The sequence below is a fragment of the Vitis vinifera genome, chromosome 18 (assembly GCF_030704535.1).
Source record: "Vitis vinifera cultivar Pinot Noir 40024 chromosome 18, ASM3070453v1".
Classification (NCBI taxonomy): Eukaryota; Viridiplantae; Streptophyta; class Magnoliopsida; order Vitales; family Vitaceae; genus Vitis; species Vitis vinifera.
This window is the reverse complement of record NC_081822.1, coordinates 30,278,093-30,350,013: the sequence shown is the minus strand read 5'-3', so window position 1 is coordinate 30,350,013 and position 71,921 is coordinate 30,278,093. Positions and strand designations below refer to the sequence as shown.

Below are 71,921 nucleotides of genomic sequence, written 5' to 3'. Positions count from 1 at the left end.
AAGTTGACATGACAATCAATGAGAAAAATCAATGAATATCAACATGATTACACACCGAGAATCAAAACATGCATGAGAGATGGACAAAATGAGAGAAAATGCGTACCTTAGCAGCAAACAACAATGCGCTATCATGAAAATGAGATTAGTACAAAACAATCATCACAAGATATAGCGTATATGTCACTAAACTGAATACAAAATCATCAATAGCACATGTGTCATCTCACTCAATTTTATTTTAAAGAAAATTTATTTGATGTTGGGCCCCCACCAAAGCCCAATTCATTTTTGCATGAATTAATTTCATAAATTCCATTATTCGGAATTATGGGATTAAATCCTTGCTTATTTAAAAACCTTTTAAAAATAGAGAAAATGTGAAAATTGTTCGCCATGAAGAAAAATGGCGCCAAAATTTTATTGGAAAATAAAATTTTGGAACTTAAAAAAAACTAAGGATGAAAAATGGAAGAATTAAAATCTGAAAATTTATTTGAAAAATGAGATTTAAAACAAAACATTTCCAAAGTTGAAGATGGTGAACTAGAAGGTGGCGCGTGGCCTAGAGGGGGCGTGCCAAAAAGGTGGCCATGCATAGAGGGCTTTTTCCTGTAACTTCTCTTTCTAGGGCAGCAGCAGGTGTCACATGCGTGAGAAGATACCCATAATTTTCTTCCTTGGCCTGTCAATTGTCCCAGCTGCTATTTGACTATTATCTGACGATGCCGAGATGTCCACATCAGCATCCGAGATCCTCTCTACAAATCCTAAGAACCAATCTTGTGACTCCATTCGCAACATTTCACCCAAATCAATGGCCTCGTCAAGACCAGTTCTTCTGATCCACTCTGTTGGAGGCAGGGGCCTTAGTTTCTGGTTTGCAGTGGGCCCATGCTCTAGTCTGCGTGAAGTTCCTGGTGCAGCAAGCTTAGAACCAACTGTCTGGCGAGGCTTGGCTTGTGTCTTTGCCGAGGCATTCTTAATAGAGTTCTCAAGGACTAACATGGGTTGATTTCCAGCTAGAGTCTTCTGGCTTTGAGCTGGAGCCAGCCCCCAAAGTGGAACAAACACTGGCAGTAGCTACCACGCTGCCCTATCAGCTGGAATCATCACCCGAGCCGCATGTTTGGGTTCCCAAGGAGGCAACTGCGTTGTAAAACATAACATCAAGTTTTCCATCCCGGAATGATTCACTACGGGCTGCATACATCTTCTAAAAGAGATCCTTATGGAGTCCTTCAAATCCGCATTACTCGAGTGTTGAGGAGAGTAGAAATTCCTCGTTGAAGCAAAGCTAGCAGACCCTGCATCCTTTACAATCTGCTGGCCAGAATCTGGTCATACTTTTCTGAAGCTGTTTCATCATCTTTTGGATCAATGAGCATGTTAAGGGTGACTATATCAAAGGGCGCTTCAATTTTCCAACTTTGATATTCTGACTGTGAGCAAGATGACTGTCTTGGTCCGCATCCTTGGCTAAAAGGTCTCAACAAGATTTCAATCGATCAGTGGGATGATTCAGTGTGAGAACTCCAATTCTGTCACTATGGAAAGTGTCCAATCTGGTTGTGTCGTCGGCAGCGTTCATTCTTTATAACAGTACCTTTGAACTTGCTAAAAATGCCCAGAAAAGTCTATACAAGCGTCATGCAATGCTTGCCCAGAAATGCGGGGTCCAATGCTGATGATTACATCAACTGCACCAGCTTCGTTCTCTCCGAATTCTTCAACAACCTTGCAGTCATATGCAGCAGCCACCTTCGGGATAGCAACTGTTACTTCTTTGTTCTTCTTTCCAGGTCCCTGAAGTCTCAATGCAATTTCGGCTGTAGTATTCGCTGCCGTAATGACATGAGCCGCTTTACCTTGCATTGGCCCTTCTTGAAGGATTTGTTTGAGTGAAAGTGGACTCCAAAGCTCTCAAAATCAGGCCACTGACCCCACACTGAAGAGGCACCGACAGAGGATGACAAACTGTCAAAATCTGAAGCAAAAGTTTCTCCGAAAACTGTCCTGAAGCTTCTTGAGAGCTGGTGATGAAGGAGCATTCGGTGCGACTATAGAAGACTTCTCAAACATCAAGTAAGTTGAATAGAACCCCACACCAATCTGTGCAATCGTGCCCACATCGGTGCCAGTAGCTGAAGCTTCCATGAGTTCCTCATGAAGGTTACGTGGTGTGAAAAATATAGGCATGATGGGTTTCAAAGATATGGGCATCTTTAGTGGACCGGGTAGTAGGAGAAATGAATGGGTAGGCATTGGAAGATGGTGGTGATATTAAGAAAGATAAATTGTGGGTGATATTAGTATGAAGAGATGGTCAGTGGGTATGGTGGTGATACAACATAGAGAGATAAAAGATGGTGAGGGATATAGAAGATAGGCAACATAGGTATGCATGGAGATGGGAATAGTGATAGAAACAAGAGAGAGGAAAAGTGGCATGTAGAATATTCCTATAGAGAATCTGCCACATTCGGGTGAGTGTAGATATTTGATTGGAGGTGGGTACTGATGATGAGCAGAGCAGGCATGAAAGATAAGGGTATGGCAAGCTTGGAATTAGTATTCTGACAATCTCCAGTTAACAAAGCACCATTGGAATCGAGTAACCACTCAACTGTCGCTCCTTGCATCCTTGAGCCATCTAGCTTCTTGGGTATGTTAAGTTATGATGTTGTGATCCTTGAGAGGATGACCTTCCATAACAGCAAACAGACAGTATAGAAGACGATATTTCACGACTTCTCAAGGGAACATTATTGAGTATTTCAGTAAAAGGCAAGCTCCGCAAGTTCAAATAGAAACTGATAGCATCCAGAATATCCCGAGCTGCCTTGCCAAGTAGAGAAAATGTAACGGGCAAGCCAGCTAGAGGGAACTCTAAACCACTATTTGATTCTGGAGGAGTTAAGCCTGGTCTGAAATCATAGGCTTCTTGTTACAGTTGCGGATCTGCATAATAACCAGAGGCATTGCACCACTCACGAGATTTATTGTTATGGATCATATCTGCAGTAGGGTAAGATGCTCTTTGAGGGAAGTAGAGATGAGCAGAATCCAAAACAGACTATAAAAGGGCTCCATCACTCGAAGGAAATGGAACGATACCAACAGAATGTTGAGCTATTGATGGTGACAATGTGGACACATATAACTTATAAGAATCAAAAGGAAGGCCTTCACAAGCAAACAGATCGCAGAGTTTCACACAACCCAGAGATGGTGGACCATTACCTACCATGGAACCCCTTCAAGTGACAACTATTTAAGAGTATACTAGATTATATATATTGTCTTGACACTCAAGTCTCAAGGCACCAACACACCCAGTGTCCTTTTTCCTCCAAGATCTCTGCATCTCCTCACAACAATAGATACCCTCCTCTTTTTTTCTCTGCTCTGTCACCTCAAACTTGCCTCTCAAGTTCCAGAATTCCCCTTGAAAAGACCCGCTCATTCAATATCACAGGTAGGACATCTCAATATTACACAGTCATATCTGGTGTTTCATAACCGTGCATAGATGAGCATAACTCCAGTCAAGACTCGTCAGTCCCATAGTCAAAGAACCCTTTTGCCCAGCAAGATCCTTTTCAGATGATAAGACGACTTTTCTTGTGTTACATGGCAACAGTATCAGGCAACGCATCAACCCAGCAACTGCACACTCAAGACCTCCTTACCCTGATGAACATGTCATCTTTGTGCCTAGATGCTCACCAAGCACTCTCCTTCTGAAAATGACCCTCTGTAACTCCTTGCTTACACACAGAAATGAGAAAAACAACGCATTCCAGGTATGGGTACCAGAAACAGGGTAAAAAGCAAAAACAGAGTGCAAGTGATAGAAAAAAAAATGAACTCATACAAACTCATTTCATATATCAATCAATGAGCTCATATGAGGGTGGGTGAAATCAAATGAGTACCAGATAAAAAAAAAACAGAGCATAGTAGCAGATATATCAATGGGGAAACCAAAATAAGGGCAAAATAACCTTCAACAAGAACCATCAAAGAGATATATGGACATACTTGCCCTCAATCCACAAACATCACCCAAGAATGAGCAGAAGAAGAAAAGAAAAGCATACCTGAAAATGATTGCCCCCAATAAGATCGACCAGAACTCAGCAAAACACCTTTCTTCTTCCTTGCCTCCCTTTCTCTCTGTTTTCCTCTCCTCTTTTTGCTCTCTGATTCGACTCATGGTAGCTTAGCTTTAAAGGCGTATCAACAAAATTTATACCTTGAATACTATTACTAAAGTAGCCAAGCTACTATAGCATAGTGGTTCTAGGATCGTTCACTGGGAAGGGTTTTCGCAAACACAAGTGATATTCAAATTAGGAAAATAGGTGATTTTCTTATGGATGTTAGCTTTAAAAGAAGATGTAAATGTTTTAGAAAGATTTAAACTAATCTAAGCTAACATTAAAGACTAAAATGAAAGGGTGTAAAAACAAGTTTCTCAAAGATAGGATAGTTATGCTCTAGCTCTTATGCAAATTGGAAATCTCAGGATAGGCTCCTCGCGTTGGGGTTGCAACTATGGTGATGCTTGCTTCCCGAACCGGTATGGATTTAGCAAATCAAGTTTTAATCCTTTAAAATGACAAAACAGATGGTAGTGAATTTCATCAATGGTTATTCACCTTAGACTTCCTTTGAATGGCTCGTAAGAGATAACTAATGGTCTAAAGCCAAAAGCTTACCAAATATTGGCAACTCAAAGTCATTCCAAGTGATAAACTCACCTTTCAATGGCCATTGAAATTGGTTCTAACGGATTAATGCAAAACTTGGAATTGAAAACCTCACCTTCCAATAGCTCGTAGGAGATAACTAATGGATAGAAATCCAAAAGCTTATCAAGTATTGGCCGTTGGAAGTTATCCAAAGGAAATAAAAACCAAACTTTGCATTAATGAACCTTTAATGAAAAACGTCTACCTTACCTTCCGGGTGCGAGAAATTTCCATGGGATTGCATCCAAGTCATCACATAACATCCATACTTTGAGAAACTAAAAGTTTTAGCCAATCATCTTCTGAGGAAAAGCCCTTAGAGGCTGTTTGGCTACTTAGAAAATAGAAACGGGAGAGTTGGAGAAGAGAAAAAAACAGAGCAAGACTCCGTCTCTGTATATATGTGTCTATATTTTCAAGAGGTGATTTTCACCCCTTATATAGTCTTTACAAAAGCAAAAGCTTGTGATTGGTTAGTTACAAGGATAAGAAAGGAAATTACATCATAAAATACAAAGGAAAATATCTAAAGTGGAGTCGGCAAAAACAGAGCAAAATTCGCAACACGCATGGGTTATGCGAATGTTATGCGAATGTTATGCGAATTTCGCATAACACCTTGTGAAATGCGAAATTTTCGCATAACCTGGAGCAGTTTTCTTCTGAAGGCCATATCTTCCTCATTTCAGCTCCAAATCGTGCACGGTTTGAAGCGTTGGATTCTTGACTTCCAGAGCTTTGAAATGGTATATAGCATGTAAAAAATGGACTTCGGGAAGTGCTCCAAAAGTGTGAAAGAAGACTGCAGCTGCTGTCCTCTTTGCTTCTCTTCACTTTGCTTGCTTTTCCTCTTTGCTTCTCTTTGCTTGTGCTCGTGTTTCCACTTGAAATTCAAGCCTGTAAATGTCCAAAATCCTTGCTTTAACTTGTCCAAGCAGCTCCTCCATCATTTGGCATGCTTGAATCGATTCATAAGCTGATAAAAACATGTAAACTTGCCACAAAAATGGTTAAAACCAATTACTAAGGACCTTAATGAATTAATTGGGTTAAATGAATATGATTACTACTCAAAGGTGCTTAAAACCATTATAATTAGGTCTACAAAATAGCACTTTTTGGTAGTAATCACTCTCTCCCTCTCTCTCTGCCTCAAAAGCTCCCTCTGAACCGCACCAACTCTCCTAAGCTCACAGGAAAATCCCTCCAGAAAAAAAACTCTTACTCTCCCTCTAGCTCTCTACCCCCTCTCCTCTTATTTTTCCTCTGTTTTTTTTTTTTTAGCTTCCTTCCCCCAAAAAAAATCTCTAACCGCCCCCCCCCCCCCTCCCCAAAAGCAAAAAACCTGCAGCTGCCCGACGACACCACCTCCCCCTTTGCCTGCAGCTGGCCTGCTACTCCTCAACAGAAACGCACTCCTCTCTGAAGATCCCCCAGGTGTCAACCATTCATTGGCTCCTTCAACTCCACTACCTGATTCACTGAAAACCAATTACGAGGTGACACGTGGTTCCTTGAGATTGTGACACCTGTCCAAAGTTAGCTGCAGAAAGTGAACCCCAAATGGGGGTCTACAGGCGACTCCAAGTCTTTTATAAAAATCATATTTTTCACCAAATAAACAAAAAACGAGTCGCGTCATCGAGTGGAAACGTATGAAGCTAAATTGCGAGGTCCACAAAATGGCAACTCCACTGGGGATTTTTTTTAGGGTCAAGCTTGAACTTAATTTTAAGCAAATGTGGCGTTTGATTAGTTGATTGATAGATACCTTCTCTTTGTGTTTTTCTATGCTTGAGTGATCATAGCACACTGAGAATTTTGATGTGGTAGTTTTCTATGCATGATTGCTATATCCATTTGCAACATTAACATGGTGATGATATTGATTGATTCTCTTGCTTGTCTTAGCATATTGATTATACTCTTGTCATAATTATCCTGCTCACTTTGACATGTATGCTCATATTGTTGTATAACTTGTTTATCTTAGTATTGATTCTCTTGCTTGTACATTATCTTGATCATATTTTTAGCATGTTATCCTTGTTGCTATTCATTTTAATTGTCATATTCTCGTTTAGCTTCTGTGTGGCTATAAATGGTATACTTGCACTCTGCTTGACTAATTATTACATGACTACTCTTCTCTTGTGTGTTTGCATGTTGCTTGTCTATGTGGGTCACCTATCTATCCCCTTACCTCCAACCCTCGGGTTTTGATCGTTTCCTTCATTTCGGCTCTTACTTTTGCAAGTGTAAGGCCTTGTGTGTTTGTTTCTTTGACCAAGCCAGTGGTTGGGAGTAGGGTCTCACGATGGGCTATATCGATGTTTGGGAGCATTCTGGAGGAAGCTGACACATTGATGCTGATTGGAGTCCGATCTTTGAAGACTTGTATAGCCTAAAGCTAAGTTCCATGGATATTTGTGTGACCAATGTGTTTCCTTTTTTGTTTTAGCTTCATAGGATTTTTCAGATGCATCCACACCACTCATTGTGCACTTTAGTTGACTATTGAGTGCTAAGAGTTGTGAGAGCTTTCATCGTAGGAAACCTCTTAGGATGTTAAGATAGTGCATGTATGGAGGTGATGACCACCTTGAATGGAAGCGCCCCGTCTCTTTGGAGGCATGCAGAGGGTTGTGTACCGTCGGAAGGTATGATCACTTCTGCTATGGATCCTTTAAAGTTCATCCTTCACCTTTTAGAGCCACCTTGGCCTTGTAAGTTGAGTCTTAGACCCTAACATTAGGGTTCCCTTCCTACATGTGGGTGCATCTGTGGGCCTTCAGAGTTGGGTTAGTAGTAGTAGGTTTAGTTATCTTCATAGTAGTTTCTTATATATTTGATTAGAATTTGATATCAGTCTAAATACTTCCAGGTTACCTTCCTGCATAGTCGATAGACATTCCTTGTAGAGTTTCCCTTACACTATATCTTATCTAGTATTTCCACTATTGTAAGAGTATTGATACGTTCGATCTGGGTTCAGCTTCTTGGATCAAAGTTAGAGGTAGATTGATTAGAGTGTCAGACTAGTCAGATCAGACAAATATGGATTCGTAGGTGGTAACTGTTGATTAGTTAGTTGTTGCTTCGATCCAAGAGGCCATAGCTAATCTAGGTCAGATGATGGATGGGCAGTAGGCCTAACAGGTTACAGTTTAGGAGAGTGTACAGTATGATCCCACTATTTAGCCACATTTTCCAACTAGTCAGATAGCTCCACAGGACACTCACATACCACCACATCCCCCACTTGGTCAGACTGTTCCACAACTTACACCATTTACTTTACAAAGTCAAACTAAGGTTGCCACACCGCCTGCCATAGTGGCTGTTCCGACCTCGAAGGATGCCCATGCATGCTTGGATAGGCTTAAGTAGAGGATGAGACAATTGAGACTATCAGATAGAGGGATGGTATGAGATGATTTTGATGGACTACCAGTGGCCAATCTGTCAGCCAAGTTCAGGATGCTAGAAATCGAGCGACACACGAGGATTGGATGCTCTCGCATTCATTTGAGACTATATAATAGTGTGATGAGGGCCCAAGGTTTGGATAAGGCTCAGATGATTATGATATTCCCCATGTCCTTGAGTGGGGCGGCCCAACGTTGGTTTGCTTCTTTGGATGTACCACGTCGTCGTACATGAGATGATTTAGCCCAGGAGTTTCTACGACATTTTGCATTGAACACTGTCATAGATTCTCACAAATGGAATTGGAGGCCTTGAGATAGAGGCTCGATGAGACAATCACATCATTCATTTCCCATTGGAGGGAGAAGATTGCCCAAATCATTGATAGGCCATCTGAGAGGGATTAGATCAACATGATTATGAGGAGCTTGCAACCTCGATTTGCTAGGCATTTGATGGGATTCCCACATGTGGACTTTGGATCTTTGGCGTAGGCATTATATGGTATTGAAGAAGGTATTGCTAGAGGATTGTGGCATGATTCTTCCTCTTCATACTCGAATGGGAAGAAACCAGCTATAAACAAATATTAGGGGACGTTAGTGCCATCAGTGTCGCCAGACCGAGACCTCCTAAATATTATCAAATAATTTGGCAGACTTCTAGAGTTTATTACCCGTTATCACCCCATGTGTAATGCAGACCACTTTTTCTTCTAAACCTATGTCTCCCACATATTTACACCCAGCTCCACAACCAGTTTATGCTACTCAAGCAACATAGAGGTCATCCACTCATTATCTCCAGCCTAGGGCTCCACCTGCACAGAGACAAATGGTACAGTTTTCCCAGTTGAGAATGCCTTTGAGTCGAGCTTTCCAGAAGCTCGTAGAGTGAGGATTGTTGACTGTATTGGTACCGAGACCACCACCTCAGCCTATGCCACCTCAGTTTAGGATGAACCTTCATTGCTCATCAGGGTCTAGGACATGACACTGATTGTTGTTCTACTCTAAGACATGCTATTTAGGACTTGATAGATTATGATCTAGTTAACTTGGGGCAACCAAGTGTGACCACGAATCCTTTACCTGCTCATACCACACATTCAGTGCCTCCTCCTATTGGTGGTATTCATTATAGGGATTTTGTTTAGGATGACATCATACATATATATGCTGAGTTAGGATGATGGATTACCTGAGATCATTGTTCTAGACGATGGTTATGAGATTATAGGAGTTACATAAGATTTTTCGATTCTTGTACCATTCAGCTTGATCCCGGATAGAGCACCATTATAGTTGATTCTTTCTACACCATCAGATGTCGGGCATGGGGACATGTTTGCTCCATTTATTCTATGGCCTGAGGATATTGATGTACAGGTTATGACTCGTAATAAAAGAATAGCTCAAGCTGCATCTCTAGTTACTAGACTATTTGGTGGTTCGGACTCTCGCGAGAAGGTCAAGAGGGATGATGATGAGATCTTGAGACAACCGTAGAGCACCCAAGCTCGGATATCCATTTGGTGTTTTTTGGCTACTTCTAGTACCCATAGAAATGCGCTTATTCAAGCCTTGAGTCAGATACGTGTTGAGACCTCTACTACTCCAGAGTGATTGATTCATATGATGATAACTGATAGGGTCACCTACATTATGTTTTCTACTGATGATCTACCACTAGAGAGTTCTGACCATACTCGCTCTCTCTCTATATTACAGTTGTTTGTTTAGGCTATAGAGTTTCATTCGTCCTATTGGACAATGGCTTTGCCCTGAATGTTTGTCTACTAGCCACTATTATAGCCCTCGGCTTTGCACCCTTAGATTTTGGTCCATCTACATAGACAGTGAGAGTTTATGAGAACACTCAAAGAGAGGTCATGGGCACCTTAACTATAGATTTGTTGATTAGCCTTACCAGATTCTCTATATTATTCTAGTTTTTTAGGATTCCTGCACCCTTTAACCTTCTTTTAGGCTAACCTTGGATTCACTAGGCTGGAGCTATTCCATCTTCCCTTCATTAGAAGGTGAAGTTTATCCATAATGGGCAAGTTATTATAGTACAGTATACTAGAGACATGATTTCATTTTCTGAGCCAGTATTGTAGATCAATCATAGTGATGATCATATTTTCCTGGTAGGATTCACATTTGATGAGGTATAGACCCTTGAGATTCAGGATTTTTGTAGAGATTTGTGGCCATGTCATTTAACCAACATAATAGTACCCTTATTCTTGATATGATGAAGGGCATGTTATTTCTACCTAGTTTTGGGTTAGGACGATGCCATCATGGATCTAGTGAGTTTGTGACTACTATTGATCATGATACTCCTTTTGGACTTGGATTCACCCCTATAGAGAATGATGTTCATTATGTGGCACGACTACGTAAGGATAAAGTGAAGGCTCAATTGTCTGGCATCCCATTTGATTATCCTATTCGCCTTTACACTTTCAATTTGGCTGATTACTTTGTTAGGGGATCAAAGATTCGGCCTCGCGTTGAGGAGATAGGCATTGAGGATGGTATAGTGGATGAGCTTCAACATATACTTCATCAAATGCAAATGGGTGATGAGACCCCTAACATGTCAACTTCTGTGATGATTGCTCCACCATCTCCGGATGGAGCCAACTTATTCTCCTTGTGCTTCCCAGATGAGACTACTGATTATAGGGTAGTCATTGACCTGAACTGCAGATATGATTGATGGAGTAGTTCCTCATTATGAGTATCATGATGAGATGGACATGTTGGGTATCATTCAATTCCTTGATGCAGTTTAGTGCGAGTCTTTCTTGCCATTGGAGCTTTTTGGAGTATATATCATCGAGATTGCTGAGGGAGATTAGGTTATTCCTACTCCTGATTTTTCTGTTTTTGTTATTCCTACTATTGATATGTATAAGGGCACTATTGGCCCAATTGAAGGAGCGTCCAACTCTGTGGACCCAGCTCTTTCAATGGGCATTCTATCGGGATTTATCACCTGCTCTGACTATGTTTCTGATGATTCAGTTATGGATTTGAGCATTTACGAGTATTTGTCTATCTCTTGTGATGATGTTTCATTACTTGCTCCTCATTCACCCACTCCACATATATTTGATATACATGATGAAATTGCACAACCCGATTTAGATATAGACTCTTTTGATCATGACTCTGACCCCATAGATTGGAGAGTTTCACCTGCTATAGGGGATGTTGAGACTGTTGATTTTGGCATAGATGATCAGCCTAGAGAGCTAAAGATTGGTTTACCCCTATCCATAGATGAGAGGGATACACTTATTCATTTACTCAAGTCATACTTAGATGTCTTTGCATGGTTATATGAAGACATGTCAGGCCTTGATCTCTCTATAATTCATCATCATCTACCCATCTTGCCACATGCCAAACCAGTTAAGCAGAAATTAAGGTAATTACACTTATGTTGGAGTTTGCAGGTGAAATAGGAGATTCAAAAACAACTCAGTGTTGGATTTATATTAGTGGTTAAGTATCCAAAGTGCTTGGCTAACATCGTCCATGATTCCAAAAAGGACGGAAAAGTTAGAGTTTGTGTTGACTTCAAAGACCTTAATAAAGCCAGTCCTAAAGATGACTTTCCTCTCCCACACATTGATCTATTGGTCGATAGCACCGCAAGCCATTCAATGTTGTCTTTCCTGGATGGGTTTTCAGGGTATAATCAAATTTCGAAGGCTCCATAGGATATGGAGAAGACAACCTTTATTATTGAGTGAGGTACCTATTATTACAGGGTTATGCCATTTAGCTTAAAGAACATAGGAGCCACTTATCAAAGGGTTGCTACTACTTTATTTCATGACATGATGCATAGGAATGTTGAAGTTTATATGGATGATATGATTGTGAAATCTTGAGGTAGAGCAGATCACCTAGCGAGTCTAGAAAGATTCTTTAAGAAGATTCAGAAATTCAAATTGAAGCTGAATCCCAAGAAGTACACTTTTGGAGTGACTTTTAGGAAATTGTTGGGGCATATAGTCAATGAGCAAGGCATAGAGATCAACCCAGATAAGATCAAAGCCATACTTGACATGCTTGTGCCAAGGACTGAGAAAAAAATTAGGGGTTTTCTGGGTAGGTAACAGTACATCAGTCGATTCATAGCAAGATTGGCAAACATATGTGAGCCAATTTTTCGTCTATTAAGGAAGAACTAGACTATAGTTTGGAATGATGATTGCCAGCTTGTATTTGAAAGGATTAAAGAGTACTTGCTTTCTCCTTCTGTTTTAGTGTCTCCCATGTTAGGACGTCCACTTCTTTTATATTTGTCGATTTCAGACATGGCCTTAGGATGTATGCTAGCTCAGCTTGATGATTCAGTGAAGGAGCGAGCTATTTACTATATGAGAAAGAGGATGTTGGAGTATGAGATGAGATATATTATGATTGAGCATCTTTGCTTAGCACTAGTTTAGGCTACCAAGAGATTGAGGCATTACATGATAGAGTATTCAGTGCACTTGATTTCTCATCTTGATCCATTGAGATACTTGTTTGATAGGCTTGTTTTGGCTGGTAGACTGATAAGATGGCTAGTGTTTCTTATAGAATTTGATATTCAGTGCGTCTCTCATAAATCCATTAAGAGAAGAGTTGTTGTAGATCACTTAGCATCCTTACCAATAATCAAGAGTAGACCAGTTGATGATGATTTTCCAGATAAGGAGTTTGTCGCTATGAAGATCTTATTCATGTACCGCTCTCAGAGTTGCATGCTTTGACATCACCATGGCCATTCTCAGTGTGGGATATTGATATCATTGGAAAGATCTCACCGAAATCTTCCAATGGCCATAAGTTCATCTTAATAGCCATAGATTATTTTACTAAGTGGGTAGAGGTTGCATCATATGCAAAATTGACATCTACTAAAGTTGCTAATTTCATCAGGTCACATATTATCTGCCGTTATGAAGTTCCTCATGAGTTGATTTCAGATAGGGGAACACACTTTAGAGCTGAAGTTGAAACTTTGTTGCAAAAATATGGCATTCAGCATCATAAATCTTTTGCATACAGGCCACAAACCAATGGAGCAGTAGAGGCTACAAATAAGAACATTAACAAGATTTTGAGAAAGATGGTTGACACTTCTCAGGATTGGTCAAAGAAGCTTCATTTTGCTTTATGGGCATACTGTACTTCTTTTTTCACTTCTATAGGAGTTACACCTTACTCCTTGGTGTATGGTATGGAGGTTGTTTTGCCCGTTGAGATAGAAATGGGTTCATTAAGAGTGGCCCTTAAGCAGTAAGTTTGTAAGGCGAAGTGGGCTCAAGCTTGATTTGATCAACTTAATCTTTTAGATGAGAGAAGATTGAGAGCAACGGATTATGTTCAAGCCTATCAGAGAAAGATGGCTCATGCTTTCAGGAAACGGGTTAAGCATAGACCATAACAGAAATGGGATTTGGTTTTGAGGATTTTCAGAGGTTTGATTGGAGACCCTAGGGGGAAGTTCAAACCTAGTTGGAGTGGACCTTATGTTATTCAAGAGCTGACTCCAAAAAGAGCTGCATGGTTGACTGACCTAGATGGAAACCAATTTTTAGAGTCAACCAACGTGGATCAGCTAAAGAAGTATTATGTTTAAGATCATGGTCGAAGAATGGGTGGCCATCATTTTGGTTAGCCTTATATCTTATCGCACCCATTTCACATGCAATCTATTGCTAGCCCCTTGAGCCTCACAAATACATTATAATCTTTCTTTCTTATAACTCTGCTTACCTTACATCACCTAGGTAGAGGCCTTTAGTTGTGTATGCATGTTTTACTTGGATAGTCTCATGAGTTTCAACTCTTTGATTTATTTTAGTTTTTCTTGTTACCATCCTCTTACTATTCCACTTCTATTATGTTTTATTATTGTTCCTTATCCATCTATTTTCATGTTTGTCTTCTTTTGTTTCATCTCACTCTCATTATTTCCTCTAATTGATGACTTTTCACATTTTTAGTGCATCAATGTAATCATGTCACACCCTTCATTCCACCCGTTGACTTTGATCTGGATACCTTAGCTTGAGAGGTGACCTTAGGGTTAAGGCTTTATATATGTGTTAGTGATTGGAGTCGACATACTTTTAGGGTTTGTGTATGATTCATATTTTCATCGAGGATTGAGGAGAGTTTACTCATTTCTATTCTTTGCTCAGTGGAGTTTTGGTTTGTTAATACTAATGTTCTTATAAAATAAATAAATAAAAAAAAGCGCGATGAAAAGTTTGTTCATAGTAGCGTATTCCACTGAGCATTCATTGATATTTGAGGGTTGTTCATTGGGTTATCTATCATTGAGCTCATATGTGAGCCTTTTGAGAGCATCCTACTTCTTATGATACTTATGTTTTTAGAGGGACAACAGTTTGGTGAGAGTTTTATGAGATCCTTCGTTTCATGGATCGGGGTTGATATACATTGGGTGTGAGGATTGAGTAACCCATCACTAGGGTCTCCGGATCATTGTCTTCACTACCATTCCATCTTTGGTGATATGATTTTCTTTGATTGCACTAATATGAGTTGGTCATCATTCTCTGCACCTTCTTGCTTCTCTCATTCGTTTCCCATCATCTCTTTTCATATTGGTCACTCCATATTTATCTCTTTCTTACATTGATACATGTCTTTGATTTATTAGCTTCTCCCATATCCATCGCATACTGCATTGACAACTTGACCATTTCTCTTTTCTCTTATATTTCATCATTGACACTTCCATTGTTTGTTATCGAGTTCATTGACTTACGAGATTATTCTTCACATTACATCTTATACACGAGGGTATTGGGTTTGATTATTAGGTACTTGAGCTTAGTTTCCTTTCATTTCTTTCACTCTATTACCCTACGCCTACATTACGGTCCATGTCATAAGACCACTCTGAGGCCATGAGATTAGATGTTATCTTTGACAGTCTTCAGTTGGGCAAGTTTTAGTGATTGGTTGAAATATGGGTGTTGTTGTGCTTTCCCTTATGGAAAATGTTTCGAGTGACATTTGGTTCCTCTTTTGCTTAGTCTGATGATGTTTGGCAGAACCTGAGTATGGAGATAGTATTCTGTTGGTGATATCAGTTTCGTCTCTTTGACACACCAGATGCCTATACTGGGGCATATTACCCTCACCATGGGATGTTCCTAGTTGTGATTGGTTTGCATGACTCCCACATCCATGATTTGGGGAGATGCTTGATTAGTAATGATAAACCTTTGTTATACACTATGCATCTACTCTGTTACACCTTAGCCCAGTACTTTGGTCATCATTATATGAGTGTGTTATCTTTCCCTTGGGATGCTAAGATTTGTGTGATTGTTGGATGCACAAATGGATAATTGATGTTGTTCATTCCTCCTGAGATTTGTATATCAGGTGTCATACTAGGGCATATCCCTCTCTTGTTAAGGAGATCTGATTGGGGCAATAGTGCATGGGTGGATGGTCAGTATTGATTACTTACTTCATGTGGAATCATCTATTACACTAGGGCATATTCCTCACTTTGATGAGATGAATAGTTTTATGCCTTGTATTTATGATTCCTTATTCTACACAGGGGATTGATATCTCTATGATCAGTTATTGCTTTCACAACCAGTTTACCTCCTGATTTGAGCATTATCTTCAAATTTTTCATGATTTGTGATATTTTGGTTGGCTACATATGACTTTGCTTGAGATTGAGATGGATCACATCAAATTTCACCTAGAAAGCATTGATGGACTCCCCAATCAAGAGTTTATGAGATGATTTGTTTTCGCTATAATTGTTTTTTTTTTCAAATTGTGATGTGTATCTGTTGAGCTTTATGTTTGAGATCAATTGACAAGGAATTTATTTGAAACATAAAAAGATTTGTGTTTATACTTCTTGAGACCTTTATCACAATGTGTTGTTTCTTTCTCATCACGATATTTGCAGCTACTTGTTTCATTCAACATTTTAATAGCTTGATGCAACTTTGATACTGGGGCATATCCCCAGTGTAGAGATTATTAATTTTTTTCTTCATCATTTCCATAGGCATTCAGAGCCATCACTCCCATAGGCGTTCAAAGCCACCATTTTCATAGGTGTTCAGAGCCATCATTTTCATAGGTGTTCAGAGCCATCAGTTTCATAGGCTTTCAGAGCCATCATTTTCATAGGTGTTTAGAGCCATCACTCTCATAGGCATTCAGAGCCATCACTCCCATAGGCGTTCAGAGCCACCATTTTCATAGGTGTTCAGAGCCATTTTTTTCATAGGCGTTCAGAGCCATCATTTTCATAGGCTTTCAGAGCCATCATTTTCTTAGGTGTTTAGAGCTATCACTCCCATAGGCATTCAGAGCCATCACTCCCATAGGCATTCAGAGCCATCACTCACATAGGCGTTCAGAGCCATCATTTTCATAAGCATTTAGAGTCATCATTCCCATAGGCATTCAGAGTCACCACTCCCATAGGTTATTAAAGCCATCATTTCCTTAGGCGTTCAAAGCCACCACTTGCATAGGCGTTTAGAGCCACGATTTGCATAGGAGTTTAGAGTCACCATTTGCATAGGCGTTCAGAGCCATCATTTGCATAGGCGTTCAGAGCCATCATTTTCATAAGCATTTAGAACCATCATTTTCTTGGGTGTTTAGAGCCACCATTTTCATAGGCGTTCAAAGCCATCATTTTCATAGGCATTCAGAGCCACCACTCCCATAGGAATTTAGAGCCATCATTTTCCTAAGCATTCAGAGCCATCCCCCCCCCCCCCCCATGGGCATTCAGAGCCATCATTTTCCTGGGCGTTCAAAGCCACCATTTTCATAGTCATTCAGAGACATCATTTTCATAAGCATTCAGAGCCACCACTTTCATAGGTGTTCAGAGCCACCACTCCCATAGGCATTCAGAGCCATCATTTCCATAGGCATTCAGAGCCACGATTTGCATAGGCATTCAAAGCCACCATTTGCATAGACGTTCAAAGCCATCATTTTCGTAGGTGTTCAGAGCCATGATTTTCATAGGCGCTTAAAGCCACTTCCTATAAACCTTTTATTTAGGGTATTTCTTCCTTTGTATTTGGTTTATCTTGGAGTTTATTGCATCATGTGCTAGGACAAAATTTCTGGTATTTTCTTAGTTCTTCGATATAGCTCACTTCATTACACTCATTACTCGTATTTCTACTCACATTCCTTACACTTGTGATCTCTACTGAAGAGGGGCATATTTGTCAACCCTCCATTTTGTCCTCGTAGCAGATGTGGCACTAAGTGTCTTCCCATACTTCTCTTTTGATTCGTTGTCATCCCTTGGTGGCCCGTTGACACTTACATAGTTTCATTTTCTAAGCCACCTTCAGGGACCCTTTGTTGAGGGACTCATTTGAACCCACACTATGACCTTGGCCACCCTTCGTCCTTAGGTTAGATCCCACTTAGGTTCACCTAGACCCATTCTGGTTCATATAGGCCCGTTTAGGCTCACTTAGACACACTTGACCCACTTGGGCCTAGTTAGCTTTACTTGGCTTGTCTAGGTCACCTTTTAAGCATGTCTTGTACGGTTTCCATGACTTGTGTTCGTATGGTTGCATCACTTTTATTTTTTTAATTTTTTATTTTTATTTTTTATTTTTTTTAATTATTATTATTATTATTATTATCATTATTATTATTATTATTATTATTATTATTATTATTATTATTATAAAAAATGAAAATGAAAAAACATGGGAACCAAGGATTGCATGGGAAATGAGATTTTTTTGAAAAACGAAGGGTGAAATGAGGATTTTCAAGGGTTAGGGGTATTGAAAAATGAGGATTTTCATAAAAGAAGAAAGGAGATGGCTATTTTTAGAGTGATTAGAGGAAGAAATCGGTAGAGGACTTTTGGAGAATGAAGGGGTTGTGAATAGAAAAAGGACTACTTGGTGGGTTTTTGGTGCAAAAGAAAACTAGGAGATGAGCATCTTTTGAGAGTTACATAGAGAGCTTGAGGGGGACACTTTCGACTAGAGAAGAAAGGCTTGAAGAAAAGAAGAAAAGAATAACAACTTAAGGAAAAAGTAGAGAGAACTTTGGGGTTTTCCAACCAAGAAAAAAAGGGAAAATACAATAAGTCAATCAATTCTTTACTTGAGTGGAGATTGCTCAAGTATGGCCCATGTTATCTTCTATGATCTCACTTATATTTTGTTCTTCCTCATTCTCTTACTGAATTTTGGGCATAGTTTGTTTGGGTGTGGACATCAAGGGCCACACACTTGTTTTGTTGAATTTGAGATTGCTCATGCATGCTCTATTTTGGTTCTATTTTAGTTTCTTTGATTCTTTCTGTGCATAGTTGATGCATTGATTCACCTATGAGATAGATATTTGAGAATCATACTCTTGCTTTTTATTAGATTCACCTGTTCTAGGCTCATTGATCACAACATGAAATGAGGCCTTGTTCAATGGTTTGTTTATTTGCTTTAGGTATGCTCTATTTTTAGGTTGTTTTATTCTTTGTTCTTAGTTTTAGCTTGTATCTGTGCAGTAGAAAAGTGTGCAATATTGGGCGAATGCCTTACAGGAATGGCCAACTTGCCCGGGTTTCTGAGGAGATTACTTGTAATAATGTTCCTCTGGAATAATCTTTCCAAATGTTTTCTAAATGTGTTTATGCATCCCCAAGTCTATGTGAGACAAGATAATGACGGTGGTTACAAAGACAAAGAATGTAGAAGAGACAACACTCTAGCCTTAGCATACAAATAATACCACTAGTTTCTACAAAGGCTAAATTGAGTGGAGATTCATTAGTGGAAGAAATGATACCTCTGAGTTTGAAGTTGTATGAGTTTGTGTTGTCAATATTCTAGTCTCTGGCAATTGAAAGGTTTTTCAATATAAGATTTCTTACTATTGATATTTTCTAAGAATTGTTGCAACAAACCCAATTGCAACTTTTGATGTCGGTACTAGTTGGAAGACCTGATTCACCATTGTATGCTTTTGAGATAAATACTTGAGAAGACATCAAAGAAGGATGCATCTAAAGGTTCTTCCCCCACTAATGACCCTGTTTCCAAAAGGCAGTAGCATTCTAGACAAAACAGTCAACTTGTTAAAAAAATAAAGTATCTACTCCTCAACCTGCTGATATTGCTAAAGTTGCTGGTGTAGAAGCTACATACATGCTCACCAATGGCTTACTCACCCTCACAGCTCACCCATGCAACTCACAACTCATCTATGATCTCCATACCATCACCTACAGCCCACACCTCACCCTCACAACTCACTCATGCAACCCGCACCTTACCACAGGCTCACCCATGGCTTGCTCACCTTCATAGCTCACCCATGGCCTGCTCACCCTCACAACTCACCCATGCAGCCCGCCATGGCCACCACATGCTCACCCATAGCCCACACCTCACCACATGCTCACCCATGGCTTGCACATCCTCCACATACAGCCCACATGCACCCTATGGCCGTCATGGCCACCACATGCTCACCCATAATTCACCCACACCCCACACCTCACCACATGCTCACCTATAACCCATACCTCACCACATGCTCACCCATGGCTTGCACACCCTCCACATATAGCCCACATGAAGTCCACATGCACCCTATGGACACCATGGCCACCACACTCTCACCCATGACTCACCCACACCACACATCTCACCACATGCACACCTACAACCCACACTTCACCACACAGCTCACCCATGGCCTCTATATCACCACCATGCAGTCCACGACTCACCCATGGCCACCATATGGCCATCCCTCAACTCCCATGCAACCCATACTCCTCTCACACATCCATACCTTCCATAGGCAGCCCATGTCTCTCATGTTTAGCCCATACCTCTCATGTTCAGTCCATACCTCCCTTATGCAACCCATGTCTTCTATAGGCAGTCCATATCTCTCATGTTCAACCCACACCTCCCTTGTGCAGCCCATGTCTTCCATAGACAACCCATGTCTCTCATGTTTAGCCTATACCTCCCTTGTGCGGCACATATCTTCCATAGGTAGCCCATATGCCTCCCATGTGCAACCCATATCTTCCATAGGCAACCCATGTCTTCTATAGGCAACCCATATGCAGCCCACGTGGTCACCACATACAACCCACATGCATTCTCATTTTAAAATTCATCTTTTAAAAATTTATTTTTTTAAGCAATCCCATTTTCAAATAATTATTCAAATTAAATTTTCCAAATTTCCAAATTTAAGTTTTAAAATTCCATTTCCAAAATTTCCAAAATTCGAAATTTAATTTTTTTAAATACTATTTCCAAAATTTCCAAAATTCGAAATTTAATTTTTTTAAATACTATTTCCAAAATTCCAAATTTAATTTTTTTAAATTCCATTTCCAAAATTCCAAAATTCCAAACTTAATTTTTAAAATTCCATTTCCAAAATTTCAATTTAATTTTCAAAACTCTCATTTTCAATTTTTTTTTAAATATAAAAATGAATAAGTTTTCGTAATTTCAAAATATTGGAATTTATGAGAATTAATTCATAACAAAATAAATTGGGCTTTGGTGGAGGCCCAATATTCATAACATTTCTTTCAAAAATAATTCAAGTAAAATGTGCAATCGACTTTGTTTGATTTTGATTTGGTTTTATGTAAGATTTTTTACACTTGTCATTGTACACTAATCTTGTTTTCATGACAGTGCTTTATTACCTACTATTAAGGTATGCTCTCACCCTCACTTTGTTTATTATTCTATTATCATAACTTGTTTTTTAACTATGACTATTTTGGTATTCATTGATATTTTAGTTAATTGTCATGTTTACTTCACCTTATTTAGCAAAGACCCATTCTTAGGGGCTTAGAGGAGTGCTACGGTCTTCACCATACTTTCCCAATAAGTAGCTTGATCCCCGAACCCAGTTTTGGTTTTTTACAGACCGTTTTTTCCAAATAAGGAGTCACACTTAAGGTTTTCTTTCTTATTTTGTTTTCCCTTAAAAAAAATAAAACAAAAATAAGTAGCGACTCCAAGTCTTTTCTAAAAATCATATTTTTTACCAAATAAACAAAAAAATGAGTCGCATCATCGAGTGGGAACGCATCAAGCTAAAATGTGAGGTCCACAAAGAGTATCTTAGTAATTACATAAGGTTGAATAGGAGTTAATGGACAACATCTCTGAACTAAGCTAATTGATTAATTAGAGCCCTGCTAGGTCAATTAATCAATTAAGACTTCTTTTGGGTTAATCAATTAATTAGATGACCCTCTGTGATTAATTAATCAATTAGTATCCATTTTGGACTAGATTAAGTGACCCAAGCCTTGATATCTTAAGTCACTTAAGCCTAATAGACAACCCTATAAATACCCCTTTAAGGGTTTAGGTTTCCTAATGATATTTGGTGGGAGCTTTCTTCCACCTCTAGAGAGAAAGAAAAACATAACCTTGTCACCTTCAAATCCCACACTTTGGAGTGCCAAGATCACGATTTGAGTCATCGAGCGGAAAATCTTGGGTGTACAAGACTTCCTTGGATGTAGGGCTATACTGCATAGGACAAGCACAAGTTGTGTGCACAAGATACGCATGTGGATAGCAACATGAGGAGAAAGACTCTCAAGTTTTTTCAGGCATGTTCTTCAATGGATGGATTTTGATCCTAGAACATCCAAATCACAAGTATAAGTTTTAAATCTCTAAATATTTATTCTATAATGGTTTTTGAAGTCATTGTTTTTCGTTACATTAGATTTGAAGAGCCCTATGGATAGATGCATGCACCCTACTAAATTCAGGGCATGAGAACGAAGTAATCCAAGGTTCCCAATACATTGTTCTCTTCCTTCCCATTGTGAGTGCTTTAACCAGGAAACCTTTCGGCATTACAATGCTTGAGAGAATTGGAACAAGGATGCTTTTATCTACTATTTCCATAGTAATTGTAGCACTAGTAGAGATGAAACAACTCAAGACAACTCAAGAGCATGGCTTGATTGATATGCCAAATTCCATGGTTCCAATGAGGGTGTGGTGGTTGGTTCCCCAATACATCTTATTCGGGCTTTCTAACATGTTCACCACGGTTGGTCTTCAAGATTTTTTCTATGATCAAGTACCAAACGAATCAAGGAGTGTTAGTGTTACCCTCTACCTCAATATCTTTGGTGTGAGGAGCTTTTTTAGCAACTTTCTTATCTCTACCATTAAGAAAGCAACTAGTAAAGATGGTCAAGATAGTTGGCTTAATGATCACCTCAATATGACACATCTTGATTACTTTTATTGGCTACTTTATAGGCTTATTGTGCTTGGATTAGCTGTCTACATTCATTTTGCAAAATCTATATTTACAATAGAAGAAGTGCACCATGAATATATGCACTTCATTTTATTACTATATATCACCCCAATTGTCTAAAATTTTCCATTGGAAGATCCTAAGCGAGACCTTAAATAAATAGCCCTTTACCAAAAATGATGCATTTGACTAGATTTTCTCTATGTATCATTTGACATGTGCAATAAAGAATGAAGGAATGTGTTGTATATATATTTTTAGTATCATTAAAGTATGCATTAGTTAGATTTGTTATTTTTGTGTCAACCTAAGTTTTTAATGTTTAATATGTTGGTGTATTAATGTAAAGATAAAGGAAATTCATATATAAAGATTGAGGTTTGGTTACATTCGCTATACTTACATGTACATATGAAAGAATATTAATATATTATACCATGGGAACAACTACAAATCAATGATAAAATAGTTAAAACTCCTAAGTTTTAAAATAATCTCATGTTCTTCTACTCCTAATGTCTATACCATAAAACTTGACTTCTCATTTTCTCACATCTTTATCCAATCTATATATGTTTTACGCTCTCATCATCATTTCATAACTTTTTCCAACTCATGACCTAGAATATATACAAAGTTTTCCTAACAATTTTTATTATTCTAGATGAAAGATCTATTTATAGTGAATTTCAAACTCACTTCCATGCATTTCGAATAAAGCTTTTCTCCTACTTATAAATTTGAAATTAATTTCGAACTCACTCCAATTTCATACTTAGCCATTGGTGATCAAGTTTTGACTTCCGAAATACATTGAGACGAATTCCAAGTGTCTTCATCCAATTCAAAATACATGATACTCATTTAGAACTTGCAATATTTTGAGTCTTTTAGGTTTTTTATGATTTTTCTTAGGAAAAAGTGGCCAATGGAAGTGTGCCACATGTTAGGTTATTGAATTTACTATATAAACTCTCTTAATTATATGTTTTAGGGAGTTTTCCGTTAATTTGATGTTGGTGTGGAAAAAGATAATAGGCTTGTTTTGTTTCCTTTCATTTTTACTTAATATATTGTTTCTAGTTTCTTTTGATTAAATATATTGATTTTTACTCTATTATGGATTGTGAATATGACATCACCCCCATGAGAAGCCAAAAAGCCAATCTAAGGCTTGCAACATGAAAAACTAAAGATTAGAAACTTATAAGAACAATAGGTAGATATTTATAACAATGAGATTAATGAGTTGGGTTACAATTTATGAATCTTTAGTTTTATCCTTATGAACTGTATTAAGGAATGATGTAGTAGATTATTACCCAATACTAGTGATCTTAGTAACTCTTGATCATTAGTTATCTTGGTCTTTCTTATCGTTATCAACCCTAAGACAAGCCATGTGTAGGAGGGTTAAATAACTAAACCTTAAATTAACAATAAATCTCATTCAATAGATGGTTTTAAGATTTTATTCTAAAAAGGAAAAATCAGGTTTTGTATGTAATCCTAATTTGTAAAGCTCAGATTGATAGCAAGCAATCAAGGATCCGAAAGTCTTAAGATCACTCTACTTAAAAACCCTTGTTCTCTCTAGTTTTTATACTTAAAGTTAGATTGTGGAAAGCTCTAGACTTAAATAATTTGAATTTAAAATTAATATTTGCATCATTATCAATTTAGTTTTTCTTTATTTAACTCTATTTTGTAAAAATCATTTCATCTATTGTTTTTTTTTTACTTTATGATTTAAATAAAAATAACTCATTTAACCTAGTATTGACAATTTTCATGGGCCAATTCCTAAGAACAATACCCAAACTCTTTCTTTGGTTTCTCTTGGCCAGAGCTACTATGTAATTAAGCTTAAGTATTTTGGTAAAACAAAGGAAAAACAGTCAAGGGGACTTACCAAGTCTGGTCCTAAGTTGTTAATCTCACTACCTTTCATGGATCACTTGCTTATATTTATTTTAAAAAGCTTAGTATTCAAATTAATTACTCTTTTCTTGTACATAAATGAATTTTCTTTTCTAACTTAGAGGTATTTGGTAAATCTACCTAACGACTTAATAATTTGATTTAAATCATTAAGTAGATAAATCATATTTGGTAAAATAACCTAATACCATAACTTAAGGGAAAAAATAACTTTTAGTATTAAGTCAAAGTAATTTATTTATTCTTAATCTCAAATCTTTTTACCTCATGTGCCCATTTTAAATGAGAGTATCGCACAACTATGACTCCACATTCACAACTGACTTTTTATAGTGAATATTTTTTAATTTTCTTATACATCTACAATACATGTTTAACAAATAAATGCATTTCTTAAGATTACTCAAAGTAAATAAATATTAAGTTTATAAGAGTAGTAATAATTATTAAGTTTTACAAAAGACCCTCTTAAGATGGGGGACTTTATAAGAATAGTTTTGTGGGAGTGTTAGTGGTTTATGATCAATTTAAATTTGCAACAACATATCAAAGGAATTGGTCATTCACTAATGGAGAGATCAACAAGCCCTTATCCAAGAAGGGATGAGGCTTATCTAGGAAGAGATGTAGAGCAGGGATGCTAATCAATCTAGCCACCTTGCATCCATACCATTCTGCCATTTGTTCTAAGTATAAGATTTATCATATTATATAGACACGAAATTGGGATAGGAATAACCCACCTAAAACCTACCCTATTAACATTCCCAACTATAGTCATGTCCTACAAAAATATTACTAAGAGAGCAACCAAACTTAAGTTAAATACCATAATAGTGAAGGGACAACTATTTAGTGATGCCTCTTACTTTTGTGCTCACTGCCAACAATTTGTATTACATCTTAAATGTTGAAATACATTTATGAGTAGACTAGTGAGAGCATGACTTTAGATATATATATATATTTAGTGAGAAATTTAAGATTGTCAATCCAATGTGATTAAGTAGATTAACTATGATAGTTTAGATAGATTAATTATGATAGCCCATGTGGGATTTAAGTATGGTACTCACATACCTTTCTTATTGGTATGCTTGACAGTTATATGAAATCTATTAGCTAATATGAATAGAGATGACAATGGAATAGCTAAGAGAGATGCATGACATTGTGGTGCCCATTCCATGCAAGTTATGATTGAGAGAGTTCCGATTTCACATGGACACACTCAATAGAAACCTTAGTGGATGAGAACCCCAAAAGTCAAAGGGTTAGTTGGTTAAAAGTGATGAAATCATCTCCATTTTATAAATTTAATCCTTAATCTTTTTTAATACTAAAAAATATTTAATACTAAAAAATATCAATTTTTGACAAAAATATCCATACTTTTTTTTTATAGGAAAAATAACATTTTTTTTTAAATACAAATGTAAATCATCAATATATTGAGGAGCATTTATGTCAAAAGCATAATACTTTTAGAGACAATAAATAAAGAAGATTAAATTTACAAATATGACTTTTTTTTTTCTCTTTTAATCTATTAATTCAAAGTGAAAAAACAACCTAATAATGCTAGGAAAGTCAAGATAGGAACAAATATTAAATTTATAAATTTAAAAGAAAATACAACCTAGTAATGGTCCAAAAGTCAAGATAGGAACTAATTATAAATTTATAAATTTAAAACTATCTCATGACATGATTAGGGTGATGCCTGTCACGCAACTTTTATCATTCATCATTCATCATTCATCATTAGTCATTCATCATTTCCATGAAGAGGCTTTTAGGTTACGAAAGTATGATTTATGTTATAGTGGCATTAATGTTTGGACACCATCATCAAAATAAATAAATAAATATAAAATAAAATAAAAAAACTAGCTATCACACTCAACATATCAGATGGTCAATTTCATTGAATAAATTTGCATCACACGTCAGTGGAAGCATAAAAAAAAAAGGGAAAAAGGAAAATGCATGGAGACTTTAATGAATCCTTGTCCAAAAGTCGTGGGCACGTGACAGCTCTTAAAGAAAAAAGATAACAACCGTACCTAACAAATACATCATACAACTGCACAAAGAAAAATCTAGAGCAAAAGCAGAAAACATCCTTCCCCGGTGTGTGTTTCCCCCAGAAACATGACCATAGCTGGAACTCCCGGAGGACCCGAATCTCCGCTGCTGGAAGACATCGTCGATGGCTACACCGATCACAAAGGCCGTCCAGCCAGGAGATCCACCTCAGGCTGTTGGAGATCTGCGTACTTCATCATAGGTAAGCCCTAATTCCCTTCATATATTTATAAAAAATTATTTATTTCCCAAAGCTTCTTCGTACAGACCTCGGCTTTATATGGAAGCAGGTGTTGAAGTTGCAGAGAGGTTTGCATACTCTGGCATACAAGCCAATCTTATAAACTATCTTACGGGTCGATTAGGGCTGTCCATGGCCACTGCTGCCGAGAATGTGAATACATGGTCAGGGACAGGGGGTTTACTGCCCTTAGTAGGAGCATTCGTTGCAGATTCTTATCTTGGCCGATATCGAACCATCATTATTGCTTCTTTTCTTTACATCCTGGTTAGCTTCCTGCAGCTTCTTCAAAATTTTTATGAGTCCTCGATGTGATTAAGTAAAAATTCCCACTTCTACAGTCATAGTTACAGCCTGTTTTTCCTGGGCTTTTTAACTTTTACAGCAACTTTAAAAATAATTCTTAAAAAATGGTAGTTAAAAAAATATTGATAGATTTACAAAACCTTTTTTCCACGTTGAAGGTGTTTGTTGAAAAGACACATTTCACCATTTTTAAATTCATTGTATATATTTAAAAGAATTAAATTTGAATTAAATGTGTCTTTTTAAATGACATCTATAATTCTAAAAAATTAGATTTAAACTAAAGGTATTTCTTAAAAAAAACACCTTGTATAATTTCATAAATTTGAATTTGATTTTTTATTGAAAGTCTCTTTAAAAAACATTTTCTACAATTCCAAAAAATTTGAATTTATATTAAAGGTGTCTCTTCAAAAGATATTTTCTACAATTTCACAAATTCCAATATATACTAAAGACATCTGTTGAAGAGACACTTTTCACAATTTCACAAATTTTAATTTATACTACGTGTCTTTTGAATTTGGTTTTATATTGTTGATGTCTCTTGAAGAGACACTTTCTACAATTCCCAAGAAATTGGATTTAGATTGAATGTGTCTCTTCAAGAGATATTTTCCATAATTTCATAAATTTTAATTTATACTACTAGTATCTCTTGAATTTGATTTTAAGAGATACATTTAATAATTTCGAAAAAATTGAATTTGGTTTTAAGAAACACTTTTTACAATTCCCAAAAGAAATTGGATTTATACTGAAGTTGTCTCTTCAAGAGACATTTTTCACAATTCCATTTTTCTATGTTTTAACCAAGAATGTCTTAGACAATGTTTTGGTCTCAGAAAATTTTATTACTTGACATAAGCAATGTTAATTTTTATGATGAAAGTCTTTTGGATGAGATGTGACAACTAACAACTTTCAATTCATAATGACGTGTGATAATAGCTAAAACATGTAACAATTGGACTTTTGAACTCAAAATGTGTTAGCAATCTTTTACTAAAAGAATGTACAACTTTTTTTTTTTTTAATCAAAGTTCACTATTGATATGCCTAAGCATTTCAACAGATACAATCTAATGGCTTAAAAGACAGATAAGAATTGTGAAAATTTTAGTATTGGTAATTAATTTAAAGACCTTAAGAAATATATTTGGAAAAAAATATAAAAAATCAATTTGAAAGATTTTAAGGCCATATCTGTAGAAAGTTTGTTTAAAATGATCAAAGAAAATGATTTGCTCAAAAATCTAACTTTCTACATCTAACATTTCTATAAATAATCAGATAAGAGAAAAGTTGGCTTTTTGAAATGAGTTGATATCATACATAGTCCAGAACTGAATGCAGTACAGTGGTGTCCCAACCATATATACCACCTTGAAAACACTCATGGAGTCCATGAAATCCTTGAAAAACCTTGAAAAAGTTTTCTAATGTTAGACCCACAAGAATTACTAGATTACAACCATTTCCTGGTCCCTTGAGCACTGGCAACGAGTCGCCGGGGAAATAACCTGCATCAGATTCTAGACTCTCCCCATTGTTGAAAAATTCGTACTCCTAAAAAGGACTAGACAGAAATCAGAAATGTTAGGAAGATAATCATTTTGAAATGTATTAAATTCTGTGTGGTTTTTAAAGCACTAATTCTAGCATACCGTTTGAAGCTTCTTCTATGCTTGAATGATGATTATCTTTGAATGGATTGACATGAAATGCAGGGACTAGGGTTGTTAACACTGTCTGCTGTGCTTCCGTCTCCCAGCCCTTCTGACTGCCAAAAAAGCAACCAAATCACATCATGTTCTCCTCCTCAGCTCCAAATAATCCTCTTCTTTTTCTCATTGTATTTAGTGGCAGTAGGGCAAGGTGGGCACAAGCCTTGCAACCAGGCATTTGGAGCCGACCAATTTGATGGACGAAATCCAGAGGAATGCAAAGCCAAAAGCTCATTTTTCAACTGGTGGTATTTTGGTCTTTGCTTTGGTACTGTAATAAATTACTCTGTCTTGAGCTACATTCAAGAGAACTTGAATTGGGGTCTTGGATTTGGAATTCCATGCGTTGTCATGATAGCGGCACTGCTCCTTTTCTTGCTTGGGACTAGGACTTATCGATATAGTGTCAAAACGGATGAGAAAAGCCCATTTGTGAGAATTGGTAAGGTGTTTATTGCAGCAGCTAAGAATTGGCGAACAATGCCTTCATTGGTAGCTACAGAAGAGTTAGCTAGAGAAGCCCCACATCACCAGGTTTCTCAACAATTCAAGTAAGGCTGTAGTAAAAATGATCCTCAGAGATTGGTCTTTTGAAATTTGATAGTTTTTTTTTCCTTTTGCGCTAACTTTTACTTCATTGGAATTCATTTAACATATCATATTTGGGTCACTTTCTATTTTGAAAGGTGCTTGAACAAGGCGTTGCTTGCACCAGATGGTTCCAAAGGAAATGGAAGGCAGTGTACCATTGATAATGTTGAAGAAGCAAAGGCAGTTTTAAGACTGTTTCCCATATGGACTACTTGTCTGGTGTATGCTATTGCGTTTGCACAGTCATCTACTTTCTTTACCAAGCAAGGAATCACCATGGACAGATCGATTGGATGGGGGATTGACATACCAGCTTCTTCACTTCAAGGCTTTATCGGCCTCTCCATTGTCCTCATTGTCCCCATATATGACCGCATCTTGGTTCCTATTGCAAGAACCTTAACTAGGAAGCCATCTGGCATAACAATGCTTCAGAGGATCGGAACAGGCATGTTTCTGTCCGCCATTTCCATGGTAGTTGCAGCGCTAGTTGAGATGAAACGGCTAAAAACAGCTCAAGAACATGGGCTGGTTGATATGCCAAACGTGACTCTTCCAATGAGTGTATGGTGGTTGCTTCCCCAATACATCTTGTTTGGAGTTTCTGATGTGGTCACCATAGTTGGTCTTCAAGAGTTTTTCTATGATCAAGTCCCAACCGAATTAAGGAGTGTCGGTATCGCCCTCTACCTCAGTATCTTAGGTGTAGGGAACTTCCTGAGCAGCTTTCTTATCTCTGCAATTGAAAAAGCAACTGGTGGAGATGGCCAACATAGCTGGTTCAACGATAATCTCAATCGGGCACATCTCGATAACTATTATTGGGTTCTTGCAGGGCTGAGTGCAGTAGGATTGAGTTTATACCTGTATTTTGCAAAGTCTTACATATACAATAGGGGAAGTACATTATGAATGTTATTGCCTCAATTGTTGTAAATCACTCACACTTCACCAACATGGCCCTTCTCAATTTTAGACACAAACTCATAGTTGGTATGTCAACACCACTCCTAGAGGACCTTTTAGCTTAGAGAGAATGCGCAAATTATGTAGTAAGCATAATGCTTTTGAAGCTCTAGAAAGGCATATGTGATAGGTTATGTAGTTACCAAAATCAAGTAGTTTTAAAATGTTGGGTCGGATAACCCTCTTAGTTGTTGTGGGTCAACAATGCTCGAGCACATACTTGTTTTGAGTTCCTATTTTTTTATATAAGTTTTTATGAATTGATCACAAGCGGTTAGAGCACATTTACATATCTTATTTTGATTTGATTATCCAAGATTATTAAATTTTGTATCTCTTCATCATTAACCCTTTACACAGAAAGTTTGTTAGGGTAGAGTCTTGCAATAATTTATAAATAAATTACTTTCAAAAGTATTCTTTGATCTAATTAATAATGGATTAATAATTATATTTAAAAATTGGGATTTATTATATTTTACCCTTCAACCTATTACATGTTTTTTATATTGTCTCCCCATATTTAAAATCGAGTAATGTGTCATCTATACATCTTAAATGCTTGCAATGTACACTTGTCATGTAACGATGTTAAATTTAATGAACAGAAGTATTATGTGCTAAACACGTAAGCTCATTAAGTGAGGGTAAATTTATAATTTCAATATGAGCAAATTTTGAATATAATGCAATTTTAAAATTGTTTTTATGTCCTTTTTTTCTTTTTCTTTTTCTTTTTTTGGGTATTTATCTTTCCATGTCAGCGGCCTAAATATCATTGGAATGTGCTTTTGGGCACACGCTTAAATTTCATCACATTGGAGAACACGAAGACTACTGAAGATCAAGTTAGCCCCTATAGTAAAAGGATAACAAGCCCCACAAATTGATTGCAAGACTGTACCGAGAAAAAGCCAAAAGAACAATGAGAAAATATCCTTCCGGGTGTGTTTTGTGGCTGGAACTCCCAGAGGCCCCCGATCTCCGCTGCTGGAAGACACAGTCGATGGCTCCATCGATTACAAGGGCCGTCCAGCCAAGAGACCCACTTCCGGCGGTTGGAGATCCGCATATTTCATCATGGGTACCAACCCCTAACCACTAATCCTACCCATGAAATTATATGCTTATATTCCAAATAGCTTCTTTATAAGGACTCCAGATTCATATTTATGTAAGCAAGTGCTGAAGTTGCGGAGAGGTTTGCATACTTTGGCATACAGTCCAATCTTATAAACTTCTTCACGGACCGACTGGGACAGTCCAATCCCACTGCTGGCGAGAGTGTGAATATATGGACAGGGACGGGGAGTTTGATGCCATTAGTAGGAGCATTTGTTGCAGATTCTTATCTTGGTCGTTATGCCACCATCATTAATGCTTCTCTTCTCTACATCCTGGTTAGTTTCCCTCCTCCTTCATAATAGTAATGACCTTGTCATTGATATGATCCAGTGATAAAATAGATTTCCTGATTTTGGTTGGCTTTCTGAAATGAATTGATATGATTGGAGTACAATAGTGTCTTGCTCATCCCCACCCTTTGCTTGCTACTTTGAAAAGACTCATGGGAATCCATGAAATTAGCAGTCATATGAAGGCAGGAAAACTGATTAGTGGATATGTTCTAGTGCTACGACCATAAGAATTACTAGATTTGTTTGCAACCATTTCCTGAGTCTAGCTTAGTTCTGGTAACAAGTCACTAGAAAAATTATTTGTACCCACTCTGTCAATGATATAAATATTGTACACTCTGAACCGAACAAACTCTCGTGGTTTTAAAATGCATTACAATATTAAGAATAATTCATTCATACATAGAGCTAAAAAATTTTACTTCTATTTGTTGTTGAATATCACAATAGAATAGACAATATATATACGGTTAGAAGTAAGTCATTACAAATAATATTAAAGTCAATCCCCAAATAGTGTGGGAGTTAATTATATATTTGGCTTCACAAGGGTCATTTGTATGTTTCACCCTACAATCCTATACAACAAGATGAGGACACCATGTCTAGATAAAAGGTGATTGTTATATCTTACATTAGATAGAGAAAAAGGTTTATAACATTATATATACATACATATATATATATATATATATGGGAACTACTCTTAATCTTATAAATGCATTTTAATGTCATGAGGACCTATTGGATGAGAGCGGAGCGTTACATTAATTACCTGCAACTGATTCTAGACTATCCCATCATTCAAATATTTGTAACCTTACAAGGGATAGAAAGAGATCAGTGATAGGAAGAAAATCATGTTAAAATGTCTACAATTCAGCCTGGTGTTTAAAGCCCTCAAACTAACAATATTATCATGCTTAAAGGCACCAATCTGTTTTAGTTTATCTGACATGGTTGAGTGTGTGTTTTAATTAGCATACTCTATACTTGAATGATAGTCATCATTGAATGCGTTGGTATCAAATACAGGGATTAGTGTTGTTAACATTATCTGCTGTGTTTCCTGCTCTCAGCCCTTCTAACTGCCCAAAACGCAACAAAACCATATCGTGTTCTCCTCAGCTCCAAATAATCTTTTTTTTTCTCGTTATATTTAGTGGCAGTTGGGCTAGGTGGGCACAAGTCTTGCATCCAGGCTTTTGGAGCAGACCAATTTGATTGACAAAATCCAGTGCAGTGCATAACCAAATGCTCATTCTTCAACTGGTGGATTTTTGGTGTATTTGTTATTAACATAGTAACTCTTGTCAGTCTTGAGCTACATTCAAGACAACTTGAATTGGGGTCTTGGATTTGGAATCCCATGAATTGGCACGATACTGGGGCTGCTCATTTTCTTGCTTGGGACTAGGACTTATCGGTACAGTGTCAAAGGCCATGAGAGAGGCCCATTTATGAGAATCGGTCAGGTGTTTATTGCAGCAGATAAGAACTGGCTAGCAACACCTTCATCGATGGCTACAGAAGATTTAGCTGGAGGAACCTTGCAACACCTTTCTGCATTGTCAAATAATGTTTTAGAAACATGTTCCTTTGTACAGAATTTTTCAAAATCAAGACCTTTTATAGATTCATTTCTAACTTTTAGAAACCATAAAAAGGTTCCTTAGACCTTTATATATCCATATACTTGATTTTTTTGGAAGGTTTCTGAACAAGGCATTGCTTGCACAAGATGGTTCGAAAGGAAATGGAAGGCAGTGTACTATTGATGATGTTGAAGAAGCAAAGGCAGTTTTAAGGTTGTTTCCCATAGGGGCTACTTGTTTGGCCTATGCTATTGTGTATGCTCAGTCATCTACTTTCTTTACAAAGCAAGGATTCACCATGGACAGGTCAATTGGATCAGGGTTTGACATACCAGCTGCTTCACTTCAAGCCTTTATTGGCCTCTCCATTGTCCTCACCATTCCCATCTATGACCGCATCTTTGTTCCCATTGCAAGAACCTTAACTAGGAAGCCATCTGGCATAACAATGCTCCAGAGGATCGGAACAGGCATGTTTCTGTCTGCTATTTCCATGGTAATTGCAGCAAGAACATGGCTTGGTTGATGTGCCAAATGCAATTCTTCCAATGAAAGTATGGTGGTTGCTTCCCCAATACATCTTGTTTGGAATTACTGATGTGTTCACCGTGGTCGGTCTTCAAGAGTTTTTCTATGATCAAGTCCCAACTGAATTAAGGAGTGTCGGTCTCGCCCTTTGCCACTTGGTGGAGGAAAACCCCAAAACTCAAAAGGGTTATTTGAATAAAAGTGATGAAATCATCCTCATTCCTTAACTTTTTTTAACCTTAAAAAATATCAGTTTTAGACTAAAATACCCTCACATTTTTCTTATAAAAATAACCCTCTTTTAAAATACATGTAAATAATCAATATGTTAAAGTGGCATTTTTATATAAAAACAAGGTACTTCTATAAACAAGAAATAAAGAAAGTTAAATTTAAAAATATGAGATTTTTTTTTATCTTTTTTAATCAATTAATTCAAATTAAAAATAAAACCTAATAATGGTATGAAAGCCAAGATAGGAACTAATATTCAATAAAAGAAAATACAACCTAATAATGGTCTAAAAGTCAAGATAGGAACTAATTTTAAATTTATAAAATTAAAACTATCTCATGGCATAATTAGGTTGGTGCCTGTCACGCAACCTTTAAATCTGACTTTCAAAAGCTCATCCTTTGTCGCATTGAGCTGTATAAATAGGAGTCATTTATCGTTCATCGTTTCCATGAAGAGGCTTTTAGGTTACGGAAGTATGGTTTATGCTCCAGTGGATGCCATCATCAAAATAAATAAATAAACTATTTCACACTCAACCTATCACATGGGTCAATTTCATTGAATAAATTTACACCACATGTCAGTGGAAGCATATAAAAGGGAAAATTGCATAGAGACTTATTGAATCCTCTTGTCCAAAAGTCGTGGACACGAGATAGCTCTTAAAGAAAAAGATAACAACCGTACCTAACAAACACATCATATGACAGCACAAAGAAAAGTCTAAAGCAAAAGCAGAAAACATCCTTCCCCGGTGTGTTTCCCCCTCAAACATGACCATAGCTGGAACTCCGGGAGGCCCCGAATCTCCGCTGCTGGAAGACACCGTCGATGGCTACACGGATCACAAAGGCCGTCCAGCCAGGAGATCCACCTCAGGCGGTTGGAGATCTGCATACTTCATCATAGGTAAGCCCCAATTCCATCCATAAATTTATTAAAAATGATTTATTTCCCAAAGCTTCTTCATACAGACCTCGGCTTCATATGTAAGCAGGTGTTGAAGTTGCAGAGAGGTTTGCATACTATGGCATACAGGCCAATCTTATAAACTATCTTACGGGTCGATTAGGGCAGTCCATAGCCAGTGCTGCCGAGAATGTGAATACATGGACAGGGACGGGGAGTCTACTGCCATTGGTAGGAGCATTCGTTGCAGATTCTTATCTTGGCCGATACCGAACCATCATTATTGCTTCTCTTCTTTACATCCTGGTTAGCTTCCTGCAGCTCCTTCGAAACTCGTATGAGTTTTTCCTTGATGTGATCAAATAATAAACCCCACTTCTACACTCATAATTGCAGCCTGTTTTTCCTTTAGATTTGTGAGTTTCTAACAATCTTTTTTTCATCTTGACCGACTTCCATTTTATCTCAAATTTACTTCACTGTTTATTAATGATTTCTCAGTGTAATTTATTCCAAAAATAGGTGGAAAATCATGGTATATGATTATTTCTCTATTATTTAATGATTATGTTAATGGAAAGTTAATCACAATATATCTCGGGTGAATTAATTATTATTTTCTTTTCAAATGAATATTATAGAAAGATTAAAAATTGGCCACGTGCTTTAAAATATTGAGCGTGCAGCATGTGGCTTGTGAGTTGTGATCCATCCAAGGGAGACAAAAAAAAATGAACCTCGAAGTCTACTACACTGGGTATCAGTTCAATGTGGACAAAAGTCTCCCATCAATTACTTCCTTGTATTTTATGGGTATTGTACCTTCTAAGTTAAGATGTAAATAAATTAAAATAGTAATCATTCATCAATATATACTAGTAATTTAAAAGAGACAACAAAATTTATCAGTTTATTATTTTAATAATCTGTTAGTCCTGAATGTGATTTATGTATATGTTATTATGTTTGTGAGAGGCTATTTGACTTGATTCGTATATAAAGCACTTATAGATATATTATCATTTTTTTTACTATTTTTGTAACAATTCAGTTTCAGTCGTGTAGATATTGTCCATTTTAAACTAAAAGGATCTTCACGATTATAAAAAAAATCTACATGATTAAATAAGTTCATACATAACTTTTTCCCCTATATAAAATATCACAATCATCTCACTCCCTCTCCTCCCCATATGCAGATGTTGTATTGATATCATTTATAATAGATCACTTTCAATTATGTAGATATTATTTGTTTTCAATCCAAAGGACTTTCACGTCTTTAGAGTACATTCACATTATTAAAAGAAATTCATATATAAATAGTATTAGGAACTCTTTCCCTTATCGAATTTGGAAAAAGATTTTTTGTCTTCTTCTTTTATTTTATTTTGCTTTGTTTTGTTTCATCACTTCTTTTTCTTTTTTTCTTTTTTTTCTTTGGTTTTGTTTGTTTAATTTATTCTTTCCTTTCCTTTCTTACCCCTTCCAACATTTTCCTACTTCACCTTAATTTGTTTTGTTTGTTTCCTTTCCTTTCTAACCACTCTCAACATTTTCCTACTTCATCTTGGTTTTAGAATTTCATTGAAAATTTTTGTGAAAAAATAAATTGGTTTGTAATTCTTAGAAAAATTGTAAACCTAAGATCATCTTTTTAAAATAATGAAAATGCTTCTTTTTTACTTTCATTTTTCTATCCTTTAACTAAGATCGTCTTGACAATGTTTTAGGCTCAACGTTAATTTTTATGATGAAAGTCTTTTGGATGAGATGTGATAAGTTACAATTTCCAATTCATAATGAAGTGTGATAATGGCTAAAACATGTAATAATTGCGCTTTTTACTAAAAGAATGTACAACTTTTTTTCTATATTAAACTTCACTATTGATATGCTTAGCATTTCGACAGATATAATCTAATGGCTTAAAAGACGGATGAGAATTGTGACAATTTTAGTATTGGTAATTAATTTAAAGACCTTAGGAAATATTTTTGGAAAATATATACTAGCTTGAAAAACACTCATAGAGTCCATGAAATCAGTGCTTATATAAAGGCAGGAAAAAGTTTTCTAGTGTTAAGAGCCACAAGAATTACTAGATTACAACCATTTCCTGGTCCCTTGAACACTGGCAACGAGTCACCGGGGAAATAACCTGCATCTGATTCTAGACTCTCCCCATTGTTGAAAAATTCATACTCATATAGAGGACTAGATAGAAATTAGTAATGTTAGGAAGAAAATCATTTCAAAATGTATAAAATTCAGTCTGGTTTTTAAAGCACTAATTCTAGCATGCCGTTGGAAGCTTCTTCTATGCTTGAAGGATGATTATCTTTGAATGGATTGACATGATGCAGGGACTAGGGTTGTTAACACTGTCTGCTGTGCTTCCTTCTCCCAGCCCTTCTGACTGCAAAGAAAGCAACCAAATCACATCATGTTCTCCTCCTCAGCTCCAAATAATCCTCTTCTTTTTCTCATTATATTTAGTGGCAGTAGGGCAAGGTGGGCACAAGCCTTGCACCCAGGCATTTGGAGCCGACCAATTTGATGGACGAAATCCAGAGGAATGCAAAGCCAAAAGCTCATTTTTCAACTGGTGGTATTTTGGTCTTTGCTTTGGTACTGTAATAACTTACTCTGTCTTGACCTACATTCAAGAGAACTTGAATTGGGGTCTTGGATTTGGAATTCCATGCGTTGTCATGATAGCGGCACTGCTCCTTTTCTTGCTTGGGACTAGGACTTATCGATATAGTGTCAAAAAGGATGAGAGAAGCCCATTTGTGAGAATTGGTAAGGTGTTTATTGCAGCAGCTAAGAATTGGAGAACAATGCCTTCACTGGTAGCTACAGAAGAGTTAGCTAGAGAAGCCCCACATCACCAGCTTTCTCAACAATTCAAGTAAGGCTGTAGTAAAAATGTTCCTCAGAGATTGGTCTTAATGTTTTGAAATTTGATAGTGTTTTTTTCCTTATACGCTAACTTTTACTTCATTGGAATTCATTTAACATATCATATTTGGGTCACTTTCTATTTTGAAAGGTGCTTGAACAAGGCGTTGCTTGCACCAGATGGTTCCAAAGGAAATGGAAGGCAGTGTACCATTGATGATGTTGAAGAAGCAAAGGCAGTTTTAAGGCTGTTTCCCATATGGGCTACTTGTCTGGTGTATGCTATTGTGTTCGCACAGTCATCTACTTTCTTTACCAAGCAAGGAATCACCATGGACAGATCGATTGGATGGGGAATTGACATACCAGCTTCTTCACTCCAAGCCTTTATCAGCCTCTCCATTGTCCTCATCGTCCCCATATATGACCGCATCTTGGTTCCTATTGCAAGAACCTTAACTAGGAAGCCATCTGGCATAACAATGCTTCAGAGGATCGGAACAGGCATGTTTCTGTCCGCCATATCTATGGTAGTTGCAGCGCTAGTTGAGATGAAACGACTCAAAACCGCTCAAGAACATGGGCTGGTTGATATGCCAAACGTGACCCTTCCAATGAGCGTATGGTGGTTGCTTCCCCAATACATCTTGTTTGGAGTTTCTGATGTGTTCACCATGGTTGGTCTTCAAGAGTTTTTCTATGATCAAGTCCCAATCGAATTAAGGAGTGTTGGTATCGCCCTCTACCTCAGTATCTTAGGTGTAGGGAGCTTCCTGAGCAGCTTTCTTATCTCTGCAATTGAAAAGGCAACCGGTGGAGATGGCCAACATAGCTGATTCAATGATAATCTCAATCGGGCACATCTCGATTACTATTATTGGTTTCTTGCAGGGCTGAGTGTGGTAGGATTGAGTTTATACCGGTATTTTGCAAAGTCTTACATATACAATAGGGGAAGTACATTATGAATGTTATTGCCTCAATTGTTGTAAACATGCTCAATAAAAATTGTTACCATAAATTTGTGTATGTGTTGCAGTTCAACAGTTAACTAGGTTTAGCATTTTAAAAATAAAGATAAATAGAAGAGATATTGAGCATTGTGTATTGATGGTTCCATATGAATGCATGATTTTTTATAATATAAATAAAAAATAAGAATTTCATCATTATGACAATCAAAATCTTACTCTTATTAGGGATTTAAATTCCTAACTTTTACACGATACTTACACGGATTATCTTCATTTTGATTCTATTTATTGTCGTATTCTCGCATACCAAATACACCCTCATTAAAATGATTGATCTAATTTGAGGCAGCTTAAAATTCTTTGTGGGTGCATTTGTTAGTTTTAGTTTTTGGGGCTAACTAGACAACCACACAGGCTGAGCCTCAATTCTCTTAGCTTGGGTTTGGGCTGCCTCAGGCCACCCTTAGCTTGACCCAAGGGGTTCTTCAAATTGGGCTGAAAAATTAAGTCCTTGCTTAGGCCTGACCCAGGAAGCAAGCATTTTGTTAACAAAATTTAATTCTTATAATGTTTACAAGTGGATGGACCGCGATTGTAGTACTTGGTGAGCATCTAAGTCCTAATCATTTTTCATGTGGTAAATAGCTTACCAAACATGCATTTTTAATCAAAGTTAAAGTGTCATGCACTAGGGTGATTTAAGAAGAGATTTTTTTTTTTCCTTTTTGTTTTCTTTACCTGCTCTTGATGCATTTATGGTGGCAATCATTCAACAGTAACAAGTGTAGTAGATGAACGATAAGGTTCAAGGGAAAATATTGACAAAAGAAGTGTTTAAAGATCTATATAATTTCAAGTACCTATGTCTCGTTTGCCGTTATTGTTCAAGTTATTCCTCATTTGGTATTATCTATGTAATTTTGTCTTTTCAAAAACTATTTGTTTAGTCAATTTTAGATTGACCACTCATTCTTATAATTTTTGGGTGGAATTATGTAAATATGAACTGTATATTTACAAAATATATATATATATAAAGAGAATCCAAAAAAAAATGATTTTCATTTCATATACTAAAATAATGTCAACATCGTATTATCCCAAAATGCTCTTACATGTGTTTTAGTTTTAAAATAACACTATTTTAGACTTAAAGTACTTTTGTTGGTTGAACGATGTATCATCCTTATGTGAGTTAGATTAATATATAAAAGTATTTTTCGAGTACTATAAGATCAGACATTGTTTTAGTGCATGAAATGAGAATCATTTTTCCCAAAATACACTTTTCATGGACTTACACTTTTTTAGGCTATCTTTTCATTCATATTTTGTAAATAGTGCATGTTTACATAATTTCTCCTAATTTTTTTTTTGCATGAGTATGATCTTGTGGGAGAATATTTGCATGCATGTACATTTCCATGTATCCTTTCCATGTTTAGGGAATATGTCATTTTAAGTCGCTGTATCTACATTGCCTCAAGCATGTCTTAAGTTCATTGCTATTATATTAAGTCATACTTTAGGTGTGTTTTAGATTTAATTATTATATTACTAGTTAATTATTCTTCAAGAGTATCAACTCATATTTACTTATGTAATAATAAAAATATTTCTAGAAATTTTGCATCTTTGGAATCCACCTTTTCTTGTCTCATGAAAATGAAATTCTACTTAATGGGTTGAGAGTGTAGAATATCATCTTAGAGAGAGAGAGAGAGAGAGTTAAAGCTAACAAAAACACAAGGTCATTGTTGGGTACCCATCTTAGTCCATTTTTATGGTACAATAAGAACATACAAAGTACAACAAAAAAAATTAGTTAGTGGGAAACATTGAATTGTTCACCAACAACAATATGGAAATAGGATAAATCAAGATCTTAGGCCCATATCAATATAGTAGATAGCATCTATGTAGATAAATCACTCACACTTCACCAACATGGCCCTTCTCAATTTTAGACACAAACTCATAATTGGTATGTCAACACCACTCTTAGAGGACCTTTTAGTTTAGAGAGAATACATTTACATATTTTATTTTGAGTTGATTATCCAAGATTATTAAGTTTTCTATCTCTTCATCGTTAACCCTTTACACATAAAGTTTGTTAGGGTAGAGTCTTGCAATAATTTATAAATAAAATATTTTCAAAAGTATTTTTTGAACTAATTAATGATGGATTAATAATTTTATTTAAAAATTAGGATTTATTATGTTTTACCTTTCAATCTATAGTATGTTTTTCATATTTCTCCCTCACATTTAAAGTTCAACAATGTGCCTTTAATACTTCTTAAATATATATAATGTACATTTATTGTGTGATAATGTTAGTTTTAATGAATAGAAATATCATGTCCTAAATACATAAAATAATTGAGGGTAAATTTGTAATTTTAATATGTGCAAATTTTGAATATAATTCAATTTCAAAATTGTTCTTACATCCTTCCTTTTCTTTTTTTCTTTTCTTTTTGTATTTATCTTTCCATGTCACTGCCTAAATATCATTGGAAGGTGCTTTTGGACACACGCTTAAATTTCATCACATTGGAGAACGCAGAGACTTCTGAAGAGCAAGTTGGCTCCTATAGTAAAAGGATGACAAGCACAAATTGATTGCAACACTGTACAGAAAAAAAAGGCAAAAGAAAAATGAGAAATTACCCTTCCGGGTGTGTTTTGTGGCTGAAACAAAGCCATGGCTGGAACTCCCGGAGGCCCCCGATCTCCGCTGCTGGAAGACACCGTCGATGGCTCCATCGATCACAAGGGCCGTCCAGCCAAGAGACCCACCTCCGGCGGTTGGAGATCCGCATATTTCATCATGGGTACCAACCACTAACCCCTAATCCTACCCATAAAATTATATGCTTACATTCCAAATAGCTTCTTTATAAAGACTCCAGATTCATATTTATGTAAGCAGGTGCTGAAGTTGCGGGGAGGTTTGCATACTTTGGCATACAGTCCAATCTTATAAACTTCCTCACGGACCGACTGGGGCAGTCCGTACCCTCTGCTGCCGAGAGTGTGAATACATGGACAGGGACGGGGAGTTTAATGCCATTAGTAGGGGCATTTGTTGCAGATTCTTATATTGGTCGTTATGCCACCATCATTATTGCTTCTCTTCTCTACATCCTGGTTAGTTTTCCTCCTCCTTCATAATGGTAACCTTGTCATTGATATGATCCAGTGATAATATAGATTTCCTGGTTTTGGTTGGCTTTCTGAAATGAATTGATATGATTGGAGTACAATGGTGTCTTGCTCATCCCTACCCTTTGCTTACTACCTTGAAAAGATTCATGGGAATCCATGAAATTAGCTGTAACGCCCAGACATTTTCTTTTAAGGGTAATTTAGGAAATTGTTATTAATAATTTAATTAGTTAATTAATTAATTTAATAAAGTGGAAGAGGGGTAAAAGTGTAATTTTACGAATAAATACCTTAGGTATAAATTAGAAATTTTATTCTTTCCTTTCTTTTCTGAATAGAATTCCTGTTCGTAGAATTCCAGAGAACGTAAGATTGGAGTCAGATTTCAGGGTTGAAGAACAGATCTCTATAGGTAAGATTCTAACCCCTAGTTTAATATTTTAGATTCATTGATTAATTTCAAACACATTAGATATATATTTTTTTTTAGAAAACCCCAAATCTAGATTAGGGTTAGATTATTTTTTTTTAATTCGTTTTAATATCAAATAGTGAAAATTTAATATTTTGATTTTAGTATTGGAATTTGGGAGATCTTAAGTTTTATTAAAAAAAAAAAATTGCTTGGAATATTTCGATTTTAGGTTAGGGTTAAATAAAAAAAAAAGAAAAAAAAAAAAAAAGAACGCGTGTACAGCATTGGAAGGAAGGAAGGAAGAAAATAAAAAAATAAAAAAAAAATAAAATGGGGGCGTACGTGTACCGGAAGCAAATGGAAGCCTTTAATATATATATATAATGAATATGATGATGGCAATGGAAAAAAAAAAAAAAAAACTTGCTTTTTGGTTTGGTGGTTTGGTGTACCCGAGACAACTAGGTAATGGTTTAGTGGCTTTTGAATTGGTTAATTTAAAATAATAATATTTAGTTTTAGATTAATGAATAAGATAATAGTAATAATGGTATTTTTTTTTTAAATAGAATGAGAGATTTAGCAAAATATATATATATAGAGAATTTTATAATGAAATAAAATTGTAATTTAATTAAATTAGTAATTTGTTATTAGAAACAAATTGGAAATTTATTAGTTTTATTTAAATAAGGAATATATTAGTTAAATTATAAATAAATAGTAATAATTGTTTTTCTTATGTTATATTAGGTGAAGAGTAGATTATATTTTTTTTTCAGAATTATTCTTCTCCCAAGCTTTCAAGGATTTCTTTTGAGGTAAGGGAAGTTAATGTAATATTTATAAAATTAAATTATTTTATATGATATTTTGAATTGTGGGAAATAAAATGATATTTTGTTACCATGCATGGATCAAATTGTTTTGCACTAAATATTATGTTGGAATATTTTGTTTTATTTATGACATAAAATATGGAGATATTATGTTGTGTAAGTTTGAATACTTGAACAAAAACATCACTCTGGTTTATTTGGCCCTTGTCAACGGGATATAATAGTTGACTATTCGGCCCTGTCAACGGGATATAATAGTTGACCTTTACATTTCATGGTGGGAATGTAATTGATTTGGACCCCAGCCTCTAGGGGTTTGGTTAGAGGTTACTAGTACTAGTAGTGTTTGGTTCCGTCCACCAGGAACAATTTGAGACTAGCCACCCATTTGAAAAGTCCCACCTAACTGGGCATTTGATATTTGATAACCAGAGTAATGAAAAATTGAATGGATTTGATTGAGTCTGATGTGAAAGTGTTTGAATTTGATATGAAATTGGTTGGTTGAATTTTGAATATATTGGTATTTTTGGAACTCTGATATTTGATGAGAAAAAAAAAATAAAACTGATATCTCCTATTTGAAATGAAAATATTTGATCCATGAATTGCATTAATATTCCTTATTGGGCTGTGAGCTCATTCCCAATTGTTGAAAATTTTTCAGGTACTCTTAGTTCGGGTGAGGAGTGATGGCTAGGCTGAGGAATGGTCATCATTAGGATTTGACTTAGGATTTTATGTTGGATTTTGTTTAACTATTAGTTATGTTCATTTGGATCATTTGATATTTGGAAGTTATTTGGAAATTGAATTTTGAGGATTTTAGATTTTGTTCCGCTACTCTGAACAGGTATTTGGTAATTGGTAACATCCAGTTACAATATGATTGTTTGGGTCAGATTATACTTTAAGCCTTCGGGTTTGAGGTGTGAAATGACCGTCACGCCCTTGGAGTGGGTCTTGGGGCGTGACAGAGTGGTATCAGAGCACTAGGTTGTGATCTTGATGGGAACTTGTTTAGTGTACCTTTGGGGATAGATGAGTGACGCATTTGTTTAAGTTTTAGTTTCATTTAGTATAAATTCCAATTCTTTCTTTATTTGTAAATTTTCTAATTGGTTCTTTAATGACTAATTTAGTTATGCCTTATTATTTTAGGACATCATGCCACCAAGAAGAGCAGCTTTTTCACAAAATAGTCAAGCTAATGATGATGTACCTCCAGTTGAGGGTTTGCCTCCCGTGAGTGTAGAAGGGATCTATAGGTATCTTGGGACACTAGTTGGTTTAGTTGAACACCAAGCTCGAGCTGTTGGGACTAATGTTCAGGGACAGTCTTCATTTTCTAGGGGTAGCTCTTTTGATGACTTCAAGAAATTGGGTCCTCCTTACTTTTCTGGTGTTACAGATCCCACAGAGGCAGAGGCTTGGATCCTTAAGATGGAGAAATTCTTTGGTGTCATAGATTGCTCTGAGGAGCAAAAAGCCTCTTATGCAGCTTTTATGTTAGATAAAGAGGCAGATCATTGGTGGCGTATGACTAGGAGACTTTTGGAGGATCAGGGACCCATAACATGGAAACAATTTAGGGAGGCTTTCTACAAGAAGTATTTCCCTGACAGTGTTAAGCGGCAGAAGGTGGGAGAGTTTATTCGTTTGGAACAGGGGATATGACTGTGGCTCAGTATGAGGCCAAATTTACAGAGTTATCACGTTTTTCCTCACAATTGATTGCTACAGAGGAGGAAAATGCATTAAAGTTTCAGGATGGATTGAAGCCTTATTTGAAGAACAAGATATCTATTCTGAAGCTTGGTGTCTATTCAGAGGTTGTTGACAGAGCCCTTATAACAGAGAAAGATAATAAGGAGCTTCATCAATATAGGGAATAGCAAAGGAAGCGAAATAGGAGTGATGGTGCTCATGGTAATCAAGCACAGCGAAGGTCTACATCAAGAAGAAATCAGAATAAAGGGAAGGCAGCGCAGAATTTAGATGAGGCTTGTCCTACTTGTGGTAAGAAGCATGGGGGTAGGCCATGCTATAGAGAGATTGGAGCTTGCTTTGGTTGTGGGAAGCAAGGACATTTGATCAGAGACTGTCCAGAGAATAGGAAGTTCATCACTAGGAAGCCTAAAGAGGAAAATAAGGAGGATAAACAGAAACCCAAAGCCCAAGGACGGGTGTTTGCTATGACTCATCGAGATGCTTAGGCCACTTCTGATGTGGTGACAGGTACTCTCCGAATCCACACCTTATTTGCTAGAGTCTTGATTGATCCTGGATCAACACACTCTTTTGTTTCAGTATCTTTTGCTGGTTTGTTGGGTTTGCCTGTTGCTAGCATGGACTTTGATTTGATTGTTGCTACTCCTATGGGAGATTCTGTTGTGGCTAGTAGAATGCTTAGAAATTGTATTGTGATGATTGGTTATAGGGAAATGCCAGTTGATTTAATACTCCTTGACCTTCAGGATTTTGATGTGATTTTGGGGATGGATTGGTTAGCTTTCTACCATGCCTCTGTTGACTGTTTTGAGAAAAGGGTGACGTTTAGTATTCCTGGTCAGCCTAAGTTTAGCTTTGAAGGGAAGCATGTGGACAGACCACTGCGTATGATCTCAGCCTTGCCAGCTAGTAGCTTGCTTAAGAAGGGTTGCCAAGGATTTTTGGCTAGTGTGGTAAGTAATGAAAGTGATTTGAAGTTGGAAGACATACCCATAGTAAGGGAGTATCCTGATGTCTTTCCAGAGGATTTGCCTGGCTTGCCACCAGAGAGAGAGGTGGAGTTCACTATCGATCTGGTACCAGGAACAGGTCCTATGTCTAAGGCCTCATACAAGATGGCACCTGTGGAGCTTAAGGAGTTGAAAGTTCAGCTTCAGGAGTTATTAGACAAGGGTTTTATCAGGCTTAGTGTTTCACCTTGGGGAGCTCCTGTTCTATTTGTGAAAAAGAAGGATGGCTCAATGAGACTTTGCATTGACTATAGGGAGTTGAATAAGGTGACAGTGAGGAACAAGTATCCCCTTCCTCGGATTGATGATTTGTTTGATCAGCTACAAGGTGCTTGTGTGTTCTCTAAGATAGATCTTCGATCGGGTTATCACCAGTTGAGGGTTAGAGGGGAAGATGTACCCAAGACTGCTTTTCGAACTAGGTATGGGCACTATGAGTTTCTTGTTATGCCTTTTGGTTTGACTAATGCACCTGCTGCTTTTATGGACTTGCTGAATAGGGTATTCAAATCCTATTTAGATCAGTTTGTGGTGGTTTTTATAGATGACATCTTGGTATACTCAAGAAGTAGAGAGGAGCATGAGGGCCATTTGAGTATTGTATTACAGACCCTCAGAGATAAGCAGTTGTATGCTAAACTGAAGAAGTGTGAGTTTTGGTTAGACCGAATTTCTTTCCTTGGGCATGTGGTAAGCAATGATGGCATCTCAGTTGACCCTGGCAAGGTAGATGTTGTAGCTAATTGGAGAAGACCTAGTACTGTGACTGAGATTCGAAGTTTCTTAGGACTTGCTGGTTACTATAGGCGGTTTATAGAAGGGTTCTCTAAGATTGCCCTACCTTTAACTAAGTTGACACAGAAGGGAGTTAAGTTTGAGTGGTCTGATGATTGTGAATGTAGATTCCAAGAGTTGAAGAATAGATTAGTGTCAGCTCCTATTTTGACTATCCCTTCAGGTTCAGGAGGATTTGTGGTGTATAGTGATGCCTCTCATCAGGGTTTAGGTTGTGTTCTTATGCAGTATGGGAGAGTTGTAGCTTATGCTTCTAGACAGTTGAAGCCTTATGAAAGGAACTACCCTACTCATGATTTGGAGTTAGCTGCTGTGGTTTTTGCACTTAAGATCTGGAGACATTTTCTGTTTGGTGAAACTTGTGAGATATTCACAGATCATAAGAGTTTGAAGTATTTATTTTCCCAAAAGGAATTGAACATGAGACAGAGGAGGTGGATAGAACTACTTAAGGACTATGATTGTATTATTCAGTATCATCCTGGGAAGACGAATGTTGTAGCTGATTCCTTGAGTAGGAAGTCAGTTGGTTCTCTAGCAGCTATTAGAGGTTGTCAAAGGCAGTTACTTGAAGAGTTGAGGAGTTTACAAGTCCACTTTCGAGTTATGGGCTTAGGAGCACTTGTAGCAAATTTCAGAGTACAACCAGACTTAGTTAGGAGAATTAAGACCCTACAAAAGAATGATTCCCAATTAGTGCAAGTTATGGAGGAAGTTAAGAGGGGCAGTAAGCCTGATTTTGTTTTGTCAGATGATGAGATCTTGAGATTTGGGACTAGACTTTGTGTCCCAAATGATGAAGACTTAAGGAGGAAGCTTTTAGAGGAAGCTCATTGTTCCAAGTTTGCAATCCACCTAGGAGGGACAAAGATGTACAAGGATTTGAGGCAAAACTATTGGTGGTCAGGTATGAAGCGTGATATTGCACAATTTGTGGCTTAGTGTTTAGTGTGTCAACAAGTGAAAGCTGAGCATCAGCGACCAACAGGGTCTTTGCAGCCACTTGCTATTCCTGAGTGGAAGTGGAAACATATTACCATGGATTTTGTGATAGGATTGGCAAGAACCTTAGGGGTTAATAATGCTATTTGGGTGATTGTTGATCGGTTGACAAAGTCTGCTCACTTTTTGCCTATGAAAGACAACTTTTCTTTAGATCGTTTAGCTTCTCTTTATGTGAAGGAGATTGTGAGAATGCATGGAGTACCAGTTTCTATAGTGTCTGACAGAGATCCTCGTTTCACTTCTAGATTCTGGCATAGTCTACAAAAAGCTTTGGGCACTAAGTTGAGTTTTAGTACTGCTTTCCATCCTCAAACTGATGGCCAATTAGAAAGGGTAATTCAGGTTTTAGAAGACTTGTTGAGAGCTTGTATTTTGGACCTGCAAGGTAATTGGGATGATCATTTACCTTTAGTAGAGTTTGCCTATAACAATAGTTTTCAAGCTAGCATTGGGATGGCACCTTTTGAGGCATTGTATGGTAGGAAATGTCGATCTCCTATCTGTTGGAATGATGTTGGAGAAAGGAAACTTTTGAGGCCTGAACTTGTGCAGTTGACTTTTGAAAAAGTTGCTTTGATTAAAGAAAGATTAAAAGCAGCTCAAAGTAGACATAAGAGTTATGCTGATCATCGTAGGCGAGATTTGGAGTTTGAGGTGGGTGATCATGTGTTCTTAAAAGTTTCACCTATGAAGTCTGTGATAAGATTTGGAAGAAAAGGAAAACTTAGTCCTCGTTTTGTGGGTTCGTTTGAAATATTAGAAAGAGTAGGCACTTTGGCATATAAAGTAGCCTTGCCCCCAAGCCTATCTAAGGTTCATAATGTGTTTCATGTTTCGACTCTAAGGAAGTATATTTATGATCTCTCTCATGTTGTGGAGTTGGAGCCTATTCAAATTTTTGACGACTTGACCTATAAAGAGGTACCCGTTCAAATTGTGGATGTGATGGATAAGGTACTACGACATGCTGTTGTCAAGTTGGTAAAGGTCTAGTGGAGCAATCATAGTGTTCGTGAAGCTACTTGGGAGTTAGAAGAAGAGATGAGAGAAAAACATCCTCAGTTATTCCAAGACTCAGGTATGTCAAGTTTAGAGGACTAAACTTTTGTTAAGGAGGGGAGGATGTAACGCCCAGACATTTTCTTTTAAGGGTAATTTAGGAAATTGTTATTAATAATTTAATTAGTTAATTAATTAATTTAATAAAGTGGAAGAGGGGTAAAAGTGTAATTTTACGAATAAATACCTTAGGTATAAATTAGAAATTTTATTCTTTCCTTTCTTTTCTGAATAGAGTTCCTGTTCGTAGAATTCCAGAGAACGTAAGATTGGAGTCAGATTTCAGGGTTGAAGAACAGATCTCTATAGGTAAGATTCTAACCCCTAGTTTAATATTTTAGATTCATTGATTAATTTCAAACACATTAGATATATTTTTTTTTTTGGAAAACCCCAAATCTAGATTAGGGTTAGATTATTTTTTTTTTAATTCGTTTTAATATCAAATAGTGAAAATTTAATATTTTGATTTTAGTATTGGAATTTGGGAGATCTTAAGTTTTATTAAAAAAAAAAAAAAATTGCTTGGAATATTTCGATTTTAGGTTAGGGTTAAATAAAAAAAAAAAGAAAAAAAAAAAAAGAGAACGCGTGTACAGCATTGGAAGGAAGGAAGGAAGAAAATAAAAAAATAAATAAAAAATAAAATGGGGGCGTACGTGTACCGGAAGCAAATGGAAGCCTTTAATATATATATATATATATATATATATATATATATATATATATAATGAATATGATGATGACAATGGAAAAAAAAAAAAAAAAAACTTGCTTTTTGGTTTGGTGGTTTGGTGTACCCGAGACAACTAGGTAATGGTTTAGTGGCTTTTGAATTGGTTAATTTAAAATAATAATATTTAGTTTTAGATTAATGAATAAGATAATAGTAATAATGGTATTTTTTTTTAAATAGAATGAGAGATTTAGCAAAATATATATATATATAGAATTTTATAATGAAATAAAATTGTAATTTAATTAAATTAGTAATTTGTTATTAGAAACAAATTGGAAATTTATTAGTTTTATTTAAATAAGGAATAGATTAGTTAAATTATAAATAAATAGTAATAATTGTTTTTCTTATGTTATATTAGGTGAAGAGTAGATTATATTTTTTTTTCAGAATTATTCTTCTCCCAAGCTTTCAAGGATTTCTTTTGAGGTAAGGGAAGTTAATGTAATATTTATAAAATTAAATTATTTTATATGATATTTTGAATTGTGGGAAATAAAATGATATTTTGTTACCATGCATGGATCAAATTGTTTTGCACTAAATATTATGTTGGAATATTTTGTTTTATTTATGACATAAAATATGGAGATATTATGTTGTGTAAGTTTGAATACTTGAACAAAAACATCACTCTGGTTTATTTGGCCCTTGTCAACGGGATATAATAGTTGACTATTCGGCCCTGTCAACGGGATATAATAGTTGACCTTTACATTTCATGGTGGGAATGTAATTGATTTGGACCCCAGCCTCTAGGGGTTTGGTTAGAGGTTACTAGTACTAGTAGTGTTTGGTTCCGTCCACCAGGAACAATTTGAGACTAGCCACCCATTTGAAAAGTCCCACCTAACTGGGCATTTGATATTTGATAACCAGAGTAATGAAAAATTGAATGGATTTGATTGAGTCTGATGTGAAAGTGTTTGAATTTGATATGAAATTGGTTGGTTGAATTTTGAATATATTGGTATTTTTGGAACTCTGATATTTGATGAGAAAAAAAAAAATAAAACTGATATCTCCTATTTGAAATGAAAATATTTGATCCATGAATTGCATTAATATTCCTTATTGGGCTGTGAGCTCATTCCCAATTGTTGAAAATTTTTCAGGTACTCTTAGTTCGGGTGAGGAGTGATGGCTAGGCTGAGGAATGGTCATCATTAGGATTTGACTTAGGATTTTATGTTGGATTTTGTTTAACTATTAGTTATGTTCATTTGGATCATTTGATATTTGGAAGTTATTTGGAAATTGAATTTTGAGGATTTTAGATTTTGTTCCGCTACTCTGAACAGGTATTTGGTAATTGGTAACATCCAGTTACAATATGATTGTTTGGGTCAGATTATACTTTAAGCCTTCGGGTTTGAGGTGTGAAATGACCGTCACGCCCTTGGAGTGGGTCTTGGGGCGTGACATTAGCACTCATGTGAAGGCAGGAAAATTGATTAGTCGATATGTTCTAGTGTTAGAACCATAAGAATTACTAGATTTGTTTGCAACCAGTTCCTCGGTCTAACTTAGTTCTGGTAACAAAGAAAAATTAAAATTTTTTGTAACTACTCTCAATGGTATAAATATTGTCCACTAACTCGATAAACTCTCACGGTTTTAAAACACATCTAAAATATTAAAAGTAATTCATTCATATATAGCACTAGAATTTTTTCTCTCAATTTGATGTGAATATTACAATAGAGTGAACAATATCTACATGGTTGGGAGTGGATCACTACGAATAATATCAGAGTCAATCCTCGAATAGTATGAAAGTTAATTTGGCTTCCCAAAGGTCATCTATCTATTTCACCTCACAATCATGTACGATGTGATGAGGGCATCATATCTACATAAAGGGTGATTGTGATATCTTATAAAAGCCTTTTAAGGCCGTGAGGACCTATTAAATGAGAGTGGAGCATTACATTAATCACCTGCATTTGATTCTATACTCTCCCATCATTGAAAGATTTATACCCTTACAATGGATAGACAGAAATCGATGATGTTAGGAAGAAAATCATCTTAAAATGTCTTAAATTCAACCTGGTTTTTAAAGCTTTCAAACTAACAATATTATCATGCTTAAAGGCACCAATCTATTGTAATTTATCTGACATGGTTGAGAGTGTTTTAATTAGCATACTCTATACTTGAATGATAGTCATCATTGAATGCGTTGGTATCAAATACAGGGATTAGGGTTGTTAACTCTATCTGCTGTGCTTCCTGTTCCCAGCCATTCCGACTGCCAAAAAAGCAACAAAACCATTCCGTGTTCTCCTCCTCAGCTCCAAATGATATTCTTCTTTTTCTCGTTATATTTAGTGGCAGTTGGGCTAGGTGGGCACAAACCTTGCATCCAGGCTTTTGGAGCTGACCAATTTGATGGACGAAATCCAGTGGAGTGTATAGCCAAAAGCTCATTCTTCAACTGGTGGATTTTTGGTGTATTTTCTGTTACCATAGTAACTCAGTCAGTCTTGAGCTACATTCAAGACAACTTGAATTGGGGTCTTGGATTTGGAATCCCATGCATTGGCATGATACTGGGGCTGCTCCTTTTCTTGCTTGGGACTAGGACTTATCGGTATAGTGTCAAAGGCCATGAGAGAGGCCCATTTATGAGAATCGGTCAGGTGTTTATTGCAGCAGCTAAGAACTGGCTAGCAACACCTTCATCAATAGCTACAGAAGATTTAGCCGGAGGAACCTTGCAACAACAAGATTCTCAACACTTCAAGTAAAAGCAAATAACTTTCTGCATTGTCAAATAATGTTTTAGAAACATGTTCCTTTGCAAAGAATTTTTCAAAATCAAGATATTTTATAGATTCATTTCTAACTTTTAGAAACCATAAAAAGGTTCCTTAGACCTTTATATATCTATATACTTGATTTTTTTGGAAGGTTTCTGAACAAGGCATTGCTTGCACAAGATGATTCGAAAGGAAATGGAAGACAGTGTACTATTGATGATTTTGAAGAAGCAAAGGCAGTTTTAAGGTTGTTTCCCATAGGGGCTACTTGTTTGGCCTATGCTATTGTGTATGCTATTGTGTATGCTCAGTCATCTACTTTCTTTACAAAGCAAGGATTCACCATGGACAGATCAATTGGATCAGGGTTTGACATACCAGCTGCTTCACTTCAAGCCTTTATTGGCCTCTCCATTGTCCTCATCATTCCCATATATGACCGCATCTTTGTTCCCATTGCAAGAACCTTAACTAGGAAGCCATCTGGCATAACAATGCTCCAGAGGATCGGAACAGGCATGTTTCTGTCTGGTATTTCCATGGTAATTGCAGCACTAGTTGAGATGAAACGGCTCAAAACTGCGCAAGAACATAGCTTGGTTGATGTGCCAAATGCAACTCTTCCAATGAAAGTATGGTGGTTGCTTCCCCAATACATCTTGTTTGGAATTACTGATGTGTTCACCGTGGTCGGTCTTCAAGAGTTTTTCTATGATCAAGTCCCAACTGAATTAAGGAGTGTCGGTCTCGCCCTCTGCCACTGTATCTTTGGAGTAGGGAGCTTCTTGAGCAGCTTTCTTATCTCTGGAATTGAGAAAGCAACTGGTGGAGATGGTCAACATAGCTGGTTCAACAACAATGTTAATCGGGCACATCTCGATTACTATTATTGGGTTCTTGCAGGGCTGAGTGCGGTAGGATTGAGTTTATACTTGTATTTTGCAAGATCTTACATATACAATAGGGGACGTGCATTATGAATGCACTTGATTCAGGTACTTCAATTGTTGTGGACATGTTCAATGAGAATTGTTATCTTAAATTTGTACATATCTGTTGCAGTTCGACGGTTAGTATTTTAGAAGTGGTTGCCATAAGAAATTACATTTTTCAGTTTCCAAAACAATGAGAAGAGAACATTGAACGTTGTGTACGTATTGAAGACTTGCCATAAAAATCCACACAATGATCTTCGATTTAAAACTCGGTCGATTCAACCGGTGACAAGGCCTGATCCGATCCGGGTCGCATGTTGAGCTGGGGATGCCATTGATCCGCTATTGAACCAGGCCGCCTGGGCCAAAATGGATTTTAATATGGGAGAATTACCCTTAAGGGTAGGTTGAGGGAAAAAATGACCAATGAGGGTAGGTAAATTTGATAAGTCTTGTAAAGGGTAGGGTAAAATGATGATAATTCCTCCAAAGGCCTTATTTTGTTTAAATGTCAATACTACCCTTAATAAGTGAAGTGAAAAGCAAGGAAAGTGAAAAGCAACGGAAAGTGAAAAAGAGTTTATTCTCCCTTTCTTTAACCTACCTGGAGCCGAGTTGTAGAAGAAAAAGGGGAAAGGAAAAAGGTGCGCACTTCAGGTCATTATCTGCAACCGATACACAAAACTTGTTTTTTTTTTTGTGAATCTAGCAAGAAATCCATTAAAGGTCAGTTTTTTTTTTTAATACAAAAAAAAACGTCAGTTTATGGAAAAATAAATAAATAATTTAAAAATCGGATTGAATGAAGGAAAAGTTAATAATTTTAACAATGTAGCTGTAAGATATTAGATCTGAAATATTGAATGAGGTTTTTCAGAAAGAAATTACATTTTTTTTTAAATGTTATTTAAATTTATTTTTTTGAATTTTTTTATATTATTTAGGTCATATTGAAGATGTGTTTTTATTTTTAATTTATTTTCTGGGTGGGTTGTTTGATATGATTATTATTGATTTCCATTGAAAAGGTTTGCACTTTAGTTTTGTTGTTAAGACTTTTTGACATGATTGAAGAAAAAATGTTCTCAGGTGTTTCATGCTTGTTTGGGACCACTTTGTTTGTATATTTATAAACATATTTGGATTGTCATTGAAAACTGAAATCCCCTTTGTACGAGACCACTTTGTCTTTTATTATGAATTTGTTAAAGAGTTAAGGTCACTATATTTTTGTTATAAATTTGTTACCTTTTTGTATAAGTATTATTTTGGTATGATGAGTCGAATGCCTAGTAGTTTGAAGGTTGTGTAAAAGAACCATTATTTCAGTTATAAAGTATAAGTACAATACAAATGCAATATAGTTACAATGAAAAAATATTAACATTATGATACATTACAATATACCAAAATGACAAAATATTGAATTATTTTTTACTGATTTGGCATTTCTAGGCTATCATGTTGTATTTCTATCATAAAGCATCCTTGCAAGCTAAAATTATAAAAAAAAAACAACAACAAAAATACACTATTGTAATTTCAATACATGAAGTTGTTGATGATAATCCAATGATGGATAAAAAAAATCTATAAAATTAATTTTTTTTTATATAAAAATATAGAGGTATAATAAAAATACAATACAAATACAATAACATTACGATACATTACGATAAGGTAAAATTTTGAAAATGTCAAATTTCTTATGAAACTGGGCAATTATGGGTTCTTTGGCATATCCCTAACATGTATAATATACAACAAATATTGTTATTTATTATATAAAATATGTCTCTCAATTAATTATAATTTTCATTTGTTTATTTTGTATTCGTTGTACAATTTTCATTGATTGTAATATTGTGAAATAGTTGTTGATGATAATCCAATGATGGATAAAAACAAATCTATAAAATTAATTTTTTTTATATAAAAATATAGAGGTATAATAAAAATACAGTACAATTACAATACAAATACAATAACATTGCGATACATTACGATAAGGTAAAATTTTGAAAATGTCAAATTTTTTATGAAACTGGGCAATTATGGGTTCTTTGGCATATCCCTAACATGTATAATATACAACAAATATTGTTATTTATTATATAAAATATGTCTCTCAATTAATTATAATTTTCATTTGTTTATTTTGTATTCGTTGTACAATTTTCATTGATTGTAATATTGTGAAATAGTTGTTGATGATAATCCAATGATGGATAAAAAAAAAATCTATAAAAGTAATTTTTTTTTATATAAAAATATAGAGGTATAATAAAAATACAGTACAATTACAATACAAATACAATAACATTACGATACATTACGATAAGGTAAAATTTTGAAAATGTCGAATTTCTTATGAACCTGGGCAATTATGGGTTCTTTGGCATATCCCTAACATGTATAATATACAACAAATATTGTTATTTATTATATAAAATATGTCTCTCAATTGATTATAATTTTCATTTGTTTATTTTGTATTCGTTGTACAATTTTCATTGATTGTAATATTGTGAAATAGTTGTTGATGATAATCCAATGATGGATAAAAAAAAAAATCTATAAAATTAATTTTTTTTATATAAAAATATAGAGGTATAATAAAAATACAGTACAATTACAATACAAATACAATAACATTACGATACATTACGATAAGGTAAAATTTTGAAAATGTCAAATTTCTTATGAAACTGGGCAATTATGGGTTCTTTGGCATATCCCTAACATGTATACTATACAACAAATATTGTTATTTATTATATAAAATATGTCTCTCAATTGATTATAATTTTCATTTGTTTATTTTGTATTCGTTGTACAATTTTCATTGATTGTAATATTGTGAAATAGATTGATTTGATTGTCGGTGAAAGAAGACGTACTTCTAAATTGGTAAATGGACTTGGAAAATTCCATTTATGGCTACCTTCATGAAGGAGGGGAGATTGTACCTAAGGAGGATAAACAAATACAATACAAGGGTGGACAACAAAAAAGGCATGTACATTGGACAAAGGATGTCATATGCTGAATTTGTTTCAAAGGCATGTGAACAGTTGGATATTAATTCAAATGGATATACATTTCATTACACCCTTGAGTTTGATCCATCTGCACTTCAACAATTGGATGATGATGAGGACATGCATATGATGTTATCCCATAGTTATGATTATGCTCGTATTTATGTATTAAAACGGACTCGAAGAGTAGAAATTGAAGGAGGTATAGTCAATGTGCAAAATGATTATTGGTAAGTGATATATCTTGTATTAGTTGTCATTAATTCCATGATGCAAAGTGGTTTTAATATTAATTAACTGAGTGTGCTATAATATGCAATCACAATAGTACGGAGGAAACACACAATTCAGTTGCATCATGTCAAGCAAACAATGAGTCTAATTTAGGACTTTCTCAAGGCTTCATGTCCAGATGTGCAGAAACTGAAGTTATGCCACATGATTTAAGTCTTTGTCCTCAACCTATTATTGGGAGTGGGCATAGTTTTCCTAATGCAGATGAATTTAGAAATGCATTATATACGATGTCATTAGTTGGTAGATTTCAATACAAATTCAAAAAGAACTCTCCAAAGCGAATATTTGTGTGCTGTTTAGTGGATGGATGCCCTTGGAGAATAACTGCTAATTCAGTAGGCACTACCAAAATTTTGAAGGTTAACATCTTCATTGATGTACACAATCATTGTGCAGATGTTGAGTGTTCAAGCCAACCTTCAATGCGGGGAAGGAGAGGTGCTCGTATCATAGAGCAAGTAATAAGGGCAACCCCTGAGTATTTGCCCCGTCAATTTTGCAAAGACTTCAGGAGTCGGTATGGTGTTTCATTGAGTTATAAGCAAGCTTGGACATACAAAGAAATGGCAAAAGAGAGAATATATGGTCTTCCAGAAAACTCATATATGTTGTTGCCATGGTTATGTCAGAGATTGGTAGACATTAATCCAGGGACGATTGCTGAATATAGTAGACAAGATGGGCATTTTTGGCAATTGTTCATTGCACATTCTTTTTCAATTCAAGGGTTTTTAATGGGTTGTCGACCTGTTATTGCAATTGACTCAACTCATTTGAGTGGACCGTATAGGGGCTCTTTATCTTCTGTAACAACTTATGATGCTAATGATGGCATGTTCCCAATTGCATTTGGTGTGGTAAGTTCAGAAAACTATGAGGATTGGCTATGGTTTTTGCAGAAATTGAAGGGCATACTTCAAGATAAAGAGGTAGTCATAATATCAGATAGGCATCAAGCAATCCTTCGTAGTGTTTCTCAACTTTTTGGAGTAGAAAATCATGCATATTGTTATCGTCATGTGAAAGAGAATTTTAGTAGCTATGTGACGAAACATAGTATGAAGGGGAAAAAATGTAAAACGGATGCATTGTTGCTACTTGATAATGTTGCGTATGCTAGGTTGGATGATGATTATGTTGTAGCCATGGAAAAATTAAAGACATATAACAGTGACCTAGCGAAGTGGGTTGAAGAGAACAGTCCATAACATTGGGCAATGTCAAAGTTTGCCAAAAAACGATGGGATAAGATGACAACTAATCTTGTTGAATCATTCAATGCTTGGCTGAAGGAGGAACGTCATTACACAATTTTCAACTTAGTAATGACACATATGGATAAGTTTGCTCATCTAGCATGTGATCATATGGGTTCTACAGAAAATTGGAAAGCTGCAATTGGCCCAAAGACCGAGGAAAAGTTGTTGGAAAACATTATAAAGAGTGGGTCATTGCCTGTATATCCCTATGTTGGTGGTGTGTTTAAGGTATTCAATATGAAAGTATATGTAGACGTGAATTTGAGAGAGCGTACATGTACTTGTAAGGCTTGGCAAATGGCCGGAATACCTTGTGAGCATGCATGTGCAGCAATACGCCAGATGAAACAAGATGTTTATGAATATGTTGACTCATATTTCAAGCTTCCAATGCAAGAGTTGATATATTCTGGACACTTCAATTCAATTCCAAATCACAACATGCCTATAGTTGATGCTGATGGATGTGTTCGTGATGCTCAAGGTCGCTTATATCCTTCACTTAAACCTCCATGCTCAAAACGACCACCTAGAAGGCCTCGACACCGTCGAATAGAGTCTCAATTTAGTTCAAAAAGGCTTATCTTCTGTTCACGATGTCAAGTTGCAGGCCATAATCGAGCTTCATGCAAAAATCCATTACCCGCTCCATGATTCTAATGTTATGCTTGTTTGGTGACATGCTACTTTTTATCTTATTTTGATTGTGATGATATGTGTGGTTTATGAAATTAGAATCTGTAAGAATTTGTTTTGGAACTTACTTATTTACTTGATTGTCATGACAAAGATGTTTGTATTACATATGCCACTATTTTAGACTTATGATCTTATCATTATTTAGGGTGGTTTGTAACCATGTTTTTAATGTTATTTTGAAAATCATTATTGACTTTGTACATGTTCATTACATTTGTTTAACTTGTTTTCCATTGAAATACAGGTTACATCATGGCATCTTCAAATGCTTCATTTAGAAATATAAGAGGTAATACTAGAAATGGTGAATATCTACTTTATCATAACTGTATGTGTAAATGTTCACCCAGACAGAGGGCAGCTGTTAGAATCTCTGAATCAAAGGATAACCCAAATAGGTTATATTATTTTTGTCAATATGCAAATACTAGAGATGACTGTCATTTCTTTAAATGGGCATTCCCGGAAGGAAATGGTGATGGCAACACCTACCAAGAACCAGAAGAGGTTGTTCAAAGAAGAATGTATGGCGTGGATGAAGATTTTAAACATATTTTAACAAGAATTGAGTTCATGCAGAAAGTAATTATAGTAGGACTACTTTTATTTTTTGTTCTATGTTTGAAAATTGCTTAATCATACACTTACTTCATGTCTATTAAGTTTTGGATTATATATGTAATGCTTAATTGTATTGTACTTTGATGTATTTGTATTTGGAGTTATTTGTAATAGGTTATTTATCTCCATTATGTGGACTTGTATTAGATTTTTAATTATAATAGTTCACAGTTTTGCCTACATTTTTAATTACATTTACAACATAAATTCACTAACATTACGATAAAAAAACACTAACTGTATGATAAATTACAACATAAACTAACAATGCAATCTTTTGACTAAATAAAGTCCAATTTCTTGGGTTGATTACCAATTTCTTATATATAATGGTTCAATAATTTTATTTTTATTTTTTTGTAACCTCAAATTAGTTTGGGAAATGATGAGTTGACAGTGCAATGCCTACAGTTATCAATGTATTGCTGTGAACTCCACTTTGTCCGGCTCTCGTGGAGCCATTTTTATTGTTGATTTGTCAGTTCATTGATGGGTATAGCTAGAACTAATTTATGGGCTTAATTTTTGGGAACAAGCATAGTATAAAAATGCAGGTGCATAGGTATAATTTTGGGACTGCTGGGGAAAGAAAAGATAGAGATCTCCGAAAAAAGGGATAAGATTTTGTTTTGATTTTATAAAACAGTTTTTAAAAGTAATTTTTGAAAAATCATTATGTTTTATAAAATAAAAATCACTTTGAAACTTAAAATATTTTAAACTTATTTTCTATATTTTTAAATGGATTTTAAAAATAACTTTTATATATAATGATTTACTTTTAATTATTCTTTATATTTATACCATTATTTTTCAAGAATATATATTTTTTCTTTTTAAGAACAAAAAAAAACCTTTTTTTAGTTATTTGAAATTTATTTTTAAAAAACATAAAATTATTTTTTAAAATAGTTATCAAACAAAGTTTAAGACCTTATTTGATATTTATTTTTGAAAATAATTTTTAAAAACAATTTTTTATAATAATTTTTTGAAAACTATTATCTATTATTTTATAAAACAAATATTTGTTTGTTTCTTTGTTTTTGAATGTATTTTAAAAATAATTTGTATATGTTATGTTTTATTTTTGATTTTTTTTATATTTGTATAATTACTTTTTAAAACAATTATGACAAGAGTAAGTAAAAATTAATTAAAAAATATTTTTTAAAAATACTTTATTTTTTCCTTTTAATTTTTTTTCTATTATCTTAATTTCATATATATATATTTTCGAGAGAATAAAAATTAGTTTAAAAAATATTATCCAAACTGAGCTTAAATTATTTTTCCTCTACTAAGATAATTAAAAGACCCATCAAAACAAGTAAGTAATGGGTATTTTGGATCGTCCAACTTATTATTAGAAGATTTATTTAGAAAGATTTATGGTGGCACTAGTATCTCTTCTCTTTAGTACAACAGCATGGGTTCTATTATAAGCTTCAGCAAGGATATTCAAAAGTTGGTAAAGATTTCTTTCAATCAATTTGTGTGTGCATGTGAATAAATTGACAAATTAATTAGAGATATTAGTATTTGCTTGATTTTTAAGATTAGAACTTAATGGCCAGAGCAATGAATTGAAGTGGTAGTGCCTTGGTTTGAAGCAGTCAAAAGATAAATAAATAAAGAAATAAAAACACGTTTACTTGCTCAATTTGCCCTAATCTTAAATGGGTCAACTTGAATGAAGGTGTTGATGCAGACCCATTGACCAGTATGTCGTAGCCATTAAGCATGTGACTCCGACTCTTTGACATGACCTTCATTTGATTTTTGCCTTACATAGCCGAGACGCAATGGATTCTAGAAGAGGCATCGCCAACTGTAATATAATTCTAGACGTAACTATGGACTTTTGTTTGCTTCCACAATTCATTCACTCAATAATCTTCATTATAATAAACATCCAACATCAATACATTGTTAGTTGTAATCCACTTGTTCATTATCTGTTTATAATAATGATGCCTACAGCAATTCAGAGAAATTTGAAGATCACAAACAAATGATGCCATAACAATAATTATTAGTAAATAGTAGCAGGTATGAGTTCCAAACAAATTAGTTGATGTGAGCCAATTTGTAAAAAAATATCAGACTAGTAAATTTGGAAATGGAACTCCATCAGACTATAAAAAAATATCAACAACTATAAACCAAAAAAATTACAACATCACTGATCCATAGCCTGGTAGACATTTTCCCTGACTTCATTTTCTAGAGACATTATCAGTTGTGTTAGGAGTTTTTCTCTGTACTTTATGACCTTGTCCTGTACAAAAGAGTATATAATATAATATTAAGAAAAATTCACGATAAAAATATATATGTATATATATATATATATATATATATATATATATATATATATATATATATTATTCACCACAATATAATACATTTGCAATTGCACGAGAAATTCCACCGTTACTCCATAATTGCATAAATTTCATTACAAATATGCCACAATCCGTTCTGCAAATAGTAATTAAGGAAATTATAAGTCAATTGGGTATCAAATTAGTAAATTTATAACCTGATTTGCTTTCCATAGTTAAAGAGGAATACAAATCTTGCAACTTACGGATTCAATTGTTGGACAACTTCTGGAACAACAAATTCAAATTATGTCATGTCCACTGATGGTCTTCTTTCTTGAATCCCAATGACAGTTGACAAAACGTTCACCTTAACACAATATACAATTATAAATATGGACATCTTTAACAAATAATGACAACGATTCACATAAGTAATTGGACTATAACTATATTTACCAGTTTCTCTATGAAGGCATCCATCCGTTTTTTCCTTCCGTCAATTAATGAATCCAATAACTCGATTCTTTTCGCATGAATATTCAAAATGATTAAATACCAATGATTTTTCCTGCATATTGGTATGAACAACTACAAGGATCAAAAAAAAAAAAACAATGATTTTATCAAATTAGTTGTGTTCATGTATTTTCTGCACAATACTTAAAAATATCCAACTACAAAGTACTTTTATTAAACTAAAAAAAACCTGTTCATATGTGCACAACCGAGTATTTTTGAAATATTTCCATAAATTGTCACATATGTATTTTGGAGATAAGGAACCCCTCTTGTTTTCCACAGCAGACTATAATAAAAAAATTACAAACCATACATTAGATTAAAACAATCTACGTAAAACAAGAAAACCAATCTATAATTCTTACAACATATCTTACCACAAAGTTTGGAGATAAGAAATGCTTCCTATTTTCTTTATCCATACCATTCAAAATTCGACAATGCATGGTTACAACCTTCATGTAAATTAATGAAAATTAGATATATAGTTTTAGAGTAATTTTATCCTAACTTCACATAACTAAATATGAATACCTTTTTGTCAACCAATTTGTCGGGTCCCAAGCATTTCAAGTCAAACCTTGTCAAGAAGAAATTGTGCATGGAACATAATATTTGGCTACACATAAATAATTATGATGTTAGAAATTAAAACTAATTATTTCGATTGCCTATCTTAATTGTATTTGTTTATACTAAATTAAGTTCAACCTTACCTTTCATCACGTGTATCGTCCAATGCATATGCCAAAACTTGCTTTGCTATAGATGAAGACGCTGAAAATTTGATTGACGGTTGTACCACGTATGGTGATTGTAGGGCAGTAGCATGTCGACGTAGCCGATATGAACGTATTGGAGGATGTCCGGTCTCGTAAGGAATAATAGCATTCATCTGAACTTCATCCTCAACTATATGTATAGAAAATAAAAGAAAATAAAATATCACTAATGAAAATAACACGCACAAGAAATACTAGCCATTATTATATACTCATTATTATTTTGATATTAAAACATAAATAAGCAGAAAGTATACTGCTATGCTGCGCTGCTGGCTGTGAGGTTGATGGGCCTACATTATCTTCACCATCAGCAAAACGATCATTCAGTGGCGATCCATAAGCTAATTTCAGAATGCATAATAACCAAAATTATTTTTTCCAAAAAAAAAAAAATTATACAACATTTGCAATGAAATTAAAAGTAATACAAAATTATAATGACTAGTGCTATAAAAATCATACTACCATGTGCTGGTGATGGGAAAGAATCATTGATATCAGGTTGATTATGACTTCTGCTTTGATGAGAAGATGATGGGGTTTTATTTGTATTATGCCGCTTTGCTAGTTTACCAATTGCTCCTCTCATTGTTCGAAGCAATTGGTGAATTTGTCTCTCTGCTGCATTATATTCTGCTATAATTTCCTACAAAATGGTACAAAGTTTCAAAGATGTATATTATTATGCATAACATGTTTGGTTTTCGCTTTAAATAAAAGAATAGATGTAGAAGGTTCTCACATCAGTAGTCTCTTCTTCAACTTCATTTACTGGATTACCAGGGTCTTCATGTGCATTTTCCTCCCTTTCATCTTCTTGAACCTACAATAATAAAAAGAAGAATATATAATTTTTATAAATTTATTTTTCAAATATGAAAATAAAATAAAATGTTGAAAGAAAATAGTCTCTTACATCAGCTAGGCCAAAATCACCATAATCATGCAATTCCGCATGCACCCTTTTCTTCATCAAGTCATCAGTCCACGCTGCACATTTTGGGATGGTACGTGGTACCAACATGGTTGGAATGTAAAATTTATTTACATAAAAAAGCTGAAACACAAATATTTCACACATCAATACGTTATTTAGAAAAGACTTGTTAAAACATATAAAATGATATGGAAACCTTCAACATTTAATAAAAAAAGGTATCTACCTGTAAAAAATAAGGCAACCTGTAAACCATGAGCCTTTACCCAATCGAAAATGTCTAATTCCAGCAACCAGTGTGTCAAGTACAAATTGACCCCAATTAACATTGATGTCAAAGTCTCCAACAAGCAAAGTACACCACAACTCATGACTACCATCCAATTTTGATGTTGGAGCAAGTAATGTAGCACATGAGAAGAAGATAAACAATTTTTTGAACTCGGCCATGTTTTCCATTAAAATCAGCCTATCTCTAAGATCTGATAGGTTTTCCATCTTATCATTCCTATTGGTAGGTGAAAGTAGGAGCCTCCTACCAATATATGGAATACCCAGAATTTCACCTACATCAGAACAAGTTATTGGAAATTGCCTTTCTTGTCCTATGTCTAACCTACAGTGGGCTATATTGAAATGAGTTATTATCCATCTACATAAGCTATGCCTTATCTCTGTGGAAGAGAGCTGAAGTAATCCACCAAAGCCAATATGTTGAATTATACTCTTCTTTTCATCACTTAGCTCATGAAGTGGATGTCTAAGTTTTTTGTTGGAGCATCGACTATTTATTTTGACCTCCTGTAAAAGTAAATAAATGATAATATAAAATTAAAATGAAAACAGTCAAATTAAACAACAATGTCAAACATTAATATAGTCAAAATAAAATAATACTAATTAAAATAATGTTCAAACCTGGTTGTATTGTATTGTTTTTTTCCTTTTATCCATGTATTATACTCCACACTGCACTATGGAATTTATATCAAATAATCAATTGTCATAATTAAATGTATAATGAATCAAGTAATGTTGTAATATATTGTACTTCTAGTGCAAGTGTATTGTAAATGTAGGGCATTTGTATTGTCACATTTCAAGCATGCATAAGTTAGAACTCACCAACTTCAGCTGTGATACCCGGTCCAAAGAATGAAGCAAATTTTGCCTAAAAATCATCATTTGGCTTGAAAAGTCAGAACAGAGTTATTCTTTAAAACTCAGGTCACAACCAGAATTATAAGATATAGGACCTCAAGCACTCACTCCAATCAAGATCAAAATATTAAGAGAACTCTTGCGTAATAATGTTAAAAGTGGTCTTTATGAAGAAAAATATATTCAAATAATCAATGGAAAGTAACCCTGTAAATTCACATAATTTTCTTTACCTGTCTTTTTTCAAAATCTGACAACTGCAGGGCTTTTGCCTCAAACACCAGCACTAAACAGTATTTACCATCTTCAGTTACCTGGGAAATTGTGGCAAAATTGAGGCAGCCGAAATAGCAATATTGATCATGACATTTGGAAATAATCAATTATGGACCATGGTTCTAATTTCTGAAGCAATCAAAGTACTTTTGTAAAACAGAGCCTTGTACGAATGACAGGAAATGTAAGGGCCATCTAATTTGAAGAGCTCATAAAAAATACGACCAACACATTAGCTATAGATTCTGGTGCTCTCAAGAGGCTTTATGCCATTGTGTAAGATTCTGGTGCAGATATCAGCCAAGTTACACCCCTCAAGAGGCTTTGAGAAAAGCCTTGTTATTTTTATTTTCATGTTCCCAGGGCAGCTTTTCCATTTATGAATGGGGTTCCATCATATGTGATTTTTCTTCATGAGGAGCTTCTAGGCCGTCAGTTAAGAAGTGATCCTTACTTCATTCTTGCTTAAATAGTAGGCAGTCATATTTTGAGTTAGAATTTTAATATTTTTGCTCAAAGAACCTTGCCACTGACAAGAATAGGCCAACAAATTCTAATAACTAAAATTTGCACACAAAAAGGTCCTTTGGTCAAACTAAGCCTTGCCCTAGGTAGTAGATTGGTGCAACCAAAGCAAGTAACAATAAAATAAAAAGGTATGATCTCTCAGATATTTTATGTTGATAGAGAAATACCATCCAAAAATTACATGTAGCATAAAATGAAGTTGCAGAACCTACCAGACCATACTGAAAAATCCGTTTCAATGCTTCTTCCAAATGTTGTTCATCCCCATAACGATATCTTATAACATCATTCCTGACCTAGTTAAAGTAACCAAAGTAATAAAAAAATTGGTCATAAAACAATAAAGTATATTGTTCACACATTGAAATAATTGAGGCAAAAATCAGCTACATAAGAATATGCATTTGCATGTAGATAATATTGACAAGAATATTGTCCATCTCATGAGGGCAGTCAGTACACAATGGATCTATTTAATTTGGATCATATAACAAAACATCTTATGTTCATCCTCTAGTAACTCTATATACAGATTAAAACTGCAGCAGCACATATACCATACAATAATTACTGGCAGTGGGGCTTCTCCACTTGCCATGTAGTGTTATCAGGATAACAGGGAATTTCTTAGCCCTGTATAACTTGCAAGAACTTACTCCATAGTTTCCATTAGTCAACCCAAAAAGGTTTTCACATATTACATGCCTAAACTGGAATATAATTTAAATATTAGTGATATCATAGCTAATCTAACAGGAAAGGTAATTGTAAAAGTTATTCTGAAACATTCTCTACCCCAAAATAACCTAATCATATCTCCTAGATTTTACAAGAATAAGGTGTATCACAGTTCACTATGTTACATGACCACTCTCCTCAACAAGCAGTGGCCTAATATGAGAGACTACAGAATCAGGGGTACTGCAAGGCCTTTCATTGTCAGTTGGTGAGGACCAAGAACCCTTTATTGCCAGTTCACCCTTTTCCCTTTTTCTTTTCATTTTTATTATTTTAGTAACCTGTCACAGAACCTCAATATATGAAATATAGACAAATTTGCATATTGAATAATGCTCAAAAAGGGTTTGTGAAAAAAATTGATGAGACAGGGCTTTGTTAAGCCAAGTCAAGTTGTACATATTTTATACATCTCCACTTTTGCCTTCTGTATTACAAAATATAATATGGTCAACCCAACAACTGAATTTTTCATCAGTTTCCTTGAGTAGATACCATGAAACAAAGGGGTAGCATATAGAAATTATCATCATATTTATAAAAACAATACTAGCGAAGATTGCTAAATGAAAGTGCAAGGATATTCTTGATGACAAAAGAAAATAAAAAAGGGACTGATGTGCAGTTCTTAAAGAATAAAAATTTCATTCCATGCATAGAGATCCAATCCTGCTAAGATGCTATCAAATGTTCTTGGCTTGAAAGAGCACTTAAATAGAAAGAGTTTAATACAAAAGGAGTGACCCCAAAATGTTTTAAAAAGAATAGTTCTCGAGAGAAAAAACAAAATTTTATGAGATTCTGTAAGGAAAGAAAACTTACCAGGAGACTTTGTAATAAAAAAAATCTACAAATAGATAAAAATTTCTTCAGACACATGAAAATTCAACCCTTTCTAGGATGATGTCAAATTTTCTTGGGTCAAAAAAGAGGATTAGAGGATTTATGCTGAAGGAGTTCACTTACCAAAAGCAACCAACAGAATGATTACATAAATCAGTTTCATAAGAGAAGATATCTGAGATTTTATACAATGAAAGGAGTTTTCAAGGGAAACAACCAGTTGATTTAAAAGTAAATAAATTTCATGAATGAAATTACTATCTGAGATTTTCAATGAGAGAAAATGAGTCAATTCCAAGAACATTACCTGTCTAAGAATTGGGGTGGCACTTGTTTCTCTTAACTTTTGAGCATCTGAGTAAGTCAAGCATGGAACTGGTTTCAGTTCTGCATACTGCAAAACAGTAAAAGGGCTATGCCATCATGCATGTGGAAAAAAAAAAAAAAGCATATTTTGATTTCCATCACCATTAAACTAAAGAACTCAGTGGTGTACCACTTTTACGACAGAAGATCTAACACCAACCTGGAAAGGAAAGCCAGTGAACTACATGGAATGCAGGCCAAATGGGAAAACAAAAAGAAGAAAAAAGTTAAGTCTCCAAATGGAGAAAATAGCTTAAACAGCATGATAGGTGGTTAGATCAACGCAACTGGTGAAAATTGAGATTTTAAAAATACAATATGTCATCTGGTTGGAATAATAAATTCAATGCAAATGAAGAAAATGCATCTCATGAGGATAATGGATCCAGTTGGAACAAAAAATGGGGTGGTGGTAAAGCGACTAGTGAAAGTGGGGAAAAACATAGCAAATCCAGTGATTGGAGTAATCCAAATGCTTCCAACAAGGATGGGGAAAAACATAGCAAATCCAGTGATTGGAGTAATCCAAATGCTTCCAACAAGGATATGTCATCGGGTTGGAATAATAAATTCAATGCAAATGAAGAAACTGGTGGGACTGGAGATCATGATGGTGGTTGGAATAAAAGAAAAGCTCCTGGTGAACATCAAAAAACACCATGGAAAACTAATGACAGTAATTTGGATGGAAACCCCTCCTCTGGTTTTCAGGACCAAGATGGTTGGGGTACTCCTAAACCTCCACAAGATAAATCCTCTGGTTGGAATCATAAATCCATTGATAATGAAAAAGATGGTGATGGTAAAGATCAAGGAGATAGCAATGCTCCCTGGAGGGAAGATAGCAAAAGAAAGTTTGAAGCGCTGCCCCATTGTGTATTTTGTGGACTTTGTGGAAAGAGAAAAACTGAAGAGCATTTCAAAATACAAAACAATTGGTTCACTTTTTGAAGAGTTCATTTGTGATTAATCTATTGTCTTGGGGTTAGGATGTACATAGCATAAGGAATTATGTCCTCATTCGAGTTTGTAGATTGGCTAGGTCTAATTGAGGGAGGGAGCATTATTTTCCCTTGTTTTGGCTATGCCTTTTGCTTTGTGTATAGCCCTTTTCATTAATAAATTCTCTCTTTTGCTTACTTATCAAAAAGCCAAAATAAGCAAAATCAGATTCAACATGAACCATCTACTCAGAAGCTACAATCTATGACACTACAACAACCATAAAACAAGAAATATTTACAGATTACAATATAAACTAACTTTGTCATCGATATTATATAACATGTATAGCCTCAATTTCCAGACATCTTCCATACAGTCCAGAGAAAATCAAGAAGAAATTTACAGCCAGCTTTGGAAATTCTGGACCAATATTTTCCTACTAATACAAGAGTATAATTTAGCACAATCACAGTCAAAATAACATTTGCATGCTCAATGATGCACCATACAAGAAGCATATAAAACATCTCCATACATGTTTTAACCAGACCAGAAGCATGAAGAATAGGAAGAAATTAAGAAGCATGAAGACCAAAAACCAGACCTAATCTTTCAAATTTCAGCATGATTATGACTATTAATCAACACCCACATTTTATCATTACAACAAAGCCACAACTAGATAAATTATTTTTAAAAAAAAATGCACTATAAACACACATGAATCTGACATTTGAATGCATTTTCCCCCAAAAAAAACCAAGCAAAAATTGACAGCCAACATTTGAAATTCAACTTATTAGGCTAATTAATCAATGCCCGTATAAAGAAATTATGTAAATAGAACAAACAAGGATATATTAAGAATTAGCAAGGATGCATCATACGACAAACAGTCAATAGCTGGTGCCCAAGCTGAGGCCTGGGATAAACAAGGATCAGGTTGGAATAGAGGAACAAGTACAGGAAGTGGAAGCATGACAAGAGATGGGGCTGAAACTTGGAATCAATTGAAGGCCCCTGATGGAGCTCAATCATCTGCTTGGAATCAAACAAAAAATTCAAAAGAAGGAACCAGCAATTTTAGGGAAGCGACTGATTCATGGGGTAAAGCTGCAGCAAATTCTTGGGGCAAAAAACGTGATCTCACACAAAAACCCAAATACTCGATACCCACATTCTTTGTAATCTCAAACAAAATCAGTAGCCTAGAAATCTTTTCTCAAAAATGAACTCAAACAAAAAAACACCCAAACAACTCCTCTAACAGAGCCTTGAAACTCAATATTCTAAGACGCCAATTTCTTTTCTTTCCTTACCTTTTTCCCACCACCCAAGCAAAGCACAAAACCACTCTCGGCCAAAGAAAAGCCTTGCAATCGCCCACCGTTTGGTTCCTGAGAAAACGAAAAGCAAAACAAAAGAAAAATAGACCCAAACCCCAAGTTTATTTCTTTTTTTCCCAAATTTTCTCAGCAACCAAACAGACCCAAACCCAAAACACTTAGGGCAAAGCATGAAATAAGCAGAATTTGGAAGGCTTTGTGAGGACTTTACCTTGGACTAGTGGGGCTTTTGTGCAGATCCAGCCTCTGGAAGGTTCTTCACCTCAGGCGGCGGCCTCCGAGACCAATCCAGATTTTTTGTTTGAGTTGGATAAAGGGCTCGCTCCGCCTCCCCCCGTGAAATTGCAGGATCCAACGCCTCCACTCACGGTTCCAGATGTGCTTCCCAAGGATTATTCAGTGAGATCAGATCCAGGATCGGAGGATCGCCATGTTGTTGGAGATCCAGTGGTGTCCCCCGCGGACTTCCAGAGGCAGATCCAAATGGAACAATCGTCTGGTGACAATGGCTGGTTCAATGGTCAAATTGAGGGTAAATTAGTCTAATAAAAATATAAGGCCTTCAAAAGAATTATCAAATTTACCCACCCTCATTGGTCATTTTTTCCCTCAGCCTACCCTTAAGGGTAACAACTCTCCCTTTTAACATTGCCGTGGGGCTGGGCTATCCAAAGAGCCATTTGAAGTTGCTTGTAAGAGGGGTTAATGTGTGGCAATATAAAGCCATCTTACTTCCTATCTCCTTCAATGTGGGATTGCTGGGAGGGAGGAATGAGAAAAAAAATTTGAAGCATAACCACCTTGAGGTTTTGCACCTCTATACTATTAGAGTTTTTTTTTAATATTTTCACACAACAACAAATTATATAACAATAAAGTTCTTAAATTTTTTATAATAACAAAATTGTAAATAATATAATAATTTTTACAACTGTAAAAAAAATAAGATATATAACTTTATATATATATATATATATATAGTTAAATTAAATAACTTTCAATAAATATCTTTACATTTAAATATTATATATATTTTATTTAATAAAATTTTAAAATATTAATACATTTATATATATTAACTTGATAATATTAAATATGAAAAAATAAATATTATTGATCTTTAATGCTTTATATATTTAAAAAAATTTATAAATATTTTAAATTTTAATAATATATAAAATACATATTTATGCAATCATTGGTTCAACCCTAGTTTGACCATCGGTCTGACCATTGAACCGTGAACTAATAACTTTTTCAATTCAATAATCGATCTTGTTTTGAAAACATAGATATTTAGTCCATGATTAGAATGCATGCTCTTCATTATGTGTTTAAAAAATTTTTAAATTGGAATAAAATTTAAAAAATTCATCACCACAAAAACCAAATTTATCCGCCACTAAGATTTTTAATATTCCTATCTTCTATATGGTATTATGATTAATCTCTATAACCTTAAACATGATCGTTGATCCTAGACCAACATTAAATTCATATTTAGTTCATTTCTTTAGATGGCGTTTATTTGTTGGTTGAATTGAAAAAGGTAAAATATTTGATTTTTTCTATTGGATTAAAAGTAATTTGTTAATGTTAACTAATATGACTAAACTGAACTTATTAATAAGAAGTTTACTTTAATTATATTAATTGATATCAACATATTATTTTTAGTTGAGTAGAAAAAATCAAATATTTTGATTTTTTTTATTCAATCAAAAAACAAATATCATCTTAGTTTTTGGACTACCCAGTTATCCAAATAGGCCGAGTGTTGGTCACCCT

The 71,921-nt window shown here is 35.3% G+C and overlaps 6 protein-coding genes and 2 long non-coding RNA genes across 10 annotated transcripts; 5 read left to right on the top strand and 3 right to left on the bottom strand.

The window, feature by feature from the left end:
- The first annotated feature begins 26,578 nt into the window (after positions 1–26,578).
- Positions 26,579–30,645, top strand: LOC100854655 (protein NRT1/ PTR FAMILY 5.10). 3 transcript variants are annotated; one of them, XM_019216462.2, is made up of 4 exons: positions 26,579–26,780; positions 26,869–27,086; positions 28,856–29,403; positions 29,539–30,645. In XM_019216462.2, the coding sequence occupies exons 1-4, from the start codon at positions 26,645–26,647 to the stop codon at positions 30,353–30,355; spliced, it is 1,719 nt and encodes a 572-aa protein (XP_019072007.1). In that variant the 5' UTR covers positions 26,579–26,644; the 3' UTR covers positions 30,356–30,645. The 3 variants fall into 3 exon arrangements, with proteins under 3 accessions (XP_019072007.1, XP_019072005.1, XP_019072008.1); XM_019216460.2 differs by having other exon boundaries at positions 26,592–26,780; positions 26,833–27,086; XM_019216463.2 differs by having other exon boundaries at positions 26,597–26,780; positions 26,846–27,086.
- A 715-nt stretch (positions 30,646–31,360) lies between these two features.
- On the top strand, positions 31,361–53,502 carry LOC100854725 (uncharacterized). Its single transcript, XM_019216466.2, is given in 9 exon segments — positions 31,361–31,809; positions 34,899–35,097; positions 35,186–35,403; positions 37,464–38,011; positions 38,153–38,898; positions 41,705–41,815; positions 41,914–42,131; positions 51,944–52,491; positions 52,659–53,502. Coding segments are annotated over 9 exon segments (3,501 nt in total). The 5' UTR covers positions 31,361–31,725; the 3' UTR covers positions 53,488–53,502.
- LOC132253182 (uncharacterized) lies at positions 50,018–51,222 on the top strand. Its single transcript, XR_009464906.1, has 2 exons — positions 50,018–50,171; positions 50,858–51,222. It is a non-coding gene; the product is annotated as an uncharacterized LOC132253182 (long non-coding RNA).
- Positions 53,503–56,477: 2,975 nt separating the features above from the next.
- Positions 56,478–57,988, top strand: LOC104882787 (uncharacterized). Its single transcript, XM_010667158.1, has 2 exons — positions 56,478–56,685; positions 57,177–57,988. The coding sequence occupies exons 1-2, from the start codon at positions 56,478–56,480 to the stop codon at positions 57,986–57,988; spliced, it is 1,020 nt and encodes a 339-aa protein (XP_010665460.1).
- Positions 57,989–57,997: 9 nt separating this feature from the next.
- LOC104882788 (uncharacterized) lies at positions 57,998–58,693 on the top strand. The gene has a single exon (XM_010667159.1). It carries the CDS (start codon positions 57,998–58,000, stop codon positions 58,691–58,693), a length of 696 nt encoding a protein of 231 aa, XP_010665461.1.
- Positions 58,694–61,762: 3,069 nt separating this feature from the next.
- LOC132253181 (uncharacterized) lies at positions 61,763–62,485 on the bottom strand. The gene is made up of 4 exons (XR_009464905.1): positions 62,396–62,485; positions 62,146–62,277; positions 61,953–62,056; positions 61,763–61,843 (listed from the first exon to the last, which is right to left on the bottom strand). It is a non-coding gene; the product is annotated as an uncharacterized LOC132253181 (long non-coding RNA).
- Positions 62,486–62,523: 38 nt separating this feature from the next.
- On the bottom strand, positions 62,524–64,064 carry LOC104882762 (uncharacterized). Its single transcript, XM_019216429.2, has 7 exons — positions 63,910–64,064; positions 63,736–63,816; positions 63,459–63,639; positions 63,248–63,334; positions 62,925–63,120; positions 62,743–62,827; positions 62,524–62,663 (listed from the first exon to the last, which is right to left on the bottom strand). Exons 1-7 carry the CDS (start codon positions 64,015–64,017, stop codon positions 62,538–62,540), a joined length of 864 nt encoding a protein of 287 aa, XP_019071974.2. The 5' UTR covers positions 64,018–64,064; the 3' UTR covers positions 62,524–62,537.
- Positions 64,065–64,166: 102 nt separating this feature from the next.
- On the bottom strand, positions 64,167–68,106 carry LOC100264743 (uncharacterized). The gene is made up of 6 exons (XM_059734573.1): positions 68,003–68,106; positions 67,784–67,889; positions 65,325–65,405; positions 65,056–65,101; positions 64,849–64,899; positions 64,167–64,731 (listed from the first exon to the last, which is right to left on the bottom strand). Exons 1-5 carry the CDS (start codon positions 68,104–68,106, stop codon positions 64,877–64,879), a joined length of 360 nt encoding a protein of 119 aa, XP_059590556.1. The 3' UTR covers positions 64,167–64,731; positions 64,849–64,876.
- Between the last annotated feature and the right edge of the window lie 3,815 nt (positions 68,107–71,921).

What these genes read in the sequence shown, in the direction of transcription:
- LOC100854655 (XM_019216460.2), top strand. Translation starts at nt 26,645, where the DNA reads ATGACCATAGCTGGAACTCCCGGAGGACCCGAATCTCCGCTGCTGGAA. An exon ending in ATCTGCGTACTTCATCATAG is followed by an intron (nt 26,781 to 26,832) that starts GTAAGCCCTAAT and finishes TATTTCCCAAAG; the next exon opens with CTTCTTCGTACAGACCTCGG. An exon ending in CTTCTTTTCTTTACATCCTG is followed by an intron (nt 27,087 to 28,855) that starts GTTAGCTTCCTG and finishes CATGAAATGCAG; the next exon opens with GGACTAGGGTTGTTAACACT.
- LOC104882787 (XM_010667158.1), top strand. Translation starts at nt 56,478, where the DNA reads ATGTCATATGCTGAATTTGTTTCAAAGGCATGTGAACAGTTGGATATT. An exon ending in AAGAGTAGAAATTGAAGGAG is followed by an intron (nt 56,686 to 57,176) that starts GTATAGTCAATG and finishes ATCATTGTGCAG; the next exon opens with ATGTTGAGTGTTCAAGCCAA.
- LOC104882788 (XM_010667159.1), top strand. Translation starts at nt 57,998, where the DNA reads ATGTCAAAGTTTGCCAAAAAACGATGGGATAAGATGACAACTAATCTT.
- LOC104882762 (XM_019216429.2), bottom strand. Translation starts at nt 64,017, where the DNA reads ATGTTGGTACCACGTACCATCCCAAAATGTGCAGCGTGGACTGATGAC. An exon ending in TTGAAGAAGAGACTACTGAT is followed by an intron (nt 63,640 to 63,735) that starts GTGAGAACCTTC and finishes ACCATTTTGTAG; the next exon opens with GAAATTATAGCAGAATATAA. An exon ending in GACGATACACGTGATGAAAG is followed by an intron (nt 62,828 to 62,924) that starts GTAAGGTTGAAC and finishes ATTTATGTGTAG; the next exon opens with CCAAATATTATGTTCCATGC.
- LOC100264743 (XM_059734573.1), bottom strand. Translation starts at nt 68,106, where the DNA reads ATGCTGTTTAAGCTATTTTCTCCATTTGGAGACTTAACTTTTTTCTTC. An exon ending in TCACTGGCTTTCCTTTCCAG is followed by an intron (nt 67,890 to 68,002) that starts GTTGGTGTTAGA and finishes ATGATGGCATAG; the next exon opens with CCCTTTTACTGTTTTGCAGT. An exon ending in GGGTATCACAGCTGAAGTTG is followed by an intron (nt 64,900 to 65,055) that starts GTGAGTTCTAAC and finishes TCCATAGTGCAG; the next exon opens with TGTGGAGTATAATACATGGA.